This window comes from Rutidosis leptorrhynchoides, chromosome 6, assembly GCF_046630445.1.
Source record: "Rutidosis leptorrhynchoides isolate AG116_Rl617_1_P2 chromosome 6, CSIRO_AGI_Rlap_v1, whole genome shotgun sequence".
In the NCBI taxonomy this organism is placed as follows: Eukaryota; Viridiplantae; Streptophyta; class Magnoliopsida; order Asterales; family Asteraceae; genus Rutidosis; species Rutidosis leptorrhynchoides.
The window spans coordinates 387,285,252-387,357,340 of NC_092338.1; the positions used below are offsets into that span (position 1 = coordinate 387,285,252).

A 72,089-nucleotide genomic window follows, 5' to 3' on the forward strand; every position below is an offset into this window, starting at 1 on the left:
CATACGGTCCGGCTATCACCAAATGCGGGTCAGTGAGGAAGATATCGAGAAAACGGTTTTTCGAACTCGTTATGGGCATTTTGAATTTGTAGTAATGCCTTTTGGTCTTACGAATGCACCGGCGGCATTCATGGATCTTATGAACCGAGTGTGCCAACCTGTGTTGGACAAGTCGGTAATTGTGTTCATTGACGACATACTTGTCTATTCGAAGAGTATGAAAGAACATGGACTTCATTTGCTGTATGTGTTAAAGACGTTGCGAAAGGAGAAGTTGTATGCTAAATTCTCCAAATGTGAATTTTGGCTAAGGGAAGTTCAATTCCTTGGCCATATTGTGAACGAAAATGGTATTCAAGTAGATCCGGGGAAGATTGAGACAGTGAAGAGTTGGAGACGACCGACTACGCCTACGAAAATCTGAAGCTTTCTCGAATTGGCCAGTTATTATCGTTGGTTTATCCAAGACTTTTCTAAGATCGCTTCTTCATTGACAAAATTGATGAGGAAGAACGCGAGGTTTATTTGGGAGAACGAGCAAGAAATTGCTTTTAAATTGTTAAAAGAAAAGTTGTGTCAAGCTCCGGTGTTGGTATTGCCGGAAGGTGCCGAAGACATGACGGTTTATTGCGATGCTTCGCTAAATGGGCTCGGATGTGTTCTAATGCAAAGAGGTAAAGTCATCGCTTATGCCTCTCGACAATTAAAGGAACACGAGACGAGATATCCGACTCATGATCTTGAGTTGGCGGCGGTTGTGCATGCATTGAAAATTTGGCGCCATTACTTGTATGGTGTCAAGAATACAATTTATTCGGATCATAAGAGCTTGAAACATCTCTTTAACCAAAGATATTTGAATTATCGTCAACGTAGGTGGATGGATGTGGTAAAAGATTATGATTGTGAAATACTTTATCATCCGGGCAAGGCGAATGTGGTCGCGGATGCGTTAAGTCGAAAGAATCATCACCCTGCGTTACGATTGGGATTGTTACGTATGATTATTACTAACGATTTTCTTGAAAAACTTGGTGTGATCCAAATAGAGGCTTACGTTCACAACAAGCATGCGGAACGAATTGTGGGGCAATCAGAGTTCATTACTATGGGCTCACGTGGTTTGTTGTCTTTTCAAGGAAGGGTGTGGGTGCCTAAGATGGGTGATTATCGACAAGTGCTACTTGATGAAGCACATAAGTCAAAGTATTCCATTCATCCGGGCGCAACAAAAATGTACCTTGATTTAAGGAAGGAGTATTGGTGGCTGGGCATGAAAAGTGATGTTGTTAAGTATGTTGAGCAATGCGTCACGTGTTTGTAAGTTAAAGCTGAACACCAAAAGCCGTATGGTAAGTTACAACCGTTAGAAATCCCGAAGTGGAAATGGGAGCACATTACCATGGATTTTATCACAAAGTTACCAAAGACGGCAAGGACCCAATTTGATTCAATTTGGGTGATAGTTGACCGATTGACAAAAAGTGCTTTGTTTCTTCCCATTCGGGAAGCGATATCGTCGGAGACCTTGGCTAAATTTGTTTATCAAGGAAGTAGTCTCTCGACATGGGGTTCCTATATCTATTATTTCAGATCGAGATACCCGTTTTACATCTCGGTTTTGGAAAAAGTTTCATGACGATATGGGTACACAATTAAAATTGAGCACGGCGTATCATCCTCAAACGGACGGTCAAACCGAACGTACGAATCAAACATTAGAGGATATGTTATGGGCGTGTATTATTGATTTCGGAGGTAGTAGGGACGAGCATTTACCCTTGGTGGAATTCTCGTACAATAATAGTTATCATACTAGTATCGGGATGCCACCATATGAGATGCTTTATGGGCGAAGATGTCGAACTCCAATTTGTTGGGGTGAAGTGGGACAAAAGAAAATCGGGAGTACCGATTTGGTTTTAGAGACGAATAGCAAGATTGATGTGATTCGGGATCATTTGAAAAAGGCGCAAGATAGACAAAAGTCGTATGCCGATAAACGTAGGCGAATGATCGAATTCCAAGAGGGCGACATGGTGATGCTTAAGGTTTCGCCATGGAAAGGCATTATTCGGTTTAGAAAACGGGGAAAGTTAGCTCCTCGGTTTATTGGGCCATTTAAAGTTTTAGCTCGTGTTGGCGAAGTTGCATATCGTTTGGAATTACCCGAAGAACTTGCTGGGATCCATAATACATTTCATGTTTTCCATCTCCGTAAGTGTCTTGCGGATGATTCTTCGTGGGTGTTATTATATGAAATTGAACTAAACAACAAGCTAGAGTATATTGAGGAGCCGGTTGCCATACTTGACGAAAAAGTGAAAAGATTGAGAAATAAAGAGGTGAGAACTTTTAAAGTTCAATGGCGGTGTAGTATAGGTTCCGAGTTTACTTGGGAGCCTGAAGAGTTTGTTCTTGTGTATCTTCCTGCTTGTCATGCGGCTTGGATTGCGAGGTCACAATCCGGTTCAAGTGAGGGAGAGTTGTAAGATCCAGTTTTTCTCTGTTGTGTTGGAAGCCGTCCAACAGGGCTGGACGCTGTCCCGTTTTGAAGGGCTGGACGCCGTCCAGAAATCTGGACGCCGTCCAGATGGCCTGACGAGCCAGCTTTGGTATTTTGATATTTAAAAGAGGTAACTTGGTAATTTCACTTTGTGAATGACTTTATGACCCTAGATCAGTTTTGGTGAGCCTCATTACTCCATTTCCATCTACTTTATCTCCCTCCACTAAATTCTAGAGAGAGAGGAAGTTCTAGAGTGAGAGAGCTCCATTAAAGGAAGAAAGAGGTTGATTCGGGTCTTAGAGCGAGTTTTAAAGTGGTTCATCTAGTCGCTAGCTACGTGGTGATTGTGTTGGTAAGTCTTAACCTTGATTTCTTTACTTTAACTAGTTTAAGGGTTAGGGTTTGGTTTAGTGTTGCACATAAAACCCATTTGATAGTGATTTGGGGGTTTTGGGTAAGTTTGGGTCATGAAGACCCAAAAGATGACTAACCTAGGGTTTTGAAATGTTAAAGTGTGTAAATGGATCTTAAAGGCTTAGTAAATCACTAGCACACTTGTAGTTAATGTTAGTGGGTGTCATTTGGGTTGTGGGTGACCCAAATGGGCGTGTTGACCTCGAAATGGGTCAAATGGGTCTTGGGCGACCTAGGTTGTTAAATGCGTATGAGAACACACTAAACTTGTGATTTTAAAGTGTTTAAGACCATATTTGACTAGTGCTAGGGTTTTGTTGGTGTTGACCCAAATCTTGGGGTTAAGGGTGCAAATGGGTTGGAATTTCACCTTGGGTCAAAATGGCACTAGAATGGTGAGTGAGTTGGTTGACCAACTTGAGTCGTGATTGATTATTGTGCTAAATGTAATAGGTACGTTACATTGAAGTTGCAAGCTCGGTTATCTTTCACAAAAGACTTTGAGGTGAGTGGAATAATTATATATGTATGTATATGATTTATTTACTTGTGGGGGGGGGGGTAAGGGTTTAAAGTTCGTTGTTGATGATTACGTACCCTAGAGTATATTGTGGTGTTGATGAGGGTTTAAAGTTCGTTGTTGACGATACCTCATATGTGGGTTTAAAGTTCATTGTTGACGATACCACATTAATATAAATGTATGGAATTTAAGTTCGATGTTGATGATGCCATACGACTACGGTAGTGACGTTGGATGAGGGTTTAAAGTTCGTTGTTGACGATACCTCATATGTGGGTTTAAAGTTAAGTGTTGACGATACCACATTAATATAGGCGAATGGGTTTTAAGTTCGATGTTGACGATACCATTCGTTGGGCTAGCCTTAAGATCTTGAGTACTATGGATGTTGTGAACATCAATGTTATATATTCGTGTTGTAGCATATTGTATTGTTGTGTTATATGCTATTGTTATACTAGCGTGGTTTTTGGGGTTTTAGCGATATACATTTTAAAGGTATGCTAATTATGTAGCTAGTATGTATGCGAATTTGGCGTAAGTGTTTGGAAGTAAGTAAGTTATATATGTATATGTATAATTATTGCATTCACTAAGCTTTAGCTTACCCTCTCGTTGTTTACCTTTTTAGGCTCAGGCGTGGACAAAGGCAAAGGTATTCGGTTGGATTAGAGGCCTCCCGCTTATTTTGATGGGGGATGCTTTTGGGTTAGCTTTTGGAAGTTCGGCCAAGATTTGGGTAGTTTAACCCCAAACACCATGCTCTAGTGTCGTTTGGAAATTAAACTTCTATTGGTCGAAACTTGTATTTTTGATCGAAACGCGTAAGACGGGTCGATGTGGGCCCGATGTTGTAAAACTTGTTTTGATGAAGGAAACCTCTTATTTTATTATATTGTGATACGTTGTAAAAAGATTTTCGTTTAAAAATGTCGGGAAGCGGGATTTCCGCTCACGTGAGTTGGACCTGGGGGACAGCAGCTTCCAGGTAATCTGGACACCGTCCAGATATGCTAGACGCCGTCCCGGTCTTAAGTGCTGGACGCCGTCCAGATAGGCAGGTCCAGAAATTTTTTTTTTTTTTTTGGGCGTGTTTTTGGATTAGCGAAGTCGGGTTGTTACATTATATTTACATAAGTATGATAGATATATATGTGTATTATGCATTAAGAGATATAGAGGAGAGCAGATGAAACATTTGATCACCATCCTTATTTTCTTTACTTTCTTCTACTCTACTTCTTCTTCTAAATTCGGACAAACTCATCATATAACCACCCATTTAAAGATCACCAACGAGACTGCAGCTGTGTTTTCTGTTTCTATTCAAACCTTGAACAACACATCACGGATTGCAGCTGCAAGGTACCTATAACATGTTATGATTTCTGCTATCTATTGTTATTTGAAACCCACCACCTAGCACTACCCTCTTCAATCACCCAAAACACCACCATCTTTGTTACTATGATCGTTGCTACATTTCGTTTGCTATTAATCGACTAGGACCATGATCACCGAACCACCATCTCTAACCACTCACTACTACTATTGCCGTATATTTTCTATCCCGTTCGAAAACTATTAAATCATCAGACCTGTTGTTACTTCTTTTCGTAAACCACCATCAACCGCCACTCTCTTACCTCTCTCTCTTCCCAAATCTCTCTCTACGTGACACAACAAATCAACCACAACCATATTTGTTTTTGGTTTCGTCTCTGCTACTGCTGTGATGTGGGTTTCGATAAATAATCGGAAACCATTACCACCATGGGACAAACACCATAACCGCAACCCTTCCAACACCACCATCATTTTTTTTTACACTCTCGCTATATATTTTTTTTTCTTTTCTTCTTCTTTGTTCGCTACTGCTACTTGTTTGTTTCTGCTTCTGTTAGCGAAAACCACCGTCATCAAACATCATCAAAACCTGCGAAACCTGTTAATATGTTTCTGTTAAAAACGCGAAAGTAAAATTGGAAGTGAATGAACAGTATTAATAATGAAGGGATTATATTGGTGATGATTATTTATCATGATTTTGAATGATGAAGTGTTAATGATGATCTCAGTAATGAAGATGATGGTGAACTCTAGATGATAACTATGAATCGAAGAAGAAGAAGAATGAGAACCGAAACCCTTTTGATATTTTTTTTTTATTTTTATTTTCTGTCGACTATTGCTTCGTGATTTCTAGAATATCTGTTGGGCCGAAATTAAATCGGGTGTCGGGCTGTTATCTTCTACTTGGGCCATGTTTACACTGTTGGGCTAACTTGTAATTGGGTCTGCGAATTAAAGAAGGAGAGGTAGAAGCAGAAATAAAAACGTGTTAAATATATTTCGGGTATGTTATATTTCAGAATGTAACCTAACCAAACAGCTTGATGGTTAGGAGCGTTATTAGGGAACGAGAGGTCGCGGGTTCGAGTCCCGTTCCGGGCATTTATTTTTACAAGCTAACTTAAGGTAGTTTTCAATTCCAAATTTATTATTATTTTTATTATTATTATTAATCTTATTATTATCATCATTATTAGAATCATAATTATTATTATTATTAATATCATGTTTAGATTTAGATGTATTAGAAATACTATTATCATTAGTATTTTTATAAGTATTATTAATGTTATTCGATAATTACAAGTATTATTATTATTATTAAGGATATTGTTATTATAACATCATTAATACTGTTAGGATTATTATTTTCATCCTTACCAATATCGTTAAAAGAATTAATACTAAAAATGTTAGAATTATCATTGTTATTAGCATATGTATTATTAATATTACTAAGATTAAGATTATTATTATTATTATTATCAATATGGAAATAATACAAATTATTATTTTTCTTTAATATTAGTATTAATATCATTATTATTAATAGATTTCTCATTTAAAAATGATATTAGTATTACCATTAAAATGACTATTAAAAATTCTATTAAAACCATCATTATTATTATTATCCTTAACCCAGTAATATTACAATTACAATTATTAAAATTATTAGTAATATTGTTATTAGTAGTAAACTTATCATTTTAGTATTATTATTATCATTATGATTATGATTATGACTATCATTATTATTATTATTTTGAAAGTAATAAAAATATATTATTATTATCATTAATATTAGGATTGTTATCCTTTTATAAATATTAGTTTTATCAATATACTTATAATTATTAATATCATATTTATCATTATTATTGTTATAAGTATCATCATTAATATTTACTATTATTATTATGATTATCATTATCTATATTGTTATTCTTAAAGTTTACTATCATTACTATCAATTTTACTAAAGCTATCAATAAAACTATCGGTATTATTATTATAATTATTATCAATAATATTATTACTACTATCAGTATTATTGTTATTAGTATTATCATTAAGTTAACAAACAAAAGATGTTTATAAAATAGATATAGATATACAAATATATATATATATATATATATATATATATATATATATATATATATATATATATATATATATATATATATATATATACACACACATATATATAATACAAAACTTAACTATATAACTATGATTGTTTACTTAATATATATATAAAATGACATATATAGGTTAATAACATAAAAATTATATCACTAAAAATAAATACATATATATTTGTTCGATTATAAGTATATGTATTAATATATATATGAATGATATAGGTTCGTGAATCCGAGACCAACCCTGCATTGTTTAGTATCGTCGTATGAATATTTTTACTACAAAATATTAGATTGTGAGTTTCATTTGCTCCCTTTTTAAATGCTTTTGCAATATATATTACTGAGAATACATGCGTTTTTATAAATGTTTTACAAAATATACACAAGTAATCGAAACTACATTATATGTTTGAATGGATCGAAGCCGAATATGCCCCTTTTAACCTGGTAATCTAAGAATTTGGGAACAGACCCCCAAATTGACGCGAATCCTAAAGATAGATCTATCGGGCCCAACAAGCCCCAATCTGGAATTTGGAATGCTTTAGTACTTCGAAATTTATCATGTCCGATGGGTGTCCTGGAATGATGGGGATATTCTATATGCATCTTGTTAATGTCGATTATCAGGGTTCAATCCATATGAATGAATTTTAAGCACTTGCGAGTGTATGGTTATTGAATAAATGAAATATTGTGGTCTATTAAAATTATGGAAATGATTGATTATGATAAAATAATGAACTCACCAACCTTTTGGTTGACACTTGAAAGCATGTTTATTCTCAGGTATGAAAGAAATCTTCCGCTGTGCATTTGCTCATTTTAGAGATATTACTTGGAGTCATTCATGACATATTTCAAAATACGTTGCATTCGAGTCGTTGAGTTCATCAAGATTATTACTAAGTCAATTATAGTTGGATATATTATGAAATGGCATGCATATCGTCAATTTTCGATGTAAAGAAAGTTTGTCCTTTAAAAAACGAATGCAATGTTTGTAAAATGTATCATATAGAGGTCAAATACCTTGCGATGTAATCATATGTTATTGTATTCGTCCTTATGGATTAGGACGGGTCGCTTCACATTCGAAGTGAAGATTCATTCAGACATTGAATAAACAGTTAGTGGGGTGCCATTTATCAAAATAGCAGTTTCAAGAGTGAGTAGTTACATCACTCTTGGCGACCTTTCAGAAGTTTACAAAGATAGCAGTTACATCACTAAGCTGGATTAAAATTAGCCCTAGAAGACCGGCGACGAACGACGTTTCTCTACCGGCGGGACCAAACGCTATTTTCTCCCTACTTCGACTCTCAATCACTCAATATGCATCCTAATCGTAACTTTGTGTGGAAAATTGGCAACCTTAATCAATCACAGAAATCAAACCCCATCATCGATTTAGAGAAGATAACAGCCTCTTTTTTTGTAACAAACTTTCTAAATCATGTTGACAGCAAAGTCCTTTGGAAGATCTTTGAACCTATGGGAAAAATAGCTGATGCTTTCATACCTTCAAAGCTTGCAAAAACTGGCAAGCGGTTTGGTTTTGTGCGATTCCTTGGAATCAAAGACGTGGATACTTTTGCAAGATCACTATCAAACATTTGGATCGGTAACTACCATGTCTATGTGACACCTGCTAGATCTAATCGGGTTAATTCAGTCACTAATCGTAACGTAAAACAACAATTCTCCGCAAACCATATGGCTAGGGTAAACGTTTCCCAAGCAGCTTCTTTCCCTACTCCGACCGAATCTATGAAGATCAACTCTGAGTCATCTGAAGCGAAGGCCAATCCCGTAGCACACACTTCACAATCTTCATCCTCAAACAAGAAGATCTCTTTACAGGAACAGGATCTTGTTTCTTTTGAAGACGGTTCAAAAGCTTTGTTAGTAAAGACTCTTACGCAGGTTTACCAATTCACTTGAAACTGAAGAATCTAAAAAATAACATAAAAGAATGGGTTGCAGGTTGTCGATATAATGATCTCTCAAGGCTAAAGGAGATTGATTTGCTTATAAAAGAGATTGAGGATAAACTTGACAATCATTCGGTTACTGAAGAGGAGAGGCTAAATCGCTTGTCTCTTGTAAAAGAAAGGCATGTAATTTTAAAAGCTAGAGACTTGGACATTTCTCAGAAAGCGCGTACTAAGTGGGATCTTGAAGGTGATGAGAATTCAGGTTTCTTTCACTCGATTCTTAAACGTAAAAGACATACTCATTCCGTCCAGGGTATCATGTTTAATGGAGTCTGGATTACCGATCCAAACGACATTAAAAACGCTTTTCTCTTATTTTTCACATCAAAGTTTCAATCCAAAATTACTCATGCTCCTTTGCACAATCTAGAAGGAGCTTCGGTCTTATCTGAATCAGAGCACGATGGGTTAGAGTCACCGATCACTCTCGAAGAAATTAAAGAGGTCGTCTGGAATTGTGGTAGTGATAAATCTCCAGGGCCGGATGGTTATTCTTTCTCTTTCATCAAACATTTTTGGGAAATTCTCAAGAATGATATCTTCAATTTTGTAGATGATTTCATGAAATCTCGTCATTTAACTCACGGTTCTAACTCCTCGTTTATTACGCTAATCCCAAAAGTTGATAACCCGGTAAATGTCAAAGATTATCGTCCCATCTCATTAATAAGCGCCATGTACAAGATTGTGGCAAAGATTCTTGCAAATAGGCTTGCTAAGGTTATCAACCATGTTATTAGTAGTGAGCAAACTGCGTTAATTAAGGGTAGACAAATTCTCGATGGCCCTCTAATTATTAGTGAAGTCATTGATTGGATTAAGAAAAAAAAGAAAAAGCTGTTGGTTTTAAAAGTTGACTTTGAAAAGGCTTTTGATTCGGTTGATTGGAGATATCTTGATTTCATGCTTGGTCAACTTGGTTTTAGAGTTAAGTGGAGATCTTGGATTACGTGTTTATCCTCCGCTAGAACTTCTATCTTGGTTAATGGAAGTCCTACTTCGGAATTTTCGATTAAAAGCGGTTTAAGGCAGGGTGACCCGTTATCGCCATTTCTCTTTATTATTGTCATGGAAGGCTTACATCTAACCATGAAAAGTACGGTCTCGAACAACCTGATAAAGGGGGTTACCATCGGTAATCTAAATATTTCTCATTTTCTTTTTGTTGATGATGTTGCCATTATTTCTGAATGGAACTCCCAAGACTTAGATAATATTCTAATGGTGCTCGAATATTTCCACCTTGTCTCGGGTATGAGAATTAATTTACAAAAATCGAAACTGTATGGGATAGGTGTTGAGATGGACCAAGTCGATCTCATAGCGTCTAGATGTGGATGTGAAGCTGGTAATACACCACTCAAATTTCTTGGTCTTCCGATTAGCTCCAACCCTATTCGAAGGGCTCATTGGCAACACCTGACTGATAAATTTGACTCCAAACTCTCTTTATTGGCTGCTAACCTGCTTTCGATTGGAGGTAGATATATGTTGATCAAATCTGTTTTGGGTAAACTACTTATCTTTGTTTCATGCTCCTATTTCCATCATCAAATCTCTTGAAAAAAAGCGTGCTCGATTCTTTTGGGGAGGCTGTAAAGAAAAGAGAAAGATGGCGTGGATAAAATGGGAGCAAACGATAGCTTCTCTTGAAAACGGAGGTCTCGGCATTGGTAGTATCCTATCCTTTAACCTTTCACTTCTTTTGAAATGGAAATGGCGTCTGGTTCGTTGTACTAGCTCTCTTTGGGCTCGTACGCTTGTTGCTATCTATGGTATTAAGGCGGGTTTTGGAAATCGTGGTTGTAAAACTTCAGGGGTCTGGAGTAACATTGTTGCTTCTACTAAATCCCTTCATGATTCAGGAAATATTCCAGAAGATACTCTTCATCTAAAGCTCGGAAATGGTCGCAATACCAAATTTTGGAAGGACAAATGGTTGGGAAACTTCACTCTTGAAAGTAAGTTTAATCGTTTATACCGTCTTGACAACAATCCGGATTGCTTGATATGCGAAAGACTAAGCGTAGATAACCGATGGAACTGGGACTGGTCTCGAAACCCTCCAACTTCGGCAAAACCTCCTGATTTATTAACAGATCTGAGTTCGGTCTCTCTTAGCAACACTGACGACACATGGTTCTGGAATCTAGGAAATGATGGAAATTTTCACGTTTCGGATGCCCGCAAGCTGCTAGACGACCTTCATCTCCCGACATCTAGCTATCATACTCGTTGGTCCAAATTTATTCCCTTGAAGATTAATATTTTCATATGGCGTTTAATTTTGGATCGTCTTCCTTCTAGAATAAATCTTGCCTTTAAAGGGATTCGATATCAATACTATTATTTGCCCCATATGAAGTGTTGGTGGAGATTCAAGGGATAATACTTTTATCTTTTGTTATGTTGCCAACTCAATTTGGAGACGAATGAGACTTTGGACGGCCATTCCTTGGCCTGATTCATTCATCACTGTTGAAGATTTCTTTATCTGGATGGACTCGTTAAATGGTTCCTTGTCTAAGAAGACTTGCATTTATAGCATTGTAGCTGCTACCTTTTGGTGGTTATGGAGATTTAGAAACGATACACTTCATGAAAACGGCATTATTAAAGAAAGAGACTTATTTGACAACATAAGATTATCGTCCTTCGCATGGCTTCAGGCTAGATCCAAATTTGCTCCCACGTGGACCTCTTGGCTTTGTAATTCATTATAATCTTCTTTTGTTTCTTCTTTGTATTTCTTTTGTTTTTTCTTGTTTCGTTGCCTTTCCTTTCGCATTTTTTGTATTGTATTTTTGTTTTTGGCTTTAGCATCTTGCTAGCCTCTTAATATATTGTTGCTGTTCGAAAAAAAAAAGAGCGAGTACCTCCATCATGGCTCTATTACTCGAGTCAGCAGCAAGCGTCGACTTATTGGCGACTTAACTGTTGCTCAAAGAATAAATTAAATTTCAGACAGGTTTAAAACTCATGGAAATTTGATTATACCATTTTCATGGCGTCACATACCACCACCACCACCACCACCACCACCACCACCACTACTACTAGCTTAAGTCCCGGGATTTCGCGGGCACTTATGTATGGGTGTTATGAATAGTGTGATGGTTTAAGTAAAGTAGCTTTAGACATAAAGACATATTGATAATGAAATCTAAGTTTTTAAACATAGATAACAATCACCAAAGACCATTACCTCTTTTGGAAACAATTAACATGAACAACACATTTGTGTTTTTGAACGGGCCATTAGAAGCCTAACAACATTAAAAAGGCTAAACGGAACAATATTAAAGACCCGCAAATCCGTGAGACTTTTTAAGGAAATTTGATATAATAAAGTAGAAATTAGCCTTTTTCTATATGAGGATTATTATTGATTATTACACATTATAGACCTCAAAGCCAAAGCAAAAACATAAGAGAATTTCAAAGCATGGAAAGGTTCATGGGGAGGAATTGAGAAATTTCAATGTTGAGGGGATGTGAAGTCCGTGCTTTGCTTGTGTATTTCTTTGATTGTTAGGCTTAGTTCTGTTTTCGTCTTTGTTTGTTAGAGTTTAGTTATGTTAGCGAAGTGTATGTTTATGTTTTTATTTTCGTAGGTTTTGAGCTTGGTCGTTGTGATTTGTTTAGCAGACGGTCTTTGTTTCGTTTTGTTTTTGGGCTTCGATTGCCTTTATGATGTATGTTGTTCGATGATCACCTCGAGTTCTATATAAAGTTTCAGTTTTTAGAAAGGAAAAAAATTAATAAAAATAAAGGAACTCAAAGCTGAGTTAGAATTGCAAACTTATCATTACCAATGGCACTGGATATGCTTCACAAAGGTTCAAAAATTCAATATTATTGACTGGAATAATCACAAATCACCAAGGTTACATTATCAACTATCCTACGGTATATAAGTTTTCAAGTTTACTAATCTTGAAGGATGAAAATAACAATAAATATCTAAGTTTCATCTTTCACAAAGCTTTGAATAATCTACATATATCAACTCGGCTTTAGCCAATTAACCATCTTGATTACCTACTTGACTATTATGTACCCATTCAACTCTGTTTAATCCAACAAACAGAGTGAAATTATTGAGAAGGATCTCTTGGAAAAGTACCCCATCAGCACCAGGCTATTTCAGACATCTGCAAATAACAAATCGGATGATAACCACAAAATCATAATTAGAAGAACACAGGTAAGGCAGTACCATAGATGGAGAATAAATTATCTTTGAGAAGGCACAAAGTAGTTCTATCCATTTCCAACATTTGAAGACCTAACAACAACATCATTTACACAACATTAAATATTATCATCATTTACAAAACACTGAATAGTATCATCGACAAATTTTAATAATTATCAAGGAACCTGCATTTCGTTTTATATTATTGCTATACTATACTTTTAAACATTGCCCAAACATTGAGTTTGCTATTAATCAAGTATGAATTCACAATATTTGTAAGACGAGTATAAATAGTTTTGTTTACTCATTAGCATCTTTATTCGATTATCACCACGCTTATGGAGATGTGATTATTCACATCAACTGAGAAATTGTATAAATAGCTTTTTTTACTCATTAGCATCTTATAGTGGTCTTTTTGTACACGATGAAACTACGCCAGTTTTAGAACTTTCACTTGAAGAGAGCTGAAAATACATCATGTTTACCAATTACAATTATGTTGCACAGTTACCTAATTTCTTAATAAGGCTACAACTAAATTAGTCTATATATTCTCTCTTTCCGCAGATCCTTCAAAAACAACACACACCCCCTTATAAATGAGTCATGATTTGTGTAAATCGGGTCAAACGGGTTAGAAGAAAGTCTCTTAAGTGTATTCAAAATCTTACACCCTCGTAAAACGACCACAAATAAACGGGTGGATGTAATATCATTATTTCATTATTGAGCTTCAAAACAGTGTAAAAACTGAAAGATGGTAAACCCCACCCACTCAATTTGACATGTTCTTTAAATTTATCTGTTTTGACCTAAACCCATAATGACCCCTCTACACAGCCCACCCGTTTTCCCACATTGAGGAACAGCTGTTGGATAAACACATAAACAACAACAATTAACTTTATTACCTGACTATACAGTGAATTCAACAAATATACAAAACTAACATTTAAATCATATCCAGTATAGTATATAAATATAACATATGTGCAGGAACAAACCTTATTATGAAGCATAATCTGAAGTTCGTGCGGACGACCGTGAGTTGATATTAGGTCTGATGTGCAGAACACATGATTTACTTATTTTTCAGCAATATGACTCAATGAGCAAAACATTAATTTTGTATTCTCTAAAATACATTTCGAGCGACTTGTAACCCGTACAATACGTTCCACCTTTAAAAACAAATATGCTCAAATGTAAAGATTATAATATATTACCAGTAATATTCCACTGGCAATTGATACTTATAATTGAAAAACAAAAGGGTTAGATATAGAAATCAAATAAATTGCTCAAGTAATTAGACGACACATACCCAATTGATACATCAGTTGATCGTAATCTTTTGCTTTTGGGGAGGATGTTTTTTCAACGTCGATCAATTAAGAAGATTAACATATCTTCTTGTGGTATTAAGGTATGTGATGTGAAAAACGTGGTACATGAATTGTTGTACGGAAAATACTGGTTTTAAAGATTACACACTAACGGACAGTGTACCCGATCGTCAGGGCCGGTTCTGAGAATTTAAGGGCCTAGAGCGAGACGAAAAAAGGGCCCCTACGCCGCGAATTAAAGGATTTCGCTAACGACTCTCCTCAAGGTTATCGTTAACACGCTATAATATTTATACAAAACAATTATATTTTACTTTTCTAAAAAGTTACAGTAATATATTTTGCATTTATCAAATTGCCCAATACATTAAAACGTGTTTTAAAAAAAATCCTTAAATTGTTTAATACGAGTAATTATTATCGTTTTATTTCTTTAAAAAAAAGTTATTACCATTAATGTTGCAATTTTCTAAAGCTTGACCGCTAAATTAGATAATTTTTAAAGTTAATTACCATTTCTGAGAATTAAAAAAAAAAAAAAAAATCCCTCAAAAATAGTTAAGTAGAAAACTAACTATATCTTGATCAGAGGTGGCATTTGGATTCATCCTCCACCACATCAAGTTGATGTTTGATACAACAATGAGTGGGAACCATATCTTCTATATAACATGAAAAATTACAATAAACAACCTCCTGGGAATTGATACTCCTATAAATCTGTTAGTTAGAATTCCAAAATATCTCTTTTCTGGATCCCACATCGGTGCACAAAAAATAATATATATACTATAAAGTCGAAGGATTTGATTATAAGTTAAAAGAATAAACATTGGGTATTATTTATGAAGCCCTATAGTTCCTGAGATCATTTTACTTTTGGGCCGAATTTACGTGTTATTAATCCTGGGTCCCTGTGCGACTTTACGTGTTATTAATCCTGGGCCCTTAAAAATACGGGTCGCCCACTTTGCACCCCCTTTTGGTGTTATTAATCCTGGGCCCCTAAAAATACGGGTCAGTTGCCCACTTTGCACCCCCTTTGGGCCGAAAAGGACAAGAACAGGGACATTGGGCGTTATTTATGAAGCCCGATAGTTCGGGCCGAAAAGGACAAGAGACACGAGACAATCATTGTGTTAAAAGTTAATCTCTACTAACCTTTGTCCAGTAATCGTTAATTGACATATTTGTTCTTACTTGTAGGTCACTTTACCATTTATTCCGAATATCGTTAAAAAGGAAAGGTTTCCTAAATCAAAGTGGACCTCTCAATAGAGACTCACGATCATACAATGTATATGATAAATCAATCATTTGATATTATCTTTTAATTTCGTTGATAATTATATTAAACCTATATCGAAACAAATACATTCGTGTAAAGTATTATACGTCTAATACTTTGTTAACGTTTTCAAGTTATAATATATTCACATATACATATATAATCATGTCCGTTCATATAATGGTTCGTGAATCATTGGAATTTGATCGCGGTTAAATGAATGTATAAACATAGTTTAAAATTCTTGAGATTCAACTTAACAAACTTTGCTTATCGTGTCGGAATAATATAAAGATTAAAGTTTAAATTTGTTCGAAAATTTCCGGGTCATCACAGTACCTACCTGTTAAAGAAATTTCGTCCCGAAATTTGAGTGAGGTTGTCATGGCTAACAATAAAAATGTTTTTATGATGAATATGAGTCGATAAATAAAGTTTTATCACCGTTGAATAATATGGATAAAACAATCCAATTACTCGAAGCGTATGAGAGAAGTTATCGTAAAAGAGTGAAATGAAAGAATAGAGATTCGTCTTAACTTTTGACGTAGTTACGATTGATTTCCGGAATTTAAGGAATAGAAAATCTTCATAATCTAAATAAAATTTGATTCTTCGGAATTTGCGGAAATTAGGATTTTCTTTGATTAAATGCGTAATCTGCGTCGATTGCTATGTCTGATATTTCGCTATAAATTGACCTCTTCCGTTTCATTTATTTTCACCACTCCTATAGTCTTCTTTCTTATTTCATACATCTCAATAGATTGTGAAAATGCTTAATCCAGTTCTGATTCTTGATATTTTCCTGGCTATCGTATCCTTCATTCTTCTTTTTCATCTGCCATCAGAGGAAGTTATTTTCTTCTACTATTACCTTGGGGTTATAGTGTTTTTCATTCTCCCGTGTCTTTATATTGCTATACGCATTGATATACACGGTTTGTAATTTCGGGGTTGTTATCGGGCTTTATATTCTTCATTATATTTCGGAGCTTCATGCTTTCGTTTTCTCTTCCCGACCTTAAGTCAAGCGGATAATGGTCCAGAATTCGTAGGTATGAAGTTTCAGATGAACATAACTAATGTTCTAAGAAAGAAATGGTAATAGTACAATCTGACTTGTCAAATTACCAGAATACCTCGAAAAAGACCGAATCATCAAGAAAAATATTTTCTTGATATGTTTAGAGGTTAAATAGAATGAAAGAGTTATGTAACATGGTTCATGATGAGGGTATGATCTGTGAACCTTTATCACAATCCATTAGAAACTCAGCATGACTTACTGTAATATAATCACGTTGATCAAGTGTCATTATATTATACTAATTCATGCTTCAGTTCCCAACATTACTTCAAAACATTCATTTTTCGAATTTTTCAGATTTTAGAAACTAAAATAGTTTCTTTTATGATGTAACAAAGATAGCGTGAAGAGATAAATGATATCAGATAAGAATAGTTATGAAAATATATTCAGAAATATGGAGGATATTTATAATGGAAGATACGATGATATCTTAGAATTTCTAATATCAGAGGATGATGCGGAAAATCTGTCTGTGAAGGTTTAGAATAAGAAGTAAGGTTCTTACTAATGGTTTCAGCAGACACTGAATCATTTGGATTCTTTGAAGGTAGATTTCGTCTTTGTGATTTGTCCACAGCCTCCTTCATGGTCTGCTCATTCCGTTTTCCAGTTCCAAACCTTCTCTTTTTCTCAGCTTTATCACCATACTATTCTTTATCATCAAACTTTTGACTGTTAAGGTCGTTTACAGTTTTTGCTGCTTCATCAACATTTTTCCAAAATTCGGAGAACTAGTTTCGTAGTTTGGGGTGTTTTTCGGAAACTTCACATTCGAAGTATGTAAGTCCAGGAGGTAGACGTTATATGTACACATATAACTGTTGGCGTAGACGTGCTACAAGATTTCAAAATACTGATTGCTAATTCCCGATAGTTGGTATGTCAATTGCCGTTACAAGATGTGGATGAGTACATGATACGGTTTCAATGAGTATAAGGATTTTTCGGAAGGTCAAAGATCAATGAAGTTGTTGGTAAATTTACTGCTAATGTGGTGGAACATGAAAGGTTCTCCAGTAACAAAAACGTATATATCAAGGTTATAATAAGGCTAATCTGAAAAGTAGAAGTTGACTGGTTAGAAGTGTGGTAAAACTGGATACTTTGAACAGGGATTGCAAGATTATTTTCGGTAATAACAATGCTAAAGGATCTTTCGCTATTTTGAAGTCAAAGTATAGCTTTGAAAGATGTAGAGATCTAAGAATGATGTCACCTGTTAAATCTTGGCTTGGATTCTGATCCGTCAATATCAGAATATGTAATTGAATTTGTATGGAAACGATTGTATATCGCTGTGAGCATAGTTAATAATTTTTGAATCAAAGTTGAAGAATGTACAATATAACATATTAATTGTGAACTTATATATTTCCCGAGTATTACCTACCCGTTAAAGATTTCACAATTAATACTTTGTTCAAAAGAATTTTTATTACCGTTTTTATGAGAATATATGTATGTATATTTTCTTCAGATGTAATACAGATTTAATGAGTTAATATCATATTAAGCTCATTTGATTTTTGGCTGGAATTAGAAATGAATAATCTCTAAAATATTAAAGATTACTTAATCTTTGCGGAGTATTTCGCTAATGAAATCAATACTTCATTATTTATTCTTATTGATATTCCTTGGTGAAGGATGTTGATGCTCGTGAAATTATTGTGAACCTTACAAGGCACAGATAATGTTTTCTGGATAGTTTCGAGTACATCGAAAATGAAAATGTAAAATCAATTATGTAATTGAATAATACACTTGGTTTATTATGAAATGAAATTCATTAGATTGAAACAGATATTGTAATTAACGATGGTTAAGTTGTTAAGGAAGGATATACATCATTGCATATTAGTAATATGAACTAACCGGGTAGTACCTACCAGTTAAGATTCACACGTAATAGCTTAGTACGAAAAGATTTATTTTGATTTCAAAATTCATATATATTAAATATACATAAAATTTCTTCAGGGGAAATGAGTTAATACTTCATCGGTTATTGTTGCTGGTATTTCTTGGTAACTACGGTGCGTATGACGTTGATGCTCGTGGAACAGATTGTAAAGTTGAGGTTTGCGATACGGATGTTGTTGGTGGTGATAATGGTACTGTTGGTGTTGTTGTCGGTGGTACTGTTAATGCCGGTGATGCTGCTGGTGCTTGTAACCTTTGCACCATATTCTCCAAAGCCACTACCCGAGCGCGAAGCTCGTTGACTTCTTCTACTACACCGGGATGATTGGCAGTTCGGACGAGCGGATGAATAAGATCCAGAATTTGAGATAGTATATTATCGTGACAAGATACTCTAGAAATGAGAGAGAAAATGGTGTCTCGAACAGGTTCGCCGGTAAGTGCTTCAGATTCTTCGCCAAGAGGATAATGTGGTGGATGGAAGGGATCACCTTCTTCTTGTCTCCAATGATTAAGTAGACTACGAACCCATCCCCAATTCATCCAGAATAGATGATGGCTAATTGGTTGATCCATTCCGGTTACACTATCTTCGGAATTCAGGTGAATATCCATATCGGAATAGCTGTCGGAGTTTAAGGAATTTGAACTAGATACGTGATCCATCTTGTATAATTAGGGAGATGATTTTTGATATGAATTAGATTATAGAATTTAGTTTGGTATTCTTCAATACATAATTTACATATGTATATATAATACCAAATTCCATAAATCACGGAGAAATTTTTGGAAGATGTCAGGAAAAGTTTACAATAACAGATACGCTAAGATATGAAATTTGGTCTATACACTATCTATGCAATCAATGCAATAAGACGCGTTTAGACTTAAGATGATAGACAGGTAATTTTCGATAAGAAATGATAAGCAAAACTTTTAACATGCAGACACGGTCGAAGTCCAGACTTACTAATGCATCCTAACAACTATCAGTTAGACACACTCATGCCAGACCTGGTTCGCTAGGACCAACGCTCTGATACCAACTGTGACGATCGCTCCAAATCCATATGGACGAACACGTCATTCATTGATTTCATTGCGAGGTATTTGACCTCTATATGATACGTTTTGTAAACATTGCATTCTTTTGAAAAGGCACACCATATATGAATATTTAAATTAAAGGTTTTCGACATCTGATGATTTCTACATATAGACAATCACCGTAAATAATAGTTTACAACAGTACTTCCGTTGACAATGAAGTCAAAATAAGATACATGGTGATGATTTGGTGAATGCAACGTTTTCTTGAAAAATATGCCATGTAAGACTCCATGCACATAGCTTGTCTATCATATAAGCAAACAGCGGAAGACTTCTAGGAAACCTGAGAATAAACATGCTAACAAGTGTCAACACAAAGGTTGGTGAGTTCATAGTTTTAGTGTTTCGTATAATCTGTATATAAAAGTGGATCACAAGATTTCGGTTGTTTCATCCAGAAACGTTTATCAAAATATTCTACGAAATTGAGCACCCTGGTAACTAAACTTAACGTATATATAATTTGTACCCTTTGTATAATCATCTTAATAATACACGCAAACCAACGTGTACGCTTCTCAAATAGCATACGTCCGTTAAAAGGCTAGTGCTCTAGCTCGGACGGGGATATCAAGCTCTATGGATCCATATACTACTACTCGCGCCCACCAGTTCTTATAACCGGCAGTTACTAGTTACCAAAGCTAAGGGATTTTCGGTTCAACTCGATGTAGAATTTAGTATGTACTTGTATCCATTGCGTTTAAATAAAGTGCATGTATTCTCAGCCCAAAAATATATATTGCAAAGGCAATTAAAAAGGGAGCAAATGAAACTCACACATATAAATATTGTATATCGGTTAATAAAGCATTTGCATGTATTCTCAGCCCAAAAATGTAGAGAGTAAAAGGGATCTTATGAAACTCATGCAAAAATCAGTTTTAGTATTTGTATTCATTTCATAAAACAGTTATAAAACATCGCATGTATTCTCAGCCCAAAATGTAAAGAGTAAAAGGGATCATATGAAACTCACCTTAGCAGCACATAAGGTCATTCACTAAAAAGTGACCGAAACTCGGAATGCAAAATTAACCGTAGATCTCAACATATCAATATTGAGATTCAATATTGTAGGAAAGTACGTAGACGTAACGGAGATGATAAACACTAGGTTTGATTCATAAATATATCCCCGAATATTACCCATAACCTCCTTGGCAATAACCCATAGTTTCCTTAGTTATAATCGGTTTTTAACCCGAATGAAAATACCCGTGTATCACTTGTTACAGTACCATACTACTAATTTAAAATTTAAGCTAGGAAATATACAGAGTGATTTATTTATGTGATTGTGTGCGTGTTTTTAAGTTCCTAATTACAAGTACTTCGTTCATATATATATATATATATATATATATATATGTAAAATAATAATATAATAATATAATATATAATATAATAATAAGCCGCCATCACTTTTTATGTCGACAAACTTTTTATGTCGACAAACATTACGCGTTTCGCGTAGATAGGTACGCGGTTCGCGTATGGTGTCTTCACGAAAGTTGTAGATTTTTGAGTTACGGACGTCTGGATACCAGAATCACCCTTTTTCGAGTCAGTATGATTTAGTTATGATTTTTCTCGTGCAAGTGCGCAGGTTTAGTGATTTCCATCATTTTAACTTGAAATCTTGAGATGAAATGTTGTAGTCTTTTAGTGCTCATTAGAAACCTTTATTTTATCTTTATTTTCATTTTCATATCATTGAAAATCCATAAAAACATTTTAACAATAAAATTCTATTATATCGAAAAACGTGTCCATACTAAATCGAATAACTATAGTTCTCTAAAACTAATTACATTTACATCTTTTTATCGAAACGTTATAATAATTAAAAATCTATTATTTCGAAGAATGCTTTCATATATTTGAACTAAATCGAATAAATATAATTTAGTTTTCCAGAATTAGTTATATTCAAAATCATTCTTTAAAAGGTTTCATCTATGTCGTAAAACGTTTTCAATATTAAGAAAACTAAATAGTTAACTTTATCAAGAGACACGAGACAATCATTGTGTTGAAAGTTAATCTCTACTAACCTTTGTCCAGTAATCGTTAATTGACATATTTGTTCTTACTTGTAGGTCACTTTACCATTTATTCCGAATATCGTTAAAAAGGAAAGGTTTCCTAAATCAAAGTGGACCTCTCAATAGAGACTCACGATCATACAATGTATATGATAAATCAATCATTTGATATTATCTTTTAATTTCATTGATAATTATATTAAACCTATATCGAAACAAATACATTCGTGTAAAGTATTATACGTCTAATACTTTGTTAACGTTTTCAAGTTATAATATATTCACATATACATATATAATCATGTCCGTTCATATAATGGTTCGTGAATCATTGGAATTTGGTCGCGGTTAAATGAATGTATAAACATAGTTTAAAATTCTTGAGATTCAACTTAACAAACTTTGCTTATCGTGTCGGAATAATATAAAGATTAAAGTTTAAATTTGTTCGAAAATTTCCGGGTCATCACACATCGTTTCCTTAACTCTTTCCCGCTCGAAAACCCATTTTGAAAGTGACACACTCATGACCTCGTCGTAGTATTTTATGTATAATACTAATAATAATAATAAGATTAATAATAATAATAATAATAATAATAATAATAATAATAATAATAATAATAATAATAATAATAATAACAACAATAAATAATAAATACTTACGGAGTAATCATGAAATGAAATCAGAAGCAGAATGTTCGAGATTTTATAGATGTGGCCTGAAAATCGTCCCCATGCGATCGCATGGGTCTGAGGAGCATTGGCCATGCGATCGCATGGCCTGAGGTTCCAGCTCACATATTTTTGTTTTCTTGTTTGTCGACATAATTTAAATATTAATATATAATATATATAATTTATATAATTAATTATATATTATATTAAATTCACGTGCATAGTTGACTTGTAATTTTTGTTCCGATATGTCGTACGTCGTCACTCGACTTATGTCCCGGTTCCAGTTTTTCGAATGTCCTTTCGTACATTTAGAAAACTTGCATTTTACATTTCGTGTCACTTACCTTTGTCAAAATATAGCCTTAAATTATCCATAAACTATACCACTCAAAGTATATCTTAAACTTTCGAGTGTTTTGGTCATTTACTTCTATAAATCATCGTCTCGTAGTATATACATATACATTTTCATTTTGAAATAGTGTTTACTGTAGCAAGTTTTTTTACTGTAGCAAATAGTGATTTTCGAAAACACTGTAGCTTTTCAGGTATTGTAGCAATTCGAAAATACTGTAGCAAATTAGTGTTTTACTGGTTCATCTTAAACGTTTTAGTTAACTTATCTAAATATCAATCGAATCAATAATCGAATGTTACTATCGTTTACCAAATAACTTGAAATCATATATATATATATATATATATATATATATATATATATATATATATATATATATATATATATATATATATATATATATATATATATATATTATTCGTGAATCTTCGAGAACAGTCAAAGAATAATTGATTACATGAATATAGTTCCAAAACTTTGAGACTCAACATTACAGACTTTGGTTATCGTGTCGAAAACATTAAATCATTTAAAGATAAAGTTTAAATTTGGTCATAAATTTCCAGATCATCACATGCGGTTTTCTTCATAATGGAACCACCAGCTGCTATATCGATGTCTTTTCTTGTAGTGATGTCACATCCTTGGTAGAATATTTGTGCTATTTGATAAGTGTCTAAACCATGTTGCGGACATCCTCTCAATAACTTTCCAAATCTTGTCCACGCCTCATACAAAGTTTCATTTGGCTTTTGCGTGAACGTAACAATTTCTCCTTGAAGTCTTACGGCTTTAGACGCCGGAAAGAATTGTTTAAGAAATTTTTCAACTAAAACATCCCATGTATCAATCGCCCCTTCAGGTAACGATTCCAACCAATCTTTGGCTTCTCCCTTTAAAGTCTAGGGAAATAACATGAGATATATCTGTTCATCCTCCACTTCTCTTATTTTGAATAAAGTACAAATCCTATTAAAGGTACGAAGATGTTCGTTTGGATCTTCCTTCGGCGCACCACTAAATTGGCATTGATTAGTTACCATGTGTAGGATTTGTCCTTTGATTTCATAATCTGGCGCATTAATGTCAGGTTGAGTAATTGCGTGACCTTTTTTAGCTCTCATTCGGTCTTCCATACTTAGAGGCTCCAGATTCTCCATTATTGAATTTGTTGAATTTGAATCACTAGAGGATTCTGATTTAATGGGTTGTTCTTCGACAATCTCCATTTGAATGATTGGTGGTTCCGGAGGAAATATTAGTGGTTCAGGATCTCTGAATTGTCCCTGAATATCCTCCGGATTCTCAATTGTGAGGTCTGGTTCAAAAAATGAATTATCGGAAATTTGAATTGGAGGACTTGGTCGACTGGATGATGATTCTAAAGAAAAATCAACGACGACAATATTGGCTAGATGTCTTGATCGAGTTGCAGGTGGTGAACGTATAAAAGGTGGTGAACGTTTTGCTCGGTGCATTCACTGAATATCCTATTAGTTATAAAAATAAAAATTATATAAATTATCAAATTAATAGACTTTTCTGATTTTGCCCACGTTTCGAATAGCCAATAGATGCAGCAGGTAGCCAGGACCCTTTAAATCGGAAGCCCACAACTCGCCACTAACAAATCCAACTATTACTACGAACCAGAAAATTTTGGATGTCTATCAATTTAAACGCTTAAAATAATTTTTTCTTCGAAGTTTAAAGAAATTTTAGAGAAGAAGTAGAAAATTCTATGTCCTAAAAAATAGAGCGTCGAGAAATATGAAAGAAAAAGAGCGCGTCGGAAAACGTCGAAAAATAAAAGATCGAAAAATAATAAAACGAACGTAGCGCGTCGAGACTTAAAAGTCTAAAAACTAAAAATTAAAAGTTGCGTCTAAAAGTATTAAAGTTTAAAAGGAATACTATATCCAAAACGGCAATAACTTAAAACGTCGTCGCAAAATTCTAAAGCACCTAAATCTTAGTCTAAAGAAAAAGCACTTAAGGGATTTTACGGCAAAGCCTACAAATCTAGAAATAAAAAATAACTACGGCAAATACTATATCTTAAAACTAGTTACGAGCGATAAAAAAACAAATTACGTACTAAATAATAAAAATATACAATTTATAAAAAGAGACAAAAATGATAAAATTACTAATTTTTATAAAAATATTATTTTTATATTATTTATTTTATAAAAGTATTAAGTTTATATATTTAATAAAACTAAATAAAACTTAAAATATAAACTAAAACTAAAAACTAAAATAATTAATATTATAATTAACCCTAAGTAGGGTTTTTAATAATAATAATAATTATAATTACTCCGTAATTAATGCAGTACTAGGATCAGATGTGGCGTGTCAGAGCACTTCATGCGGTCGCATGAGTTTTTTGCCTTCGGATCCATGCGGTCGCATGAACTAGAAAACCGGGCCAAATATTGGGCTGCTACAGTGTAGTGGCCCGTATACTTTTTTTTTCTGTTTTAAATTTTCTGTTTTAATATTTATATTAAATATTTATATAAATTAAATAAAAACTTATATTTTTATAAACTAAAAATAGAAATAGAAATATTTTATAATTTATATATTTTGAACAATTCTTAAAAATATATATATTTTGTTTTTCATTTTATATTTTTGTATTTTTAAAACGTATTTTTACAAAACTAAATTAAAAATCTTTTTTTTATAGCATTTCGTTTCCGGCGTTTAAGCAAGTCCCCGGCAGTGGCGCCAAAAATACTTGATGTTAAAGCGAAGGGGTATAAAATACTACAGAGTATTAATTTTTACTACAAAATACTATTAAATACGATACAATTTTACACAAGTTATTTATTTATTTATAGAATGGAAATACCTAAACCTTGCTACAACACTTATAGGCAGTATAACTAATCGTACAGTAGTGTAGTTTTTAGTAAGTCCGGTTCGTCCACAGGGAACTCGCCAAGTTTAACACTATATTTTTAAAACTATATTTGTAAATAAATATATATATAAATATAAGTAGTATTATTATTATAAAAGGGGGTTTTTACCGTTTAATGACCGGTTTGTCGATTTTAAAACTTTAGTCGCAGTTAAAACCTAATGTAAAATATTAAAAATAAATATAACTTAATTTTAAGCGTAAAGTAAATAACGATAATGAAATTGCGATAAATAAAAGTGCGATAAATAAAATGACGATAAATAAAATTGCGATTATTAAAAGTGCAATTAAATATGAAATAAAGGAATTATGCTTATTTAAACTTCCGTAATCATGATGTTTGACGTGTTGATTTTAGTTTATTACCATGGGTTAATTGTCCTTTGTCCTGAATTATTCAATATGTCCGTCTGGTTTTTGTCCATAACAGTCCATCAGTCATAAATATAAAGTGCGAGTGTCCTCGTCAAATTATCCTTATATCTGAAGTCAAATATTCCAACTAATTGGGGACTTAAACTATAATTACACCAATTTTCCTTGTGTATAATTCACCCTTGTTTTAATAAGTCCATAGACTATTAATCCATTCCCGTGTCCGGTTAAATGAACAATTATTAGTACTTATAAATATCCCGCCCATCGTGTCCGATCGAGTGTATATGGTTATTTATAGGTACGTCCAATTGTAAATCTTTATATTAAATTAACAAACTATCATTTAATTAAATAAATATAAAGCCCATTAATAGCCCATAGTCTAATTTCCACAAGTGTCGTTCTTTTGTCCAAACCCCAATTATGGTACAAAGCCCAATTACCCCGTCTTTAATATTTAGCCCAACATCATGATTACTTCAATTTAAATAAGCATAATAATAACTTAGCTACAAGACATTAATTTAAAAAGGTTGAACATAACTTACAATGATTAATAATAGCGTAGCGTTACACGGACAGAATTTCGACTTACACCCTTACAACATTCGCTAACATACCCTTATTATTATTAAAATTAAAATTAAAATTAAAATTATAATATATATATATATATATATATATATATATATATATATATATATATATATATATATATATATATATATATATATTACGTTGAGATAGAGTGATAGATGGTATGATAAACTCGAGCACCAGACTGCCTTTTATAGGGATGTGGCCAGAAAAAGTGGCTCATGCGATCGCATGGGAATATAGCCTCCAGGCCATGCGATCGCATGAAGCAGGAATCCAGCTCACAATCGATTGTTTGCTTCTTGCCGACGGTTTTATTAAATAATATAATATATAAATAATTTTAAGAATTAATTATATATTATATTATATTCATGTGCATAGTTGACTTGTAATTTTTAGTCCGTTGCGTCGAGCGTTGAGAGTTGACTCTGGTCCCGGTTCCAGATTTTCGAACGTCCTTGCGTACAATTTAATATCTTGTACTTTGCGTTTTGCGTCTTGTACTCTTGTAATTTTGAGACGTTTCTCATCAATAATTTGAACCACTTTGATTGTACTTTGTACTTTTGAGCTTTTTGGTCGTTTGCGTCTTCAATTCGTCGAATCTGTCTTTTTTCTTCACCTTTTATTATTTAAACGAATATCACTTGTAAATAGAACAATTGCAACTAAAAGCTTGTCTTTCTTGAGGGATAATGCTATGAAATATATGTTTGTTTTTAGCATTATCAACTACCAACTGCAATAGCTGATCGCCTTTGTTCGTTAGAAGAGGCGTAATCAGCATTTTCTGTCGCTCAAGAAGGCATAGCCGAAATTCTCCTCCCTAAGATAACAGCGATAAGCGAGCAGGTGGATGTCACTGCAGATGACATCATCAAGCTTGACTTATCCAAGGAATAGAATTTCGCTTTGTATAACAACGCGCAGCTGCCTCTGCGTCATTATTAATAAAAATTTTGCTGTTCTTATATTTGCAAGTACTTTTATTTATATAGCGCTTTTATCAATAATATTCATAACACTGACTTGTCCTTTGCAATTTCCAACTTTTATTATCGTGCACATAATAAGTATGTACTTTTGCGAAACAATCTGTATGCGTGTATATTTATACGTTATGAATCTTCTAAGTCCGTCGAAGTGATCCTTAGGCAATCAATTAGCATTGCGAAGCATCTAAGTATTGGCAAAATCAAATACTTAGGATTTTAAGTTCCTTTCGCAATAGTTATTTTCTGCGAAAGTGGGCAATTTCATCACTTCGCCATTTAAACATCACGAAACACCTCAGCACTATGAAACAAAATACAAAACCTTTCATAAACTTTTGGCATTCCTCAAACAAACTTTTTGCATATTCTTACAAGTGTCTACTTTTTATACTTTCACAAGTGTGATCAAGACTTGCAAAAATTAAAAATAAAAACACATAGAAAGAATATCAAGTATAGGCCTTGCAACAAATTTCGCACTTTGTACATATACATTTTGGCTTTCATGTTATTTTCGCAGAATTACGCATAGTATCGCTTTAATAAAGCGGCATGCCACTTATTAGGTAAAGTTCGCCCTTCAACATCTGCGAGCTTATATGAACCTGCTGCATTAATTGCCACAACTTGATAAGGACCCTCCCAGTTAGGTCCTAATTTGCCAAGTTTTTCTGCTCTACTTGCATCATTATTTCGCAGTACCCATTCGCCTACATCAAAAGATAAAGCGCGCACTCTTTTGATATAATACTTGGCAATTTGCTGTTTATTATTTGCCTCTCTGATAGCAGCCATTAACCTTCGCTCTTCAATGAAATTCAAATTCTCGCCCAATGCATCATCGTTTGCTTCTTCCTCAAAGTTATCGACTCTATGCGTTGGCACAAGAATTTCAGCGGGTATTACTGCCTCAGAGCCATACACCAAACTAAAGGGTGTTTCCTCAGTACTTTTCTTGAAAGTAGTGCGATGTGCCCATAAAACATTGGGTAATTCATCCATCCAACCAGTTCGCTTTTCGCATAACCTCTTTTTAATAACATCTTTTTAATTCCGATATCGCTCATTACTTCAATTAAACAAGCAATTTACCGCAAATTATTAACGTATTCGCATGTGAATCATCAAAACAATGCACGATTAGAATTAAACAAGGTATTTGATTGTTTAACATTACTTCAATTAAACAAGCAATTTACCGCAAATTATTAACGTATTCGCCTGCGAATCTTCAAAACAATGCACAATTAGAATTAAACAAGGTATTTGATTGTTTAACATCACAAAACAAAAAAATTCAGGTTTAATTCTAAAAACGTGTCCCACGGATGGCGCAAATTGATCAATCATGTATTAAGTTATTATTTAATTAAGGATTGAGTGCAATGATAAAGATGGAGGATGAGATGTTTGATGATTCTTTTGGGCCCCGATGATCATCTTTCACTTTATCAATCAAGTGATCAACCACCCCGACCCGGTCTTGATTGTCAATTAGCATAATTCACCTTAGCACAATGTAGAAATTCTTTGGGCAAAGTCACAAGTGAAAATCACAAAGGCTTGGGCAAATGGTAGAGAATCAACCCCCTATAAATGAGAGGCCAAGCTCTCTATTTATAGTATTCGAAATATCCGCGGTCTGCGAATTGTTTATCTATCCGCGGAAACTTAGCGAAATGACCCGCAGTATTTTATTAGCTCGGAAACTGATCCGCTATCTTTATTTTTAACGAATATTCCATGCATTTCGACTATACTTCGCGTTACTTCTGCCTTTAACCTTTAGTAAATAAAATATACATATACAATGCTATGTATATGATCATCCTCAATATTTTAGATTAATTTTTTATATTATTTTTTAGTTATATAATTAAATAATGATAATTATATAAATTACAAACACCTGTTCAAATAAAACTACATTTTCATTAAAAATATTACAAGAATTAAAATTAAAAATATTACGACGATAAATAAAATGCGATATAAATTTAAAAATACACTAAAGAATACACTAGAATTGAGAGTTATGTTTAAATAAAATTGATGATATATGAATATATATATAGTGATCAACAGCTATTTTTTTCCACAAACATCCGTTCACAAACATTTCTCTAAAGAACATGACAACGGACGAATTCGAGGGCGGTGGCCGGGCGGCCGCATGGGCGTATCACTGCCAACGACGCCCAAGTGGGCGATAGGCTGAATGGGGGGAAAGTCTAAACCGTTGGGAGCACTCTTAAAAAATATGTTCCTAGCTTATGATATGTTAAATTACATAACTACCATTTGAATAATTATTTGATACATATTATGTTATCCTTTTATGGTGTGTTTAAACCATCCCAAGGTAGCCCACTGGTTGAGCCTCCTGACATTTTTACAAGAGGTCTCAGGTTCAAATCTTGGATTGGTCAAGGAAAGAGTTGGAAAACAGTCAAAGAGTATTTCTGATAGACTGCGCACACTAGAGTATGAGGTCAAATTACTTGCTCTTCCCGGATAACTCGAAGAGGAAAAACCTTACAACAAATTTTGTGTGTGTTTGGATAGCCTATTTTAGGAGCTTATGAAAACTTAAAAAGGTAGAGCTTATGATTTTAAAGAGTTTATGATTTTTAAGTTTTGTTTGGTAAAAAAAAAAAACAAAAGTTGAACTTATGAGAAAGTAGAGCCTAAAAAATAAGCTCCTACCATCAAGCTTAAAAAAATAAGCTGTTAGCTTATGAAAAGTAGTTAACTTCAGCTTCAAGTTTAAAAAATAAGCTTCAGCTACCAGCTCGAGCTAATTTTCACCCAAAAACACCCTAAATCTTGTACTCCCTTCGTCCCCAATTTATTGTCAGTATTTCATTTTGGGATGTCTCAAATTAATTTTCCACTTTCATAAATAGAAAAAAAATATATAAGAAGATTAAGTTCCTATTATGCCCTTAATTGCATGTGGATAAGATTAAAGGAAAAAAAAAAAAAAGGTTATGAGAGCTTATAGGAGCTTGAGCTTATGATGTTAATAAGCTTCAAATCATAAGCGTCGTTTGGTAAACATAGAAAGTAAAGCTTATAAAAATTATAAGCTCTTAAAAAATAAGTTACTCGTAAAAGCTTATGAAATAAGTAGAGCTTATGTTTGAAAAATAAGCTCCAGTTAGTTTACCAAACAATTAGTTCGTATAAAAAATAATAAGTTCCAGCTACATGCTTAAATAAGAAGCTCCACCTCCAACTCTAGATACAAGTTTTAGCTCCAGGTAGTTTCATCCAAACACACTCTTAGTCAATTTACAGCTATAAGCTTCAGTTACTTTATCAAACACTTATAAAAAATAATAAGTTTCAGCTTCAAGCTTAAAAAATAAGCTCCAACTACCAGTTCCAGCTCCAGCCCAGCTAGTTTCACTCAAACACACCTTTGGTCCACTTATAGTTATAAACTCCAACTGTTTTACTAAATACTTATGGAAATAATAAGCTTCAGCTTCAAGATTAAAAAATAAGCTCCGACTGCCAACTCTGATTAATTTTTCATCCAAACACACCCTAAACTTGTATGAAGTACTATGTTTTAGTAGTTTTAAAAATTCTAGTCTATTACTATCTTATATTTGGCTATAAAGATGATGTCATTAAAAAGGTATGTCAAATCTTAAAAAAAATTCAAAAGAAAAAGAAAAAATTTGAGACATGAATGGTGATGTCATAAAAAAATTTCATTTATAATTTTATTTAACCATCTAACAAAATTAAGAAATCTAATAAAAAACGTTTTTTAATAAAACTCCATAATTAAATAAAATAAAATATTTAAAAAAACCAGTAATCAAGATCCTGCACGCCTCAAATTTTTTGAGAAGACAAATATAGATATCAAAAAGCACGCTTATACTCTCTTCAAAAAAACCCTACTCACAAAAAATAATAAGCCTCTACTGTTTCTCATCTCTGTTATGGATTCAATTCCTCAGTTAATATCATCCTCTTCTTCATTTTTCAGATACAGATTCAAAAAGGTATCATATAATCAAGATTTTCTTCAGATTCAACATCTATGTTTATTTACCTTTTTGGTTTTTTTTCTACCCTTCTTCTTTTTCTTTTTAACAATTATTGAATTTGAAGATTTTTAGGTTTAAATCCGTGAATTATTTGTTACTGGCGGCTGAAAATGGAGAAGTAGAGGAGTATTTCGTAAATGATATGCAAGTAGAAGTTCAAATTCGAGAAAAACAACACCTCAATCGGCATGTATAATAGGTATTCCGTAGTATTTTTTTAATTTTATTTATAAATCCAATATAATTGTACATTGTGTGTATGTAAAGATCACTCTTAGTCTGTTTATATAAAGTTTGAAGAATTTATAATAATAAAAAAGAAAAGTGAGTAGTTAATTGACGTGTAAATTTTATTTGAATTGAATTTCAATGTTTGACATGTTATTGATTAATGAAAATTGTAGAAGTGCACTAAAGGTGTTTGATGAAATGTCTGAAAGAAATAGATACATGGTAATATTGTGGCACAATTTGTGAGCTCAAAAAAAAACTTATATTTATTTTTCCTGAAAGTCTCAAATTTCACCATGAGCAAAATTTACAATCAATTAAATTGTTGTTCAAGGAAAGTGATTTGTTTTTATACTTATCATCTCCTTTTAAGAGCTTTTTGTTTCAATATTTAAATCTCTTTTAGAAAGTTAGTACCTAAATTGAGTACTTATCCACTATAAAAAAAAAGTTAATACTGAATTGCTATATTACATCATAAATTCTTATGCATTTACTGTAGGTTAAATTGGAGGTTTTAAGATGTATTAGTCATCCTACTTTTTTCAGTAAATGGGTTAGGCCACGAGGTTTGTATCAAACATTTCAGTTATAATAGTGGTTAACTTTCTACTAATTGTTAAGGAACATGCAATGTATGATATAATGACTTATTTAGGCGAACTAATTTTGCATTTGTTTAGGGTCATGTGACTTAAAGCAGTTTTTTTGTTTTTTTATTTATTTATTTATTTATTTATTTATTTATAGTAAAGAAACATGTCTGATGACTTACTTAAGTAAACATCTATGATGACTTTGCTTTTTGTTTCTTTCTTTGTTATGATATGGAATTCTAAAAACTTCATATGTATTTAAGGGTATATTACATATTACATTCTAAGTTGAAGTTTTTTCAGTATCTTAACTAAAGAGGAAGAAGGTGCAAGATACAATTAAGAAGATATGTGTATATTAAACTACCGAAGGTATCCATTTTTCCAGTATCTTTTCAATGTACTTGAGCATTATGGGTATTTGAACGCTCTGAGAAAAACTGACGTTAATTGTGGGGGTAAGTTGGTGGTTGGAATCGTTAGCAGTCAAGAATCGTTTATATTTGCTTTGTTTCTTATGTTGTTAAGTAACATGTGTAGCTGAAATAGAAGTTGATGAATATACAGGGAAAAATGGTGTCCATACACTCTACAGTGAATATGGGTTTTGTTCATACATAATGTTGTCAAGAGTGTTGAATTAGCATTGCAATTTGCTATCATAAATTCGTCATTCATGTATTATGATATGATATTTTAGTTTGCATATTAAATTTTTTGAGTGTTCTGATGAAAGACTAATGTTCTCTTTATATAGTAGTGGTTCATCAAAATCGTTTCTAAAGGGCTTTGTGTATTTGGGTACACAATATTGGATATAAGCAATTTTATTAAATTTAGCAGCTGCATTTTTGTGCTATTTGTTGAATGATGATGTATTTTTTTATATTGTATAAGCATTTTTAGTTGGTGTTTTTTAGTAAACCCGTGTTTTCACGGGTCCTGCATTTGATAAGGATGTTGTGGCTACATTGGAGTTGAATTCGAAACAGTTGCTCGGGTATGAATTCCCGAGCAACTGTTACCATTCCCCTTTTCATTTAGACCTGAATATGATAACCTGTTTCAGATGACATCCTTACTTTGACACTATATAACTATTCTCTAATTAGGCTTTACGTATATAGTTTTTGATAAACCCGTGATTCCACGGGCCTCTTCACTAGTTGTTATTTATTTGGTGTATGAGTTGGCTTTCCTATTTATTTTTAGTTAATCCTTCCGTTAGTTAGTAATTTTTTTGTTTGTTTATATTTTATATTTATCGTGTATTTCATTAATAAACGTGAATACTACATATATTTATTGTAACAGTATCAAAACAAATATATCAATACGGTATTCAGAACTATATTAGAGTAAAACGATATTGTGGTATCAATTGATTCGGTACCGGTATGGTATTACGCCCATTCCTACTTAAAATTATTACATTTTATAAATTAAAAAATGCATATATAATTTAAATTGAAAAAAAGAGTTATATTTTGATATCGGACAAATGTGAACAGACGATTTTTTCATAATGGAAGAACTATAGAATAGAAAGTGTGTAGTAATATGTAACCTTACATGCTAAGAATAAAACACACACACCACACATCACACGTGCGGCTTTGCTCCCCCGACGTGAACCCGTGTTTCGCGTAGATATCGTATGCACAAAGTACCACCCTTTACTGCACAGCGCCCCAGCCCCAATATATACCCAAAATTCCTCTAAATTAAATTAAATCATTTTAAACTAAGCATCAAAAGTCAAAGTGAAGGTCAGCCTACTTTATACTTCAACTGCAACACTGAAGTCACTTTTTCAAATGGATAGTCCGAGCCCATCCTCTGACCCGAATTCATATGATTCAGTTCGTACCCGACCCAAGCAGATTCCCCATTCTAACGATGGAGTTACACTAGCATCAACAAAACCGAAAAAAAGAGCGGGTCGAACAAAGTTTAAAGAGACCCGACACCCGGTTTATAGAGGGGTCCGAATGAGGAACAAAAATAAATGGGTCTGTGAAGTACGAGAGCCAAATAAAAAGACCCGAATATGGCTTGGAACATACCCGACTGCTGAGATGGCAGCTAGAGCTCATGACGTGGCAGCATTGGCATTACGTGGTAATCTCGCTTGTTTAAATTTTGCTGACTCAGTATCCCGGTTACCCGTGCCAGTCTCGAACGATCCCAAGGACATCTGCAAGGCTGCCGCCCAGGCGGCCGAGGCATTTCGGCCGACAAATATGGGGGTGGACGATGGTGACATTGTCGGGGATGCGAGTGATGACAAGGGTTCTGATGAGATGTCAGAAGATGAAGGCTCGATTGCTGAGGTGGATATGAATAGGTATGTTGATGAAGAGGCAATTTTTTATATGCCCAGGTTAATTGCTGACATGGCAGAAGGGATGTTAATTCCGCCACCTCGATGTTTAGTTGGATGGAGTTCTGATGACATGGATAGTCAATATGCTGACGTGTCGCTATGGAATTTTTCAGAATGAGACCCTTCGTCAATTCCTATCATATGCTCGATCATCTACTACTAACAGTAGTCAACTAGTACAGATAAATAGCGAACGTTTTAAAGCTCCTGAACATACTCTCAAAGTACCGTTATAGCGTACAAAGTTATCACAGTTTGATAAAAAAAAAAGTCTAATTTTGATTTTTTGGGATTCCAGATTTGTTATGATTTTTTCCTAAATAAACAAATGTTTGTGTTTATATTAATTAATGATTTAATGATGATTGACATAATTTTTTTTCAATAACTACGTATTTGTGTTATTTTTTTTATGACGATACTAACATCGAATGCTCCAATTTGTCACCTACACATGCGTTAGAAGGAATACCAATTCGCAACGAGTGAAATTTAGAACCAACGATGTTAGACGGTTAATTTAATTTTATTTATATATAAGACGTCACCCGATCCATATATGATCCGTTAATGTAATCATTATGGACATATTGTGACGACCCGGAAATTTCCGACCAAATTTAAACCTAATCTCTATATGAAATCGACACGATAAACGAAGTCTGTAATGTTGAGTTGCGAAATTTTTGAACTGTTTCAAATACCCTTCGACTGCTCTCGACGATTCACGAACAACTAATTGTAAATAAATACATATATATTTAAATATAGATACATATAAATATAATAATTGAAATATTATTTGAAATAATATATGATTTAATTTTTGAAAATCAATATGTAAAATAATATGCGATGTAATGAAAACTATTATTATAAATATGTATATAAATATTACTTGTAAATATATAAAACCTAATGGTTTAAAAATATACAACATATTTATTTTAGTAGTTAAACTTGCTATTTAAAACCGTTTCTATATAGAGAGAAAATATATTAAAAATAAAGGATTTCGAGCTTAATTAGTAAACGTTAGTAATACTCGGTTGACATTTCGTTAGCGTTCATATTGATTTAGCATGAGTTTATGAAGGATTAAAATAAAAGTTGAACTGTAAATCGATCACGAAGATTTTAGATTTGTTAAAAGTATTTTTACCTTTTTAAGTTTAAATATTAGCACTCCGTACATATAAATCGGAACAGAAAATAAATAATTTTCGAACCTTTTTGATCAGGTTTCAAACAGGTAATGAGTGAAATAATTAAATATGTTTAATCTAAAAATTTGGAATTTTTAGGAACACTTTTGTATTTTAACTGTTTAGCAATGGACACGATATAGCCATCCGGGATAAACTGTCGGTACAATAGGACATAAGTGTCACTGGTGAACGAAATTATCATTTGAGTTACTGTAGAACCTGTGACTCTCATTTCATTACTTTATTATTTATTTATATTAATTATTATTAAGATTATATGTAAGATCCAGTTTTTCTCTGTTGTGTTAGACGCCGTCCAACAGGGCTGGACGCCGCCCCGTTTTGAAGGGCTGGACGCCGTCCAGATGGCCTGACGAGCCAGCTTTGGTATTTTGATATTTAAAAGGGGTAACTTGGTAATTTCACTTTGTGGACGACTTTATGACCCTAGATCAGTTTTGGTGAGCCTCATTACTCCATTTCCATCTACTTTATCTCCCTCCACTAAATTCTAGAGAGAGAGGAAGTTCTAGAGTGAGAGAGCTCCATTAAAGGAAGAAAGAGGTTGATTCGGGTCTTAGAGCGAGTTTTAAAGTGGTTCATCTAGTCGCTAGCTACGTGGTGATTGTGTTGGTAAGTCTTAACCTTGATTTCTTAACTTTAACTAGTTTAAGGGTTAGGGTTTGGTTTAGTGTTGCACATAAAACCCATTTGATAGTGATTTGGGGGTTTTGGGTAAGTTTGGGTCATGAAGATCCAAAAGATGACTAACCTAGGGTTTTGAAATGTTAAAGTGTGTAAATGGATCTTAAAGGCTTAGTAAATCACTAGCACACTTGTAGTTAATGTTAGAGGGTGTCATTTGGGTTGTGGGTGACCCAAATGGGCGTGTTGACCTCGAAATGGGTCAAATGGGTCTTGGGCGACCTAGGTTGTTAAATGCGTATGAGAACACACTAAACTTGTGATTTTAAAGTGTTTAAGACCATATTTGACTAGTGCTAGGGTTTTGTTAGTGTTGACCCAAATCTTGGGGTTAAGGGTGCAAATGGGTCGGAATTTCACCTTGGGTCAAAATGGCACTAGAATGGTGAGTGAGTTGGTTGACCAACTTGAGTCGTGATTGATTATTGTGCTAAATGTAACAGGTACGTTACATTGAAGTTGCAAGCTCGGTTATCTTTCACAAAAGACTTTGAGGTGAGTGGAATAATTATATATGTATGTATATGATTTATTTACTAAGGGGGGGGGGGTAAGGGTTTAAAGTTCGTTGTTGACGATAACGTACCCTAGAGTATATTGTGGTGTTGATGAGGGTTTAAAGTTCGTTGTTGACGATACCTCATATGTGGGTTTAAAGTTCGTTGTTGACGATACCACATTAATATAAATGTATGGAATTTAAGTTCGATGTTGACGATGCCATACGACTATGGTAGTGACGTTGGATGAGGGTTTAAAGTTCGTTGTTGACAATACCTCATATGTGGGTTTAAAGTTCGGTGTTGACGATACCACATTAATATAGGCGAATGGGTTTTAAGTTCAATGTTGACGATACCATTCGTTGGGCTAGCCTTAAGATCTTGAGTACTATGGATGTTGTGAACATCAATGTTATATATTCGTGTTGTAGCATATTGTATTGTTGTATTATATGATATTGTTATACTAGCGTGGTTTTCGGGGTTTTAGCGATATACATTTTAAAGGTATGCTAATTATGTAGCTAGTATGTATGCGAATTTGGCGTAAGTGTTTGCAAGTAAGTAAGTTATATATGTATATGTATAATTATTGCATTCACTAAGATTTAGCTTACCCTCTCGTTGTTTACCTTTTTAGGCTCCGGCGTGGATAAATGCAAAGGTATTCGGTTGGATTAGTGGCCTCCCGCTTATTTTGATGGGGGATGCTTTTGGGTTAGCTTTTGGAAGTTCGGCCAAGATTTGGGTAGTTTAACCCCAAACACCATGCTCTAGTGTCGTTTGGAAATTAAACTTGTATTGGTCGAAACTTGTATTTTAGATCGAAACGCGTAAGACGGGTCGATGTGGGCCCGATGTTGTAAAACTTGTTTTGATGAAGGAAACCTCTTATTTTATTATATTGTGATACGTTGTAAAAAGGTTTTCGTTTAAAAGTGTCGGGAAGCGGGATTTCCGCTCACGTGAGTTGGACCCGGGGGACAGCAGCTTCCAGGAAATCTGGACGCCGTCCAGATATGTTGGACGCCGTCCCGGTCTTAAGTGCTGGACGCCGTCCAGATAGACAGGTCCAGATTTTTTTTTTTTTTTGGGGTGTGTTTTTGGATTAGCGAAGTCGGGTTGTTACAAGTGGTATCAGAGCATGGTCTATGGGATTTAGGCGACCTGAGATAGGTGTCTAGACTTAGACTTTATTGTGTGTGCGCTTTATGCGGGACTTGTAGAACTTTGGGTCGGAACGGGAATTGTTAGTGCTAGGGTTTATGTGAATTAACCTTGCACTAATTATTTTGTGTTGTTTCAGTAATCATCAAGCGAGATAGGCGTTGTACTAGCAAGTTAATGCGACGTGCTCGCGTAACAATGATTAGCTACCATTGTTACGGGTTCAAATCGTGTCAAACAAGCGATGTACGACGATTGTTGAGCAAGATGGCGTAGTGTGGTGTATATGTATATACATATGTGTTAAGTCCTTTCGTTTCGTTGCTTAATTTACTTCGTTTAATAGAATGAAGATGAGAAATGGACACGACACCAATGACGGAAGTACGAGTGAGGACGTTGAACTCACGGCCAAGGTTGAGGCCATCTTTAAAAGGCTAAAAAAGGATTTTCTTGAAGATGTTCGAAAGGTCTTCCAAGAGTCGGTTGATGGACAAGTGACCGAAATGATCAATGAACGAATGAAAGCCGCAATAGAGGAGGCTTTAGACGCTAGAAACATTTATCCTCGAGGCGAAGGGGGTGAAGGAAATGGTGGGGGTGGAAGGCGGGACTTCCACTACAAAAATTTCAAGGATACTCAACCTCCGATGTTTAATGGGGTGAGGGATCCATTGAAAAGCACTTGTTGGATTTCCGATATCGAGGGGGCGTTCCGTACCACAGAGTGTCCTCCCGAGAAGAAGACGTGGTATGGGTCTAGCATGTTGCGCGAAGAGGGCAAGTTGTGGTGGGACGATAAAATCAAATTATATGGTGAAGAGCAATGCATGAGCTTGACATGGGAGGAGTTTAAGAAGGAATTTTTCCAAGAATACCGAACTTCTTCCGATCTTGATAGAATCCGGGACGAGTTGCACAATTTGCAACAAGGTTCAATGCACTTGGTTACTCTCAAGTCTACCTTCTTGGCAAAGACTCGTTTTTGCCCGGAATATGTTGGTGATGATCACAAGCTAATGAAGGATTTTTACCGTACTTTGAATGATGAGTTCAAGGGTAAGATTAGTCAGGGTATGGCTAAGCCATTTGAAGAGTTATTTGAATTGGCTCGGGGTTTTGAGCCGGAGGTTCCAAGGAAAAGTGATTTCTCTTTTTCTAAGAGAAAGTTTGAAGATTCTAGTCATTCTAACGTTTCTAACAAGAAAAACAAGAAGGGTTCCGAAAGTGCGAATAGTGTGAAGAAGGGTGGTTTTGGGAACTTTGTCCCTACTTGCTACAATTGTGGGGTACGTGGACATATGTTTCGAGATTGTCCTAAGCCAACTTCAACAAACAAGCTCACTTGTTTTAATTGCAACAAAGAAGGACACCGAAATTCGGAGTGTCCCGAGTTACGAAACGATAATGCTAAGCGTCTAGAGAAAGCAGCGGGTACGGCTAGGGGTCGCAACTATTTGATGACGAATAATAAAGCCAAGCAATCCAACGAGGTGGTATCATGTACTTTTATGGTTAATTCCAATCCGGCAAGGATTCTATTTGATAGCGGTGCAAATTTGTCGTTTGTGTCTCCAAAATTTGTGCCTAAACTTAATAGACCGTTAGCTAAGTTAATGTAACATCCCGCCTTTTTCCATTTACTTTTCCGTTATACTAATATAAAGTCCGTTATATGTTTATAACATCTCCCGTTGATACGCGTTTTAAATTATCTCGTTTAGGTAATTCCCGCACCCGAACGAAAGTTGAGGGACTAAACTTGACAAGGGATCAAACCCTTGACTAGGTCAAAGGGTCAACCCCTTTCACCCATTCATTTTCATTTCCATCTCTCTCTTTCTCTCTAGCAAGAACACACACACCCAAAACCAAATTCATTCAATCATCATCTAAATCCGATCTAGTAGGCTTACAACAAAATAAATTACATATTCGTGATCCTCTCTTCATCCTCTTCATTTTGGTACCAACTTCATCTCATTTGGGTAACTTTCTAAAATCACTAGATTTTGTGTTCTTGATGTTTTTAACTTATAAAAGTGTTAATTAGTGTCTATGGCTCAAGTCTAACATGAATATATGATTCATATGCTCGATCTCGTTGTTTTAGTGTAACTAGCATGAACTTGAATTTTGGTGTGTTGTTCTTGAATTTTGGATGATCATATGTTATTAGATGTTAAAAGTTGATGCTTTAATTGTGTTACTAGCATCACTAGCTTCAATTTGATGTGTAGGTTGCCTTAGAAAACTTCATGAACTTGATTATTGATTTTGGTGAATTTGGGTTAGGGTTTGATGAACTTAAAATGGACTTTTGATGCATTGAATGCCATGGATTATTATTGGTAAGTGTTTAGTTGGATTGTATGCTTGATTACCTTCGAAACGGCATATCATTCATGTAAATTGGTTGCCCGAATCATAAAATGCGTTTTTGGAACTTGAACTTTGATTATGAACGTTTAATTACGGTTTTTGGTTGTTGTAAGTGGAAGTTTGGTTGATGAATTGTGTTTAGTTGTGTTCTTTGTCAAATTACCTTTCCAACGATATAAGGTGCGAGTTCTAAATGTTAGCGGTTTGTAATTTATGCTTGAAAGAGTTTTGATTTGGGACTTGAACAATTGAGACTGACCAGGTACCAGCGCACGGCTAATGCCGCGGCGTGGCCAGACTATGTCGCGGCGCGACATAAGCCTTGGTCAGGCTCTGACCACCATGTCCAAATTACGAAAAATGTTTGGCATACTACGGACCTCCGATTCACATGAAACTTGTTCTAACATGTTCATATATGATTAAAAACCTCAGAAAAATAGTTCGGAACCCGACCCGAACGTGTTGACTTTCGTTGACTTTGACCGACCAAAGTTTGACTTTTAATCAAACTTAACCAAATATTTGTGCAATCGTTCTAACATGTTTTTATACTTGTACCTTGCATGAAACATGACAATTTGATTCACATACTATTATGATCGAGTCTTAACGAGCCATAGGACTAATTGAACATCTTTGACCTATCGTGTTTACCGTTATTGATACAAACCTATTGTTTAGGTCAAGACTAGCATTGTTCTTTGCACACGTTTACTTGTTGAAGTACTTTACTACTCGTGCACTCAAGGTGAGATCATAGTCCCACTTTTACTCTTTTTGAACTTATATTGGGATGAGAAAACATAAACGATTCTTTTGAACTAAGTGAACACAAGAACGGGAAAACAAACATTCTACATACGAGTTTAGAACAAAATCCTCAATTCGATTATCATTAGTTACACTTGCCGGGTGTAAGCGAGAACTTATGTTATATGGCCATATGGGTTGACAACCCTCATCCTTGACGGTTCGCTACCGTCTACGGATGAAATATATTTTCGAGAATCAGTGTTTGTTCTAGCACTAAGTGATGGGGTATACAATGGAAGGAATGTTAAGCTTTGATAATTGGGTGCTCGTGAAACAAACTTTTGGAATGTATTACTATTATTTCATTGATGCAAATCTTGTGGTTCACTTGTACTTACTTACTTAAACCTATGATTTCACCAACGTTTTCGTTGACAGATTTCTATGTTTTTCTCAGGTCCTTGAACGATACATGATACATGCTTCCGCTCATTATTTGATACTTGCATTGGATGTCGAGTATATGTGCATTTCATGGAGCGTCTTTTGACTTTATTTTAAACCGTGTCGCCTAGATTTCATTCGTATTATAACGTTGTAACTTAACTATTGGTTGAACAATTCTTGTAAACTTTGGGAACAAATCTTTATTTTGAAATGAAGGCGACATATTTTGGTCAAACTTTGTCTTAAAGACTTATGACCACGTAACGGGACCTAAGTAGACGGCGCCGTCAAACATGATTTGGTCGGGTCGCTACAGTTAAGTCGTCCGGTAGAAGTCGAAATAGCGGACGACAAGACGGTGCTAGTGGTTGATGTGTGTAAAAATTGTGATGTCGTTTTTGGTGCCGAAAACTTTAAGATAGATCTTATCCCGATGATTTTGGGTGATTTTGATATCGTTGTTGGTATGGATTGACTCGATCATAATAGGGCCGATACTGAATGCCATGAAAAATTTATTCGTGTGAAGACCCCAAGTGGGGGAGAGTTAATTATTCACGGTGATAGGCGTAGAAGATGAAATGTCCCGTTCATATTGATTATAAACGTTCCATATTAATTGATTTCGTTGAGAGGTTTTAACCTCTATATGAGACATTTTTCAAAGACTGCATTCATTTTTAAAACAACCATAACCTTTATTTTATCAATAAAGGTTTCAAAAGCATTACGTAGATTATCAAATAATGATAATCTAAAATATACTGTTTACACACGACCATTACATAATGGTTTACAATAGAAATATATTACATCGACATATGTTTCTTGAATGCAGTTTTTACATAATATCATACAAACATGGACTCCAAATCTTGTCCTTATTTTAGTATGCAACAACGGAAGCTCTTAATATTCACCTAAGAAAAAACATGCTTTAAACGTCAACAAAAATGTTGGTGAGTTATAGGTTTAACCTATATATATCAAATTGTAACAATAGACCACAAGATTTCATATTTCAATATACATCCCATACATAGAGATAAAAATCATTCATATGGTGAACACCTGGTAACCGACATTAACAAAATGCATATATAAGAATATCCCCATCATTCCGGGACACCCTTCGGATATGATATAAATTTCGAAGTACTAAAGCATCCGGTACTTTGGATGGGGTTTGTTAGGCCCAATAGATCTATCTTTAGGATTCGTGTCAATTAGGGTGTCTGTTCCCTAATTCTTAGATTACCAGACTTAATAAAAAGGGGCATATTCGATTTCGATAATTCAACCATAGAATGTGGTTTCACGTACTTGTGTCTATTTTGTAAATCATTTATAAAACCTGCATGTATTCTCATCCCAAAAATATTAGATTTTAAAAGTGGGACTATAACTCACTTTCACAGATTTTTACTTCGTCGGGAAGTAAGACTTGGCCACTGGTCGATTCACGAACCTATAACAAATATGTACATATATATCAAAGTATATTCAAAATATATTTACAACACTTTTAATACATTTTGATGTTTTAAGTTTATTAAGTCAACTGTCCTCGTTAGTAACCTACAACTAGTTGTCCAACGTTAGATGTACAGAAAAAAATTGATATATATTATCTTGAATCAATCCACGACCCAGTGTATACACGTCTCAGGCTAGATCACAACTCAAAGTATATATATTTTTGGAATCAACCTCAACCCTGTATAGCTAACTCCCACATTACTGCATATAGAGTGTCTATGGTTGTTCCTAATAATATATACACATGGGTCGATATGATATGTCAAAACATTTGCATACGTGTCTATGGTATTCCAAGATTACATAATATATTAGAATACATGTATAATACAATATAAGTTAGCTAGGATATGATTAATATAGATTTGTTACCAATTTTCACGTTGCTACAACAAGAAAAATTATCCAATCTTGTTTTACCCATAACTTCTTCATTTTAAATCCGTTTTGAGTGAATCAAATTGCTATGGTTTCATATTGAACTCTATTTTATGAATCTAAATAGAAAAAGTATAGGTTTATAGTCAGAAATATAAGTTACAAGTCGTTTTTGTAAAGGTAGTCATTTCAGTTGAAAGAACGACGTCTAGATGACCATTTTAGAAAACATACTTTCACTTTGAGTTTAACCATGATTTTTGGATATAGTTTCATGTTCATAAGAAAAATTATTTTCCCAGAAGAACAACTTTTAAATCAAAGTTTATCATAGTTTTTAATTAACAAACCTAAAACAGCCCGCGGTGTTACTACGACGGCGTAAATCTGGTTTTACGGTGTTTTTCGTGTTTCCAGGTTTTAAATCATTAAGTTAGCATATCATATAGATATAGAACATGTGTTTAGTTGATTTTAAAAGTCAAGTTAGAAGGATTAACTTTTGTTTGCGAACAAGTTTAGAATTAACTAAACTATGTTCTAGTGATTACAAGTTTAAACCTTCGAATAAGATAGCTTTATATGTATGAATCGAATGATGTTATGAACATCATTACTACCTCAAGTTTTCTGGATAAAGCTACTGGAAATGAGAAAAATGGATCTAGCTTCAAAGGATCCTTGGATGGCTTGAAAGTTCTTGAAGCAGAATCATGACACGAAAACAGTTCAAGTAAGATTTTCACTCGAAATAAGATTGTTATAGTTATAGAAATTGAATCAAAGTTTAAATATGAGTATTACCTTGTATTAGAAAGATATATTACTGTAAATTAGAAAGATTTCTTGAGGTTGGATGATCACTCTACAAGATTGGAAGTAAGCTAGCAAACTGGGAAGTATTCTTGATTTTATGAAACTAGAACTTGTAGAATTTATGAAGAACACTTAGAACTTGAAGATAGAACTTGAGAGAGATCAATTAGATGAAGAAAATTGAAGAATTAAAGTGTTTGTAGGTGTTTTTGGTCGTTGGTGTATGGATTAGATATAAAGGATATGTAATTTTGTTTTCATGTAAATAAGTCATGAATGATTACTCATATTTTTGTAATTTTATGAGATATTTCATGCTAGTTTCCAAATGATGGTTCCCACATGTGTTAGGTGACTCACATGGGCTGCTAAGAGCTGATCATTAGAGTGTATATATCAATAGTACATACATCTAAAAGCTGTGTATTGTACGAGTACGAATACGGGTGCATACGAGTAGAATTGTTGATGAAACTGAACGAGGATGTAATTGTAAGCATTTTTGTTAAGTAGAAGTATTTTGATAAGTGTCTTGAAGTCTTTCAAAAGTGTATGAATACATATTAAAACACTACATGTATATACATTTTAACTGAGTCGTTAAGTCATCGTTAGTCGTTACATGTAAGTGTTGTTTTGAAACCTTTAGGTTAACGATCTTGTTAAATGTTGTTAACCCAATATTTATAATATCAAATGAGATTTTAAATTATTATATTATCATGATATTATGATGTACGAATATCTCTTAATATGATATATATATACATTAAATGTCCTTACAACGATAATCGTTACATATATGTCTCGTTTCAAAATCATTAAGTTAGTAGTTTTGTTTTTACATATGTAGTTCATTATTAATATACTTAATGATATGTTTACTTATCATAATATCATGTTAACTATATATATAATCATATATGTCATCATATAGTTTTTACAAGTTTTAACGTTCGTGAATCACCGGTCAACTTGGGTGGTCAATTGTCTATATGAAACCTATTTCAATTAATCAAGTCTTAACGAGTTTGATTGCTTAATATGTTGGAAACACTTAATCATGTAAATAACAATTTCATTTAATATATATATAAACATGGAAAAGTTCGGGTCACTACAGTACCTACCAGTTAAATAAATTTCGTCCCGAAATTTTAAGCAGTTGGAGGTGTTGACGTATCTTCTGGAAATAAATGCGGGTATTTCTTCTTCATCTGATCTTCTTATTCCCAGGTGAACTCGGGTCCTCTACAAGTATTCCATCGAACCTTAACAATTGGTATCTTGTTTTGCTTAAGTCTTTTAACCTCACGATCCATTATTTCGACAGATTCTTCGATGAATTGAAGTTTTTCGTTGATTTGGATTTCATCTAACAGAATAGTGAGATCTTCTTTAGCAAAATATTTCTTCAAATTCGAGACGTGGAAAGTGTTATGTACAGCCGCGAGTTATTGAAGTAACTCAAGTCGGTAAGCTACTGGTCCGACACGATCAATAATCTTGAATGGTCCGATATACCTTGGATTTAATTTCCCTCGTTTACCAAATCGAACAACACCTTTCCAAGGTGCAACTTTAAGCATGACCATCTCTCCAATTTCAAATTTTATATCTTTTCTTTTAATGTCAGCGTAGCTCTTTTGTCGACTTTGGGCGGTCTTCAACCGTTGTTGAATTTGGATGATCTTCTTGGTAGTTTCTTGTATTATCTCCGGACCCGTAATCTGTCTATCCCCCACTTCACTCCAAAAAATTGGAGACCTGCACTTTCTACCATAAAGTGCTTCAAACGGCGCCATCTCAATGCTTGAATGGTAGCTGTTGTTGTAGGAAAATTCTGCTAACGGTAAATGTCGATCCCAACTGTTTCTGAAATCAATAACACATGCTCGTAGCATGTCTTCAAGCGTTTGTATCGTCCTTTCGCTCTGCCTATCAGTTTGTGGATGATAGGCAGTACTCATGTCTAGAAGAGTTCCTAATGCTTGCTGTAATGTCTGCCAGAATCTTGAAATAAATCTGCCATCCCTATCAGAGATAATAGAGATTGGTATTCCATGTCTGGAGACGACTTCCTTCAAATACAGTCGTGCTAACTTCTCCATCTTGTCATCTTCTCTTATTGGCAGGAAGTGTGCTGATTTGGTGAGACGATCAACTATTACCCAAATAGTATCAAAACCACTTGCAGTCCTTGGCAATTTAGTGATGAAATCCATGGTAATGTTTTCCCATTTCCGTTCTGGGATTTCGGGTTGTTGAAGTAGACCTGATGGTTTCTGATGCTCAGCTTTGACCATAGAACACGTCAAACATTCTCCTACGTATTTAGCAACATCGGCTTTCATACCCGGCCACCAAAAATTTTTCTTGAGATCCTTGTACATCTTCCCCGTTCCAGGATGTATTGATTATCTGGTTTTATGAGCTTCTCTAAGTACCATTTCTCTCATATCTCCAAATTTTGGTACCCAAATCCTTTCAGCCCTATACCGGGTTCCGTCTTCCCGAATATTAAGATGCTTCTCCGATCCTTTGGGTATTTCATCCTTTAAATTTCCCTCTTTTAAAACTCCTTGTTGCGCCTCCTTTATTTGGGTAGTAAGGTTATTGTGAATCATTATATTCATAGATTTTACTCGAATGGGTTCTCTGTCCTCCCTGCTCAAGGCGTCGGCTACCACATTTGCCTTCCCCGGGTGGTAACGAATCTCAAAGTCGTAATCATTCAACAATTCAATCCACCTACGCTGCCTCATATTCAGTTGTTTCTGATTAAATATGTGTTGAAGACTTTTGTGGTCAGTATATATAATACTTTTGACCCCATATAAGTAGTGCCTCCAAGTCTTTAATGCAAAAACAACCGCGCCTAATTCCAAATCATGCGTCGTATAATTTTGTTCGTGAATCTTCAATTGTCTAGACGCATAAGCAATCACCTTCGTTCGTTGCATTAATACACAACCAAGACCTTGCTTTGATGCATCACAATAAATCACAAAATCATCATTCCCTTCAGGCAATGACAATATAGGTGCCGTAGTTAGCTTTTTCTTCAATAACTGAAACGCTTTCTCTTGTTCATCCTTCCATTCAAATTTCTTCCCTTTATGCGTTAATGCAGTCAAGGGTTTTGCTATTCTGGAAAAGTCTTGGATGAACCTTCTGTAGTAACCAGCTAGTCCTAAAAACTGGCGTATGTGTTTCGGAGTTTTCGGGGTTTCCCACTTTTCAACAGTTTCTATCTTTGCCGGATCCACCTTAATACCTTCTTTATTCACTATGTGACCGAGGAATTGAACTTCTTCCAACCAAAATGCACACTTTGAAAACTTAGCGTACAATTCTTCCTTCCTCAATACTTCTAACACCTTTCTCAAATGTTCACCGTGTTCTTGGTCATTATTTGAGTAAATAAGTATGTCATCAATGAAAACAATGACAAACTTGTCAAGGTATGGTCCACACACCCGATTCATAAGGTCCATGAACACAGCTGGTGCATTAGTTAAACCAAACGGCATGACCATAAACTCGTAATGACCGTAACGTGTTCTGAAAGCAGTCTTTGGAATATCATCTTCTTTTACCCGCATTTGATGATACCCGGAACGTAAGTCAATCTTTGAATAAACAGAAGAGCCTTGTAGTTGATCAAATAAGTCGTCGATTCTCGGTAGTGGGTAGCGGTTCTTGATGGTAAGTTTGTTCAACTCTCGGTAGTCGATACACAACCTGAATGTACCATCTTTCTTCTTGACAAGCAAAACAGGAGCTCCCCACGGTGACGTGCTTGGTCGAATGAAACCACGCTCTAAAAGTTCTTGTAATTGGCTTTGCAGTTCTTTCATCTTGCTGGGTGTGAGTCTGTAAGGAGCACGAGCTATTGGTACAGCTCCTGTTACAAGATCTATTTGAAATTCAACGGATCGATGTGGGGGTAATCCCGGTAATTCTTTCGGAAATACATCGGGAAATTCTTTCGCGACGGGAACATCATTGATGCTCTTTTCTTCAGTTTGTACTTTCTCGACGTGTGCTAGAACAGCATAGCAACCTTTTATTATTAGTTTTTGTGCCTTCAAATTACTAATAAGATGTAGCTTCGTGTTGCCCTTTTCTCCGTACACCATTAAGGGTTTTCCTTTTTCTCGTATAATGCGAATTGCATTTTTGTAACAAACGATCTCTGCTTTCACTTCTTTCAACCAGTCCATACCGATTATCACATCAAAACTCCCTAACTCTACTGGTATCAAGTCAATCTTAAATGTTTTGCTAACTAGTTTAATTTCTCGATTCCGACTTATATTATCTGCTGAAATTAATTTACCATTTGCTAATTCGAGTAAAAACTTACTATCCAAAGGCGTCAATGGACAACTTAATTTAGCACAAAAATCTCTACTCATATAGCTTCTATCCGCACCCGAATCAAATAAAACGTAAGCAGATTTATTGTCAATAAGAAACGTACCTGTAACAAGCTCCGGGTCTTCCTGTGCCTCTGCCGCATTAATATTGAAAACTCTTCCGCGGCCTTGTCCATTCGTGTTCTCCTGGTTCGGGCAATTTCTAATAATGTGGCCCGGTTTTCCATATTTATAACAAACTACATTGGCATAACTTGCTCCGACACTACTTGCTCCGCCATTACTCGTTTCGACACCATTTTTTCCTTTCGTTCTATTAACCCCTGGTCTGTAGACCTCACACTTCGCCGCGCTATGACCATTTCTTTTACACTTGTTGCAAAATTTGGTGCAGAACCCCGAGTGATACTTTTCACACCTTTGGCATAGCTGCTTCTGATTGTTGTTGTTGTTGCGGTTATTATTGTTGTTGGGATGATTGTTGTAGTTGTTGTTGTTGTTGTTGTTGTTGGGCCATTTGTTGTAGTTGCGATTGATGTTGCGATTGTTGGGATAGTTGTTGCGATTATTGTTGTAATTGCTGTTGTTGTTGTATTGGTGATTCTTATCACCGTTTTCCTCCCACTTTCTTTTGACTTGCTTCACATTGGCCTCTTCAGCAGTCTGTTCTTTAATTCTTTCCTCAATCTGGTTCACTAGTTTGTGAGCCATTCTACATGCCTGTTGTATGGAGGCGGGCTCGTGTGAACTTATATCTTCTTGGATTCTTTTCGGTAATCCTTTCACAAACGCGTCGATCTTCTCTTCCTCATCTTCGAATGCTCCCGGACACAATAGGCATAATTCTGTGAATCGTCTTTAGTACGTGGTAATATCAAATCCTTGGGTTCGTAACCCTCTAAGTTCTGTCTTGAGCTTATTGACCTCGGTTCTGGGACGGTACTTCTCGTTCATCAAGTGCTTGAATGCTGACCACGGTAGTGCGTAAGCATCATCTTGTCCCACTTGCTCTAGATAGGTATTCCACCATGTTAACGCAGAACCTATGAAGGTATGCGTAGCGTACTTCACTTTGTCCTCTTCAGTACATTTACTTATGGCAAACACCGATTCGACCTTCTCGATCCACCGTTTCAATCCGATCGGTGAAATGTCCCGTTCTTATTGATTAAAAACGTTCCATATTAATTGATTTCGTTGCGAGGTTTTGACCTCTATATGAGACGTTTTTCAAAGACTGCATTCATTTTAAAACAAACCATAACCTTTATTTCATAAATAAAGGTTTAAAAAGCTTTACGTAGATTATCAAATAATGATAATCTAAAATATCATGTTTACACACGACCATTACATAATGGTTTACAATACAAATATGTTACATCGAAATCAGTTTCTTGAATGCAGTTTTTACATAATATCATACAAACATGGACTCCAAATCTTGTCCTTATTTTAGTATGCAACAGCGGAAGCTCTTAGTATTCACCTGAGAATAAACATGCTTTAAACGTCAACAAAAATGTTGGTGAGTTATAGGTTTAACCTATATATATCAAATCGTAACAATAGACCACAAGATTTCATATTTCAATACACATCCCATACATAGAGATAAAAAAATCATTCATATGGTGAACACCTGGTAACCGACATTAACAAGATGCATATATAAGAATATCCCCATCATTCCGGGACACCCTTCGGATATTATATAAATTTCGAAGTATTAAAGCATCCGGTACTTTGGAGGGGGTTTGTTAGGCCCAATAGATCTATCTTTAGGATTCACGTCAATTAGGGTGTCTGTTCCCTAATTCTTAAATTAACAGGCTTAATAAAAAGGGGCATATTCGATTTCGATAATTCAACCATAGAATGTAGTTTCACGTACTTGTGTCTATTTTGTAAATCATTTATAAAACCTGCATGTATTCTCATCCCAAAAATATTAGATTTTAAAAGTGGGACTATAACTCACTTTCACAGATTTTTACTTCGTCGGGAAGTAAGACTTGGCCACTGGTTGATTCACGAACCTATAACAATATATACATATATATCAAAGTATGTTCAAAATATATTTACAACACTTTTAATATATTTTGATGTTTTAAGTTTATTAAGTCAGCCGTCCTCGTTAGTAACCTACAACTAGTTGTCCACAGTTAGATGTATAAAAATAAATAGATAAATATTATCTTGAATCAATCCACGACCCAGTGTATACGTATCTCAGTATTGATCACAACTCAAACTATATATATATTTTTGAATCAACCTCAACCCTGTATAGCTAACTCCAACATTTACATATAGAGTGTCTATGGTTGTTCCGCAATATATATATATAGATGGGTCGACATGATAGGTCGAAACATTGTATACGTGTCTATGGTATCTCAAGATTACATAATATACAATATAAGTTGATTAGGTTATGGTTGGAATAGATTTATTACTAACTTTCACGTAGGTAAAATGAGTAGTTTTTATCAATCTTGTCTTACTTGCCATTTCTTCGTTTCTAATCCGTTTTGAGTGATTCCAGTGGCCACGATTTCGTATTGAACTTAACTTTATGAATCTAAATATAAAAAGTATAAGTTTGTAGTCATAAATACAAGTTACAATTCATTTTTGAAAGAGGTAGTCATTTCCGTTGAAAGAACGACATCTTGATGACCATTTTGAAAAACATACTTCCACTTTGAGTTTAACCATGATTTTTGGATATAGTTTCATGTTCATAAGAAAAATCATTTTTCCAGAAGTATAGCTTTTAAATCAAAGTTCTTCTTAGCTTTTAATTATCCCAACCAAAACAGCCCCCGGTTTTACTAAGACGACGTATATCCAGTTTTATGGTGTTTATCGTGTTTTCGGGTTTTAAATCATTAAGTTAGCATATCATATAGATATAGAACATGTGTTTAGTTGATTTTAAAAGTCTAGTTAGAAGGATTAACTTTATTTGCGAACAAGTTTAGAATTAACTAAACTATGTTCTAGTGATTACAAGTTTATAACGTTGAATAAGACAACTTTTTATGTATGAATCGAATGATGTTATGAACATCATTACTACCTCAAGTTCCTTGGATAAACCTACTGGAAATGAGAAAAATAGATCTAGCTTCAAAGGATCCTTGGATGGCTTGAAAGTTCTTGAAGCAGAATCATGACACGAAAACAATTTCAAGTAAGATTTCCACTCGAAATAAGATTGTTATAGTTATAGAAATTGAATTAAAGTTTGAATATGATTATTACCTTGTATTAGAAAGATAACCTACTGTAAGTAACAAAGGTTTCTTGATCTTGGATGATTACTTGGAATGGATTTAGAAAACTTGGAAGTAAACTTGCAATCTTGGAAGTATTCTTGATTTTATGAAACTAGAACTTTTGGAATTTATGAAGAACACTTAGAACTTGAAGATAGAACTTGAGAGAGATCAATTAGATGAAGAAAATTGAAGAATGAAAGTGTTTGTAGGTGTTTTTGGTCGTTGGTGTATGGATTAGATATAAAGGATATGTAATTTTGTTTTCATGTAAATAAGTCATGAATGATTACTCATATTTTTGTAATTTTATGAGATATTTCATGCTAGTTGCCAAATAATGGTTCTCACCATGTGTTAGGTGACTCACATGGGCTGCTAAGAGCTGATCATTGGAGTGTATATACCAATAGTACATACATCTAAAAGCTGTGTATTGTACGAGTACGAATACGGGTGCATACGAGTAGAATTGTTGAAGAAACTGAACGAGGATGTAATTGTAAGCATTTTTGTCAAGTAAAAGTATTTTGAGAAGTGTCTTGAAGTCTTTCAAAAGTGTATGAATACATATTAAAACACTACATGTATATACATTTTAACTGAGTCGTTAATTCATCGTTAGTCGTTACATGTAAGTGTTGTTTTGAAACCTTTAGGTTAACGATCTTGTTAAGTGTTGTTAACCCAATGTTTATAATATCAAATGAGATTTTAAATTATTATATTATCATGATATTATGATGTATAAATATCTCTTAATATGATATATATACATTAAATGTCGTTACAAAGATAATCGTTACATATATGTCTCGTTTCAAAATCATTAAGTTAGTAGTCTTGTTTTTACATATGTAGTTCATTGTTAATATACTTAATGATATGTTTACTTATCTTAATATCATGTTAACTATATATATATCCATATATATATGTCATCATATAGTTTTTACAAATTTTAACGTTCGTGAATCACCGTTCAACTTGGGTGGTCAATTGTCTATATGAAACCTATTTCAATTAATCAAGTCTTAAAAAGTTTGATTGCTTAACATGTTGGAAACACTTAATCATGTAAATAACAATTTCATTTAATATATATATAAACATGGAAAAGTTCGGGTCACTACAGTACCTACCCGTTAAATAAATTTTGTCCTAAAATTTTAAGCAGTTGGAGGTGTTGACGTATCTTCTGGAAATAAATGCGGGTATTTCTTCTTCATCTGATCTTCTCATTCCCAGGTGAACTCGGGTCCTCTACGAGCATTCCATCAAACCTTAACAATTGGTATCTTGTTTTGCTTAAGTGTTTTAACCTCACGATCCATTATTTCGACGGGTTCTTCGATGAATTGAAGTTTTTCGTTGATTTGGATTTCATCTAATGGAATAGTGAGATCTTCTTTAGCAAAACATTTCTTCAAATTCGAGACGTGGAAAGTGTTATGTACAACCGCGAGTTGTTGAGGTAATTCAAGTCGGTAAGCTACTGGTCCGACACGATCAATAATCTTGAATGGTCTAATATACCTTGGATTTAATTTCCCTCGTTTACTAAATCGAACAACGCCTTTCCAAGGTGCAACTTTAAGCATGACCATCTCTCCAATTTCAAATTCTATATCTTTTCTTTTAATGTCAGCGTAGCTCTTTTGTCGACTTTGGGCGGTTTTCAACCGTTGTTGAATTTGGATGATCTTCTCGGTAGTTTCTTGTATTATCTCCGGACCCGTAATCTGTCTATCCCCCACTTCACTCCAACAAATTAGAGACCTGCACTTTCTACCATAAAGTGCTTCAAACGGCACCATCTCAATGCTTGAATGGTAGCTGTTGTTGCAGGAAAATTCTGCTAACGGTAGATGTCGATCCCAACTGTTTCCAAAATCAATAACACATGCTCGTAGCATGTCTTCAAGCGTTTGTATCGTCCTTTCGCTCTGTCCATCTGTTTGTGGATGATAGGCAGTACTCATGTCTAGACGAGTTCCTAATGCTTGCTGTAATGTCTGCCAGAATCTTGAAATAAATCTGCCATCCCTATCAGAGATAATAGAGATTGGTATTCCATGTCTGGAGACGACTTCCTTCAAATACAGTCGTGCTAACTTCTCCATCTTGTCATCTTCTCTTATTGGCAGGAAGTGTGCTGATTTGATGAGACGATCAACTATTACCCAAATAGTATCAAAACCACATGCAGTCCTTGGCAATTTAGTGATGAAATCCATGGTAATGTTTTCCCATTTCCATTCCGGGATTTCGGGTTGTTGAAGTAGACCTGATGGTTTCTGATGCTCAGCTTTGACCTTAGAACACGTCAAACATTCTCCTACGTATTTAGCAACATCGGCTTTCATACCCGGCCACCAAAAATGTTTCTTGAGATCCTTGTACATTTTCCCCGTTCCAGGATGTATTGAGTATCTGGTTTTATGAGCTTCTCTAAGTACCATTTCTCTCATATCTCCAAATTTTGGTACCCAAATCCTTTCAGCCCTATACCGGGTTCCGTCTTCCCGAATATTAAGATGCTTCTCCGATCCTTTGGGTATTTCATCCTTTAAATTTTCCTCTTTTAGAACTCCTTGTTGTGCCTCCTTTATTTGAGTAGTAAGGTTATTGTGAATCATTATATTCATAGATTTTACTCGAATGGGTTCTCTGTCCTTCCTGCTCAAGGCGTCGGCTACCACATTTGCCTTCCCCGGGTGGTAACGAATCTCAAAGTCGTAATCATTCAACAATTCAATCCACCTACGCTGCCTCATATTCAGTTGTTTCTGATTAAATATGTGCTGAAGACTTTTGTGGTCGGTATATATAATACTTTTGACCCCATATAAGTAGTGCCTCCAAGTCTTTAATGCAAAAACAACCGCGCCTAATTCCAAATCATGCGTCGTATAATTTTGTTCGTGAATCTTCAATTGTCTAGACGCATAAGCAATCACCTTCGTTCGTTGCATTAATACACAACCGAGACCTTGCTTTGATGCGTCATAATAAATTACAAAATCATCATTTCCTTCAGGCAATGACAATATAGGTGCCGTAGTTAGCTTTTTCTTCAATAACTGAAACGCTTTCTCTTGTTCATCCTTCCATTCAAATTTCTTCCCTTTATACGTTAATGCAGTCAAGGGTTTTGCTATTATGGAAAAGTCTTAGATGAACCTTCTGTAGTAACCAGCTAGTCCTAAAAACTGGCGTATGTGTTTAGGAGTTTTCGGGGTTTCCCACTTTTCAACAGTTTCTATCTTTGCCGGATCCACCTTAATACCTTCTTTGTTCACTATGTGACCGAGGAATTGAACTTCTTCCAACCAAAATGCACACTTTGAAAACTTAGCGTACAATTCTTCCTTCCTCAATACTTCTAACACCTTTCTCAAATGTTCACCGTGTTCTTGGTCATTCTTTGAGTAAATAAGTATGTCATCATTGAAAACAATGACAAACTTGTCAAGGTATGGTCCACACACCCGATTCATAAGGTCCATGAACACAGCTGGTGCATTAGTTAAACCAAACGGCATGACCATAAACTCGTAATGACCGTAACGTGTTCTGAAAGCAGTCTTTGGAATATCATCTTCTTTCACCCGCATTTGATGATACCCGGAACGTAAGTCAATCTTTGAATAAACAGATGAGCCTTGTAGTTGATCAAATAAGTCGTCGATTCTCGATAGTGGGTAGCGGTTCTTGATGGTAAGTTTGTTCAACTCTCGGTAGTCGATACACAACCTGAATGTTCCATCTTTCTTCTTGACAAACAAAACAGGAGCTCCCCACGGTGACGTGCTTGGTCGAATGAAACCACGCTCTAAAATTTCTTGTAATTGGCTTTGTAGTTCTTTCATCTCGCTGGATGCGAGTCTGTAAGGAGCACGAGCTATTGGTGCAGCTCCTGGTACAAGATCTATTTGAAATTCAACGGATCGATGTGGGGGTAATCCCGGTAATTCTTTCGGAAATACATCGGGAAATTCTTTTGCGACGGGAACATCATTGATGCTCTTTTCTTCAGTTTGTACTTTCTCGACGTGTGCTAGAACAGCATAGCAACCTTTTCTTATTAGTTTTTATGCCTTCAAATTACTAATAAGATGTAGCTTCGTGTTGCCCTTTTCTCCGTACACCATTAAGGGTTTTCCTTTTTCTCGTATAATGCGAATTGCATTTTTGTAACAAACGATCTCTGCTTTTACTTCTTTCAACCAGTCCATACCAATTATCACATCAAAACTCCCTAACTCTACTGGTATCAAGTCAATCTTAAATATTTCACTACCCAGTTTAATTTCTCGATTCCGACATATATTATCTGCTAAAATTAATTTACCATTTGCTAATTCGAGTAAAAATTTACTATCCAAAGGCGCCAATGGGCAACTTAATTTAGCACAAAATTCTCTACTCATATAGCTTCTATCCGCACCCGAATCAAATAAAACAAAAGCAGATTTATCGTCAATATGAAACGTACCCGTAACAAGCTCCGGGTCTTCCTGTGCCTCTGCCGCATTAATATTGAAAACTCTTCCACGGCCTTGTCCATTCGTGTTCTCCTGGTTCGGGCAATTTCTAATAATGTGGCCCGGTTTTCCACATTTATAACAAACTACATTGGCATAACTTGCTCCGACACTACTTGCTCCACCATTACTCGTTCCGACACCATTTGTTTCTTTTGTTCTGTTAACCCCTGGTCCGTAGACCTCACACTTCACCGCGCTATGACCATTTCTTTTACACTTGTTGCAAAATTTAGTGCAGAACCCCGAGTGATACTTTTCACACCTTTGGCATAGCTGCTTCTGATTATTGTTGTTGTTGCGGTTGTTATTGTTGTTGGGATGATTGTTATAGTTGTTGTTGTTGTTGTTGTTGTTGTTATTGGGCCGTTTGTTGTAGTTGCGATTGATGTTGTGATTGTTGGGATAGTTGTTGCGATTATTGTTGTAATTGCTGTTGTTGTTGTATTGGTGATTCTTATCACCGTTTTCCTCCCACTTTCTTTTGACTTGCTTCACATTGGCCTCTTCAGCCGCCTGTTCTTTAATTCTTTCCTCAATCTGGTTCACTAGTTTGTGAGCCATTCTACATGCCTGTTGTATGGAGGCGGGCTCGTGTGAACTTATATCTTCTTGGATTCTTTCCGGTAATCCTTTCACAAACGTGTCGATCTTCTCTTCCTCATCTTCGAATGCTCCCGGACACAATAGGCACAATTATGTGAATCGTCTTTCATACGTGGTAATATCAAATCCTTGGGTTCGTAACCCTCAAGTTCTGTCTTGAGCTTATTGACCTCGGTTCTGGGACGGTACTTCTCGTTCATCAAGTGCTTGAATGCTGACCACGGTAGTGCGTATGCATCATCTTGTCCCACTTGTTCTAGATAGGTATTCCACCATGTTAACGCAGAACCTGTGAAGGTATGCGTAGCGTACTTCACTTTGTCCTCTTCAGTACACTTACTTATGGCAAACACCGATTCGACCTTCTCGGTCCACCGTTTCAATCCGATCGGTCCTTCGGTTCCATCAAATTCCAAAGGTTTGCAGGCAGTGAATTCTTTGTAGGTGCATCCTACACGATTTCTTGTACTGCTAGATCCAAGGTTATTGTTGGTATGTAGCGTAGCCTGTACTGCGGCTATGTTTGAAGCTAGAAAAGTACGGAATTCCTCTTCATTCATATTCACGGTGTGTCGAGTAGTCGGTGCCATTTCCTTCAAAATAGTCAAATGGAACAAGTTAATCATACAGAATATTAAGAGTAGTTAATAGTATTTTGTAGCATAATATGAACTCATTTATAAAAGCTTTCTCTTCATATTAGCGTTTTATAAGTTTAAATTCGGGTAGTACCTACCCGTTAAGTTCATACTTAGTGGCTAATATACAATTCAACTACTACAATTCTATATGAAAAACTGATTATAATAATATTTCGCGTTCAAACTTTTATACAATATTTTACAAACTTACAATACCGCTTATTTTACATAAAGCATGAAATATAGCACACAATAACTTTGATACAAGATAGTTGTGAAAATAATTCTAGCTAGTACACAAGTCGTTCAGCAAAGGCAATAAAGACACGTAATTCATACGTCCAGAAACAAGTCATGCATTCTGGTTTTACTAGGACTACTTCCCATCCTTGGTCTTGTGGAACATAACCGTTATGGCCGTTGATAAGACAGTGTGTTGTAACGTCGTCAAAGGGACGAGGGTTACGTAATGACCAACAGTCTCGTAATAACCTAAAAACCTCATTTCTTACCCCAATTACCGACTCCGTCACTTGTGGGAACGTTTTGTTTAATAGCTGTAGCCCGATGTTCTTTTTCTCACTTTGGTGAGAAGCGAACATTACTAACCCGTAAGCAGAGCATGCTTCTTTATGTTGAATTTTAGCCGCTTTTTCTAAATCATGAAGTCCTATATTCGGATACATTGAGTCAAAATAATTTCTTAACCCGTTGCGTAAAATAGCATTTGGGTTCCCCGCAATATATGCGTCAAAGTAAACACATCGTAACTTATGGGTTTCCCAATGTGATATCCCCAATCTTTCAAACGAAAGTCTCTTATAAACCAAGACATTCTTGGAACGTTCTTCGAATGTCTTACAAACTGATCTCGCCTTAAATAGTTGTGTCGAGGAATTCTGACCGACTCTAGACAAGATTTCATCAATCATGTCTCCGGGTAGGTCTCTTAAAATATTGGGTTGTCTATCCATTTTGTGTTTTTAAACTGTAAAATAGACAAGAGTTAGATTCATAAAAAAATACTTATTAATACAAGCAATTTTTACATATATCATAAAGCATAAGCACACTATATTACATATATTACACCACACGAATACAACTATCTTATTCCGACTCTCTCGTTTCTTCTTCTTCGGTTTTGGTTCGTTTTTCCAAATTTCTAGGGATATCTGATGTTCCCCTAATACTAGCTGTCGTTTTCCACAACGGTTTAGAAAAACCTGGTGGTTTAGAGGTTCCCGGGTCATTGTTACAACTTAAGGACTTCGGGGGTTGACGATACATATAAAGTTCATCGGGGTTGGATTTAGATTTCTCTATTTTTATGCCCTTTCCCTTATTATTTTCTTTTGCCTTTTTAAATTCAGTTGGGGTAATTTCTATAACATCATCGGAATTCTCGTCGGAATCCGATTCATCGGAGAATTTGTAATCCTCCCAATATTTTGCTTCCTTGGAGGAAACACCATTGACCATAATTAACCTTGGTCGGTTGGTTGAGGATTTTTTTTTACTTAACCGTTTTATTATTTCCCCCACCGGTTCTATTTCCTCCTCCGGTTCCTCCTTTTCCGGTTCTGATTCTTCTTCCGGTTCTGATTCTTCTTCCGGTTCCTCTTCGGGAACTTATGAATCAGTCCAATATATATTCGACTCTTCGTTATTATTAGGTGAGTCAATGGGATTTGTGCTAGAGGTAGACATCTATCACACAATATCAAACATGTTAAGAGATTAATATATCACATAATATTCACATGTTAAGAATATATAGTTTTCAACAAAATTTGTTAAGCAATCATTTTTCAAGTAAACACGGTCGAAATCCAGACTCACTAATGCATCCTAACAAACTCGATAAGACACACTAATGCAAAATTCTAGTTCTCTAAGACCAACGCTCGGATACCAACTGAAATGTCCCGTTCTTATTGATTAAAAACGTTCCATAGTAATTGATTTCGTTGCGAGGTTTTGACCTCTATATGAGACCTTTTTCAAAGACTGCATTCATTTTAAAACAAACCATAACCTTTATTTCATAAATAAAGGTTTAAAAAGCTTTACGTAGATTATCAAATAATGATAATCTAAAATATCCTGTTTACACACGACCATTACATAATGGTTTACAATACAAATATGTTACATCGAAATCAGTTTCTTGAATGCAGTTTTTACACAATATCATACAAACATGGACTCCAAATCTTGTCCTTATTTTAGTATGCAACAGCAGAAGCTCTTAGTATTCACATGAGAATAAACATGCTTTAAACGTCAACAAAAATGTTGGTGAGTTATAGGTTTAACCTATATATATCAAATCGTAACAATAGACCACAAGATTTCATATTTCAATACATCCCAAACATAGAGATAAAAAATCATTCATATGGTGAACACCTGGTAACCGACATTAACAAGATGCATATATAAGAACATCCCCATCATTCCGGGATACCCTTCGGATATGATATAAATTTCAAAGTACTAAAGCATCTGGTACTTTGGATGGGGTTTGTTAGGCCCAATAGATCTATATTTAGGATTCGCGTCAATTAGGGTGTCTGTTCCCTAATTCTTAGATTACCAGACTTAATAAAAAGGGGCATATTCGATTTCGATAATTCAACCATAGAATGTAGTTTCACGTACTTGTGTCTATTTTGTAAATCATTTATAAAACCTGCATGTATTCTCATCCCAAAAATATTAGATTTTAAAAATGGGACTATAACTCATTTTCACAGATTTTTACTTCGTCGGGAAGTAAAACTTGGCCACTGGTTGATTCACGAACCTATAACAATATATACATATATATCAAAGTATGTTCAAAATATATTTACAACACTTTTAATATATTTTGATGTTTTAAGTTTATTAAGTCAGCTGTCCTCGTTAGTAACCTACAACTAGTTGTCCACAGTTAGATGTACAGAAATAAATCGATAAATATTATCTTGAATCAATCCATGACCCAGTGTATACGTATCTCAGTATTGATCACAACTCAAACTATATATATATTTTGGAATCAACCTCAACCCTGTATAGCTAACTCCAACATTTACATATAGAGTGTCTATGGTTGTTCCGCAATATATATATAGATGGGTCGACATGATAGGTCGAAACATTGTATACGTGTCTATGGTATCTCAAGATTACATGATATACAATATAAGTTGATTAGGTTATGGTTGGAATAGATTTATTACTAACTTTCACGTAGGTAAAATGAGTAGTTTTTATCATTCTTGTCTTACTCACCATTTCTTCGTTTCTAATCCGTTTTGAGTGATTCCAGTGGCCACGGTTTCGTATTGAACTTAACTTTATGAATCTAAATATAAAAATTATAAGTTTGTAGTCGGAAATACAAGTTACAAGTCTTTTTTGAAAGAGGTAGTCATTTCCGTCGAAAGAACGACATCTTGATGACCATTTTGAAAAACATACTTTCACTTTGAGTTTAACCATGATTTTTGGATATAGTTTCATGTTCATAAGAAAAATCATTTTTCCAGAAGTATAGCTTTTAAATCAAAGTTCTTCTTAGCTTTTAATTATCCCAACCAAAACAGCCCCCGGTTTTACTAAGACGGCGTATATCCAGTTTTATGGTGTTTATCGTGTTTCCTGGTTTTAAATCATTAAGTTAGCATATCATATAGATATAGAACATGTGTTTAGTTGATTTTAAAAGTCTATTTAGAAGGATTAACTTTATTTGCGAACAAGTTTAGAATTAACTAAACTATGTTCTAGTGATTACAATTTTATAACGTTGAATAAGACAACTTTTTATGTATGAATCGAATGATGTTATGAACATCATTACTACCTCAAGTTCCTTGGATAAACCTACTGGAAATGAGAAAAATGGATCTAGCTTCAAAGGATCCTTGGATGGCTTGAAAGTTCTTGAAGCAGAATCATGACACGAAAACAATTTCAAGTAAGATTTCCACTCGAAATAAGATTGTTATAGTTATAGAAATTGAATTAAAGTTTGAATATGATTATTACCTTGTATTATAAAGATAACCTACTGTAAGTAACAAAGGTTTCTTGATCTTGGATGATTACTTGGAATGGATTTAGAAAACTTGGAAGTAAACTTGCAATCTTGGAAGTATTCTTGATTTTATGAAACTAGAACTTTTGGAATTTATGAAGAACACTTAGAACTTGAAGATAGAACTTGAGAGAGATCAATTAGATGAAGAAAATTGAAGAATGAAAGTGTTTGTAGGTGTTTTTGGTCGTTGGTGTATGGATTAGATATAAAGGATATGTAATTTTGTTTTCATGTAAATAAGTCATGAATGATTACTCATATTTTTGTAATTTTATGAGATATTTCATGCTAGTTGCCAAATGATGGTTCCCACATGTGTTAGGTGACTCACATGGGCTGCTAAGAGCTTATCATTGGAGTGTATATACCAATAGTACATACATCTAAAAGCTGTGTATTGTACGAGTACGAATACGGGTGCATACGAGTAGAATTGTTGATGAAACTGAACGAGGATGTAATTGTAAGCATTTTTGTTAAGTAAAAGTATTTTGATAAGTGTCTTGAAGTGTTTCAAAAGTGTATGAATATATATTAAAACACTACATGTATATACATTTTTACTGAGTCGTTAAGTCATCGTTAGTCGTTACATGTAAGTGTTGTTTTGAAACCTTTAGGTTAACGATCTTGTTAAGTGTTGTTAACCCAATGTTTATAATATCAAATGAGATTTTAAATTATTATATTATTATGATATTATGATGTATAAATATCTCTTAATATGATATATATACATTAAATGTCGTTACAACGATAATCGTTACATATATGTCTCGTTTCAAAATCATTAAGTTAGTAGTCTTGTTTTTACATATGTAGTTCATTGTTAATATACTTAATGATATGTTTACTTATCATAATATCATGTTAACTATATATATATATCCATATATATATGTCATCATATAGTTTTTACAAATTTTAACGTTCGTGAATCACCGTTCAACTTGGGTGGTCAATTGTCTATATGAAACCTATTTCAATTAATCAAGTCTTAAAAAGTTTGATTGCTTAACATGTTGGAAACACTTAATAATGTAAATAACAATTTCATTTAATATATATATAAACATGGAAAAGTTCGGGTCACTACAATCGGTCCTTCGGTTCCATCAAATTCCAAAGGTTTGCAGGCAGTAAATTCTTTGTAGGTGCATCCTACACGATTTCCTGTACTGCTAGATCCAAGGTTATTGTTGGTATGTAGCGCAGCCTATACTGCGGCTATGTTTGAAGCAAGAAAGGCACGAAATTCCTCTTCGCTCATATTCAAGGTGTGTCGAGTAGTCGGTGCCATTTCCTTCAAAATAGTCAAATGAAACGAGTTAATCATATAGAATATCAAGAGTAGTCAATAGTATTTCGTAGCGTAATATGAACTTATTTATAAAAGCTCTTTCTTCATATTAGCGTTTTATACTCTTTAATTCGGGTAGTACCTATCCGTTAAGTTCATACTTAGTAGCTAACATACTATTTCAACTACTACAATTCTATATGAACAACTAATCACAAAAAAAAAATATCATATTCAAACCTTTATACAATAACTTGCAAACTTACAATACCGCTTTTTTTTTACATATATCATGAAATATAGCACATAAAACTTTGATACAGAGTAGTTGCGAAGATAATTCTAGTTAATAAATAAGGCATTCAACAAAGGCAATAAAGACACGTAATTCATACGTCCAGAAACAAGTCATGCATTTTGGTTTTACTAATACCACTTCCCATCCTTGGTTTTGTGGAACATAACCGTTGTGACCGATAGTAAGACAATGTGTTGTAACGTCGTCAAAAGGATGAAGGTTACGTAATGACCAACAGTCTCGTAATAACCTAAAAACCTCATTTCTTACCCCAATTACCGACTCCGTCACTTGTGGGAATGTTTTGTTTAATAGTTGTAGCCCAATGTTCTTGTTCTCACTTTGGTGAGAAGCGAACATTACTAACCCGTAAGCATAACATGCTTCTTTATGTTGCATGTTAGCCGCTTTTTCTAAATCACGAAGTCCTATATTCGGATATATTGAGTCAAAATAATTTCTTAACCCGTTGCGTAAAATAGCATTTGGGTTCCCCGCAATATATGCGTCAAAGTATACACATCGTAACTTATGGATTTCCCAATGTGATATCCCCCATCTTTCGAACCAAAGCCTTTTATAAATCAAGGCATTCTTGGAACGTTCTTCGAATGTCTTACAAACTGATCTCGCCTTAAATAGTTATGCCGAGGAATTCTGACCGACTCTAGACAAGATTTCATCAATCATGTCTCCGGGTAGGTCTCTTAAAATATTGGGTTGTCTATCCATTTTGTGTTTTTATACTGTAAAATAGACAAGAGTTAGATTCATAAAAAAAATACTTATTAATACAAGCAATTTTTACATATATCATAAAGCATAAGCACACTACATTACATATATTACACCACACGAATACAACTATCTTATTCCGACTCGCTCATTTCTTCTTCTTCGGTTTTGGTTCATTTTGCCAAGTTTCTAGGGATATATGATGTTCCCCTAATACGAGCCGTCGTTTTCCACATTGGTTTAGAAAAACCTGGTGGTTTAGAGGTTCCCGAGTTATTGTCACAACTTAAGAAATACGGGTGTTGACGATACATATAAAGTTCATCGGGTTTGGAATCAAATTTCTCTATTTTTATGCCCTTTCCCTTATTGTTCTCTTTTGCCTTATTAAATTGTGTTGGGGTAATTTCTATAACATCATCGGAATCCTTGTCGGGATCCGATTCATCGGAGAATTGGTAATCCTCCCAATACTTTGCTTCCTTGGCGGAAACACCATTCACCATAATTAACTTTGGTCGGTTGGTTGAGAATTTTCTTCTACTTAACCGTTTTATTATTTCCCCCACTGGTTCTATTTCTTCTTCTGGTTCCGATTCTTCTTCCGGTTCCGACTCTTCTTCCGGTTCCGACTCTTCTTCCGGTTCCTCTTCGGGAACTTGTGAATCAGTCCACGAATTATTCCAATTTACATTTGACTCTTCATTATTATTAGGTGAGTCAATGAGACTTGTTCTAGAGGTAGACATCTATCACATAATATCAAACGCGTTAAGAGATTAATATATCACATAATATTCACATGTTAAAAATATATAGTTTCCAACAAAATTTGTTAAGCAATCATTTTTCAAGTAAACACGGTCGAAGTCCAGACTCACTAATGCATCCTAACAAACTCGATAAGACACACTAATGCAAAATTCTGGTTCTCTAAGACCAACACTCTGATACCAACTGAAATGTCCCGTTCATATTGATTATAAACGTTCCATATTAATTGATTTCGTTGCGAGGTTTTGACCTCTATATGAGACGTTTTTCAAAGACTGCATTCATTTTTAAAACAACCATAACCTTTATTTTATCAATAAAGGTTTCAAAAGCATTACGTTGATTATCAAATAATGATAATCTAAAATATACTGTTTACACACGACCATTACATAATGGTTTACAATAGAAATATATTACATCGACATATGTTTCTTGAATGCAGTTTTTACATAATATCATACAAACATGGACTCCAAATCTTGTCCTTATTTTAGTATGCAACAGCGGAAGCTCTTAATATTCACCTGAGAAAAAACATGCTTTAAACGTCAACAAAAATGTTGGTGAGTTATAGTTTTAACCTATATATATATATATATATCAAATCGTAACAATAGACCACAAGATTTCATATTTCAATATACATCCCATACATAGAGATAAAAATCATTCATATGGTGAACACCTGGTAACCGACATTAACAAGATGCATATATAAGAATATCCCCATCATTCCGGGACACCCTTCGGATATGATATAAATTTTGAAGTACTAAAGCATCCGGTACTTTGGATGGGGTTTATTAGGCCCAATAGATCTATCTTTAGGATTCGCGTCAATTAGGGTGTATGTTCCCTAATTCTTAGATTACCAGACTTAATAAAAAGGGGCATATTCGATTTCGATAATTCAACCATAGAATGTAGTTTCACGTACTTGTGTCTATTTTGTAAATCATTTATAAAACCTGCATGTATTCTCATCCTAAAAATATTAGATTTTAAAAGTGGGACTATAACTCACTTTCACAGATTTTTACTTCGTCGGGAAGTAAGACTTGGCCACTGGTCGATTCACGAACCTATAACAAATATGTACATATATATCAAAGTATATTCAAAATATATTTACAACACTTTTAATACATTTTGATGTTTTAAGTTTATTAAGTCAGCTGTCCTCGTTAGTAACCTACAACTAGTTGTCCAACGTTAGATGTACAGAAAAAAATTGATATATATTATCTTGAATCAATCCACGACCCAGTGTATACACGTCCTAGGCTAGATCACAACTCAAAGTATATATATTTTTGGAATCAACCTCAACCCTGTATAGCTAACTCCCACATTACTGCATATAGAGTGTCTATGGTTGTTCCAAATAATATATAGACATGGGTCGATATGATATGTCAAAACATTTGCATACGTGTCTATGGTATCCCAAGATTACATAATATATTAGAATACATGTATAATACAATATAAGTCAGCTAGGATATGATTAATATAGATTTGTTACCAATTTTCACGTTGCTACAACAAGAAAAATAATCCAATCTTGTTTTACCCATAACTTCTTCATTTTAAATCCGTTTTAAGTGAATCAAATTGCTATGATTTCATATTGAACTATATTTTATGAATCTAAACATAAAAAGTATAGGTTTATAGTCGGAAATATAAGTTACAAGTCATTTTTGTAAAGGTAGTCATTTCAGTCGAAAGAACGACGTCTAGATGACCATTTTAGAAAACATACTTCCACTTTGAGTTTAACCATGATTTTTGGATATAGTTTCATGTTCATAAGAAAAATCATTTTCCCAGAAGAACAACTTTTAAATCAAAGTTTATCATAGTTTTTAATTAACTAACCTAAAACAGCCCGCGGTGTTACTACGACGGCGTAAATCCGGTTTTACGGTGTTTTTCGTGTTTCCAGGTTTTAAATCATTAAGTTAGCATATCATATAGATATAGAACATGTGTTTAGTTGATTTTAAATGTCAAGTTAGAAGGATTAACTTTTGTTTGCGAACAAGTTTAGAATTAACTAAACTATGTTCTAGTGATTACAAGTTTAAACCTTCGAATAAGATAGCTTTATATGTATGAATCGAATGATGTTATGAACATTATTACTACCTCAAGTTTTCTGGATAAAGCTACTGGAAATGATAAAAATGGATCTAGCTTCAAAGGATCCTTGGATGGCTTGAAAGTTCTTGAAGCAGAATCATGACACGAAAACAGTTCAAGTAAGATTTTCACTCGAAATAAGATTGTTATAGTTATAGAAATTGAATCAATGTTTGAATATGAGTATTACCTTGTATTAGAAAGATATCTTACTGTAAATAAGAAAGATTTCTTGAGATTGGATGATCACTCTACAAGATTGGAAGTAAGCTAGCAAACTTGGAAGTATTCTTGATTTTATGAAACTAGACCTTGTAGAATTTATGAAGAACACTTAGAACTTGAAGATAGAACTTGAGAGAGATCAATTAGATGAATAAAATTGAAGAATTAAAGTGTTTATAGGTGTTTTTGGTCGTTGGTGTATGGATTAGATATAAAGGATATGTAATTTTGTTTTCATGTAAATAAGTCATGAATGATTACTCATATTTTTGTAATTTTATGAGATATTTCATGCTAGTTGCCAAATGATGGTTCCCACATGTGTTAGTTGACTCACATGGGCTGCTAAGAGATGATCATTAGAGTGTATATACCAATAGTACATACATCTAAAAGCTGTGTATTGTACGAGTACGAATACGGGTGCATACAAGTAGAATTGTTGATGAAACTGAACGAGGATGTAATTGTAAGCATTTTTGTTAAGTAGAAGTATTTTGATAAGTGTCTTGAAGTCTTTCAAAAGTGTATGAATACATATTAAAACACTACATGTATATACATTTTAACAAAGTCGTTAAGTCATTGTTAGTCGTTACATGTAAGTGTTGTTTTGAAACCTTTAGGTTAACGATCTTGTTAAATGTTGTTAACCCAATGTTTATAATATCAAATGAGATTTTAAATTATTATATTATCATGATATTATGATGTAAGAATATCTCTTAATATGATATATATACATTAAATGTCCTTACAACGATAATCGTTACATATATGTCTCGTTTCAAAATCATTAAGTTAGTAGTCTTGTTTTTACATATGTAGTTCATTATTAATATACTTAATGATATGTTTACTTATCAAAATATCATGTTAACTATATATATAACCATATATATGTCATCATATAGTTTTTACAATTTTTAACGTTCGTGAATCACCGGTCAACTTGAGTGGTCAATTGTCTATATGAAACCTATTTCAATTAATCAAGTCTTAACAAGTTTGATTGCTTAATATGTTGGAAACACTTAATCATATAAATAACAATTTCATTTAATATATATATAAACATGGAAAAGTTCGGGTCACTACAGTATGCGGGAGCTACTCCCATTGCTAAAACTCCTTATCGTTTAGCGCTGACAGAAATGCAAGAGTTGTTAAATCAAACCCAATAGTTTCTTGAAAAGGGTTTCATTCGACCGAGTGCTTCGCCATGGGGTGCTTCGGTTTTATTCGTGAAGAAGAAGGATGGTAGTATGCGGATGTGCATCGATTACCGGGAGTTGAATAAAGTGACGATCAAGAATCGTTATCTATTGCCTCGGATTGACGATTTGTTTGACCAACTCCAAGGTGCGACGTATTTCTCAAAGATTGACATACGGTCCGGCTATCACCAAATGCGGGTCAGTGAGGAAGATATCGAGAAAACGGTTTTTCGAACTCGTTATGGGCATTTTGAATTTGTAGTAATGCCTTTTGGTCTTACGAATGCACCGGCGGCATTCATGGATCTTATGAACCGAGTGTGCCAACCTGTGTTGGACAAGTCGGTAATTGTGTTCATTGACGACATACTTGTCTATTCGAAGAGTATGAAAGAACATGGACTTCATTTGCTGTATGTGTTAAAGACGTTGCGAAAGGAGAAGTTGTATGCTAAATTCTCCAAATGTGAATTTTGGCTAAGGGAAGTTCAATTCCTTGGCCATATTGTGAACGAAAATGGTATTCAAGTAGATCCGGGGAAGATTGAGACAGTGAAGAGTTGGAGACGACCGACTACGCCTACGAAAATCTGAAGCTTTCTCGAATTGGCCAGTTATTATCGTTGGTTTATCCAAGACTTTTCTAAGATCGCTTCTTCATTGACAAAATTGATGAGGAAGAACGCGAGGTTTATTTGGGAGAACGAGCAAGAAATTGCTTTTAAATTGTTAAAAGAAAAGTTGTGTCAAGCTCCGGTGTTGGTATTGCCGGAAGGTGCCGAAGACATGACGGTTTATTGCGATGCTTCGCTAAATGGGCTCGGATGTGTTCTAATGCAAAGAGGTAAAGTCATCGCTTATGCCTCTCGACAATTAAAGGAACACGAGACGAGATATCCGACTCATGATCTTGAGTTGGCGGCGGTTGTGCATGCATTGAAAATTTGGCGCCATTACTTGTATGGTGTCAAGAATACAATTTATTCGGATCATAAGAGCTTGAAACATCTCTTTAACCAAAGATATTTGAATTATCGTCAACGTAGGTGGATGGATGTGGTAAAAGATTATGATTGTGAAATACTTTATCATCCGGGCAAGGCGAATGTGGTCGCGGATGCGTTAAGTCGAAAGAATCATCACCCTGCGTTACGATTGGGATTGTTACGTATGATTATTACTAACGATTTTCTTGAAAAACTTGGTGTGATCCAAATAGAGGCTTACGTTCACAACAAGCATGCGGAACGAATTGTGGGGCAATCAGAGTTCATTACTATGGGCTCACGTGGTTTGTTGTCTTTTCAAGGAAGGGTGTGGGTGCCTAAGATGGGTGATTATCGACAAGTGCTACTTGATGAAGCACATAAGTCAAAGTATTCCATTCATCCGGGCGCAACAAAAATGTACCTTGATTTAAGGAAGGAGTATTGGTGGCTGGGCATGAAAAGTGATGTTGTTAAGTATGTTGAGCAATGCGTCACGTGTTTGTAAGTTAAAGCTGAACACCAAAAGCCGTATGGTAAGTTACAACCGTTAGAAATCCCGAAGTGGAAATGGGAGCACATTACCATGGATTTTATCACAAAGTTACCAAAGACGGCAAGGACCCAATTTGATTCAATTTGGGTGATAGTTGACCGATTGACAAAAAGTGCTTTGTTTCTTCCCATTCGGGAAGCGATATCGTCGGAGACCTTGGCTAAATTTGTTTATCAAGGAAGTAGTCTCTCGACATGGGGTTCCTATATCTATTATTTCAGATCGAGATACCCGTTTTACATCTCGGTTTTGGAAAAAGTTTCATGACGATATGGGTACACAATTAAAATTGAGCACGGCGTATCATCCTCAAACGGACGGTCAAACCGAACGTACGAATCAAACATTAGAGGATATGTTATGGGCGTGTATTATTGATTTCGGAGGTAGTAGGGACGAGCATTTACCCTTGGTGGAATTCTCGTACAATAATAGTTATCATACTAGTATCGGGATGCCACCATATGAGATGCTTTATGGGCGAAGATGTCGAACTCCAATTTGTTGGGGTGAAGTGGGACAAAAGAAAATCGGGAGTACCGATTTGGTTTTAGAGACGAATAGCAAGATTGATGTGATTCGGGATCATTTGAAAAAGGCGCAAGATAGACAAAAGTCGTATGCCGATAAACGTAGGCGAATGATCGAATTCCAAGAGGGCGACATGGTGATGCTTAAGGTTTCGCCATGGAAAGGCATTATTCGGTTTAGAAAACGGGGAAAGTTAGCTCCTCGGTTTATTGGGCCATTTAAAGTTTTAGCTCGTGTTGGCGAAGTTGCATATCGTTTGGAATTACCCGAAGAACTTGCTGGGATCCATAATACATTTCATGTTTTCCATCTCCGTAAGTGTCTTGCGAATGATTCTTCGTGGGTGTTATTATATGAAATTGAACTAAACAACAAGCTAGAGTATATTGAGGAGCCGGTTGCCATACTTGACGAAAAAGTGAAAAGATTGAGAAATAAAGAGGTGAGAACTTTTAAAGTTCAATGGCGGTGTAGTATAGGTTCCGAGTTTACTTGGGAGCCTGAAGAGTTTGTTCTTGTGTATCTTCCTGCTTGTCATGCGGCTTGGATTGCGAGGTCACAATCCGGTTCAAGTGAGGGAGAGTTGTAAGATCCAGTTTTTCTCTGTTGTGTTGGAAGCCGTCCAACAGGGCTGGACGCTGTCCCGTTTTGAAGGGCTGGACGCCGTC

General features: G+C 34.6%; 2 protein-coding genes and 2 long non-coding RNA genes across 5 annotated transcripts; 2 read left to right on the forward strand and 2 right to left on the reverse strand.

Annotated features, from left to right (window-relative positions):
* Window positions 1–12,773: 12,773 nt before the first annotated feature.
* On the reverse strand, window positions 12,774–14,657 carry LOC139855948 (uncharacterized). Its single transcript, XR_011761618.1, has 4 exons — window positions 14,475–14,657; window positions 14,155–14,331; window positions 13,166–13,234; window positions 12,774–13,100 (listed from the first exon to the last, which is right to left on the reverse strand). It is a non-coding gene; the product is annotated as an uncharacterized lncRNA (long non-coding RNA).
* A 13,779-nt stretch (window positions 14,658–28,436) lies between these two features.
* Window positions 28,437–28,981, reverse strand: LOC139854968 (uncharacterized). The gene is made up of 2 exons (XM_071844237.1): window positions 28,942–28,981; window positions 28,437–28,819 (listed from the first exon to the last, which is right to left on the reverse strand). The coding sequence occupies exons 1-2, from the start codon at window positions 28,979–28,981 to the stop codon at window positions 28,437–28,439; spliced, it is 423 nt and encodes a 140-aa protein (XP_071700338.1).
* A 2,791-nt stretch (window positions 28,982–31,772) lies between these two features.
* Window positions 31,773–33,730, forward strand: LOC139853041 (uncharacterized). 2 transcript variants are annotated; one of them, XR_011761262.1, is made up of 3 exons: window positions 31,773–31,936; window positions 32,046–32,180; window positions 33,112–33,730. It is a non-coding gene; the product is annotated as an uncharacterized lncRNA (long non-coding RNA). The 2 variants fall into 2 exon arrangements; XR_011761263.1 differs by having other exon boundaries at window positions 32,046–32,167.
* An 895-nt stretch (window positions 33,731–34,625) lies between these two features.
* On the forward strand, window positions 34,626–35,468 carry LOC139855840 (dehydration-responsive element-binding protein 1E-like). Its single transcript, XM_071845084.1, has one exon. The coding sequence runs from the start codon at window positions 34,626–34,628 to the stop codon at window positions 35,310–35,312; it is 687 nt and encodes a 228-aa protein (XP_071701185.1). The 3' UTR covers window positions 35,313–35,468.
* The last annotated feature ends 36,621 nt before the right edge of the window (window positions 35,469–72,089 follow it).

Coding starts and splice junctions, on each gene's coding strand:
- LOC139854968 (XM_071844237.1), bottom strand. CDS start 28,981: ATGAGCGATATCGGAATTAAAAAGATGTTATTAAAAAGAG. Junction 28,820..28,941: donor AAAGATGTTATTAAAAAGAG/GTTATGCGAAAA, acceptor GCTCTGAGGCAG/TAATACCCGCTGAAATTCTT.
- LOC139855840 (XM_071845084.1), top strand. CDS start 34,626: ATGGATAGTCCGAGCCCATCCTCTGACCCGAATTCATATGATTCAGTT.